Source organism: Dama dama, chromosome 1 (assembly GCF_033118175.1).
Source record: "Dama dama isolate Ldn47 chromosome 1, ASM3311817v1, whole genome shotgun sequence".
Classification (NCBI taxonomy): Eukaryota; Metazoa; Chordata; class Mammalia; order Artiodactyla; family Cervidae; genus Dama; species Dama dama.
In genome coordinates this window covers 48,843,331-48,915,419 of record NC_083681.1, presented here as the reverse complement: position 1 = coordinate 48,915,419, position 72,089 = coordinate 48,843,331, and the positions used below count along the sequence as shown (strand labels likewise).

Genomic DNA, 72,089 nt, shown 5'->3' with positions numbered 1-72,089 from the left:
TAGTCAGGGAGGGTCGCTCAGATGTATGATGGAACAGACCACCATGTATCATTATGTCTGGCATATGAAAGGAAATTTTAAAGTTGGTGAAAGAAATAAAAGAAATGAGGGAAGTGAAGGAGGAAGGGAGGAAGAAAAGCAGAGTCTGTAGATGAAAATGCAGCCCAGCAGACACTGACAGCAGCCTTAGAGAGTCTAAGTTGAGAACCCAGCTAAGAGTGCCTGCAATCCTCAAAATAATGGATCTGGATGAACTTGATATTCAGGATCATCTCAGAAGCAAGCACCTCCGAGTTGGTTTGTAGACAAGACCACATTGTACATAGTTCCAAGGGTCAAGTCTCAGATATTTGCGAGTTGTCCAGATATCTTAGAGAGGCTGAAACTAACCAACTGCCCAGCCAATTACTTTCTCATAATAGATAGAATGCAGCTTTCTGTTGTCCTCACTGGCCTAGCTGACATTATATTATCTAGCTGCAAGGATTAACAAATCCGTGGATTAAAAACATGGCTTGCTAGGATATCAAGGATAATAAGAAAATAACAAAGCTATATTTTATTAACAAATTACAGTGCATCTGCATACTTTGCTAAATGTTTCACATTTGTCATATTGTGAGTATAGCCCCAAAGTGGGTATGGTTTATTATGCCCCATTTACAGAAGATAAAATTAAGCCTCAGAGGACTATCCAGTCTCAGACATAGAGCTATGATTAGAGTACTTGCCTCTTACATTCCTGGAGAAGGAAATGGCAACTCACTCCAGTATTCTCACCAGGAAAGTCCCATAGACAGAGGGGCCTGGTGGGCTACCGTCCATGGGGTCCCAAAGAGTTGGACATGACTGAGCATACTCACACACTCTTCCATTCCAAAACATAGTTTCTTCATAGAACACCATGAGGAAACAGGTTGAAGCTAATAATGAAACCTCTATTAAAGTGCAATAAGTTGAGATCAGTTCCCAAATCAGAGAGGAGCAATCTCTCCTTATCTCCTACTTAGATATCTACAAAGGAAATTCATTACACAATATTTTTTCAAGAAATGAAGACAAAATATTTTTCTCTAGGTAAATGGATAAATTGTATATCGATACAATGGAATGTCATTCAGGAATAAAAATAAGTGAGTTAATCAAGCCACAAAAGGTATGGGAGAAACTTAAGTGTATATTGCTAAGTAGAAGTCTAAATGAAAAGCCTACAGTGCAGTATGATTCCAATCAACTACAGGACATTGTGGGGGAAAAGAAGCTATAGAGAATGAAAAAGATCAGCGGTTGTCAGAGGGGTTAAAGGGAAGGAAGGATAAATAGGTAGAATCCCTACAGGGGATCCGTGGGGGCAGTGAAACTATTTTGTATGGTGCTATAATGGTAGATGCATGTCATTATACATTTGTCAAGACTCATAGAATATATAACACAAAGAGTCAATCCTAATCTATAAACTATGGATTGTAGTTAGTAAAGTGTCTATATTGGCTCTTCAGTTGTAACAAATGTATCACATTAATGTAAGAGGTTAAGATTAAGACAGAGCTTGGTGGATGGAGTATGGGGGACATACATAAACTCTACAGCTTCTCATATTTTCTAAAAATCTAAAACTGCTCTATAAGGTAATATATGTGAATTTTTAAAAGCTTCATTTGAAAAGTGAGAGTTCTTCAAATATTCTATTATACTTTTACCTCAGTGAAATATTAACACATCCTGATAAGAGAACAAGTGGTAAGGTACTGACATATATTTTGTCTTTGTCATTAAAGTAATGAAAATGAAAGTTGCTCAGTCGTATCCAACTCTTTGAGACCCCATGGACTATATATAATCCATGAAATTTTCCAGGCCAGAATACTGGAGTGGGTAGCCATTCTCTTCTCCAGGGGTCTTCCCAACCCAGGGATCAAACCCAGGTCTCCCACATTGCAGGAGGATTCTTTACCAACTGAGCCACCAGAGAAACCCTCGTGCCTAACTCTTTGCAACTCCATGGACAATATCATGAAATTCTCCAGGCCAGAATACTGGAGTGGGTAGCCACTCCTTTCTCCAGGGGATCTTCCCAACCCAGGGATCGAATCCAGGTCTCCTGCATTGCAGGCAGTTTCTTTACCAGCTGAGCCACCAGGGAAGCCCCAGGGAAGCTTATGTTGCAGAGAAGTCAAGCAATAGGAAACCTATTTTTTTTTTTTTTTTTTTTATTATTTCAAGCTTGCATATTAAGCTGGCAAAATGGCAGAGCTGCTGCTCAGAAGTGGCTCTGGGATGGAAAATTATCAAATGCAGTTTAAAACTGGAAAACCTGATTTCCCAAGAATGAAAGGAAAACTTAGTCAGCTAATCCAAATAATGACTGTGGGTTTCAGTTAGAAAAGGAGTTACTCAGCATGTAAAATACCCAAAAGACTTCTCAGCCCAGAGGTTATTCCCTGGTCTGTTTTCATGGATATCTATGCACAATATAAGTGAACCTATAAATATATTTATTTTTCTGTATCCTTATAAGCTAGACATTTCCTTTTGTCTATGACCTGGCAATACCACTGGGAATATACAAAGAGGAAATTTAAGACTGTATTTTTTTATGTTCTAATCATTTAGAAAAAACATGCATCTAAAAGGTAAGTTAGAACAGTTTCGTGGTTATAACTGTAAATTCTGTCATTAGGATCCCTGGATTTTAAAGCAGGCTTTACATACTCATTAGTGATGTGACCTTGAGAAAGTCCTCCGATGCCTGAGTTCCATTCTGTGTAAAACTGGGATACCAATAATTAGTTTATCGGGTATTTGTGACCATTAAATTAGATAATCCATGTAACGTGGTTAGAACAGATTTTAGGGAAATACTTAGCACATAATAAGGCTTGATACCAATTTGAAATTATTATTTTTACCAGTACTGTTGTACTGTCCATTCCTATGCTGGTATCTGATATGTCTTCCATGTAAACATGCTGATATTTTCTGTGTGTGTTATACAACAAAGCCAGGAACTATTAGGACATAGCCACAAAAATGAAGGAAAGCTTCGGTCGAGTGAAGTTAATAAAATTATGAATTTTATTATGAATTTTAATGAAATAACTGTTCAAAATATCTTTCTTGGAGTTTTCATTAAAAGCTCCTTTACCTAATCTGTGTGTTTGCTTCTTGATGAGAAGTTTTGTTTTTCCTTCCTCACTTGAATTTCATGAAAGGAGGGAGAGAAAGAGAGAGAGAGGAGGATAAATTTATGTTGAAATTTGGTAACGTGCCCTACTTCCTTCATAAGGATTGGGATAATGTGAAAAGGATTTCAGTTAACTCAAGAGAGGATTGTCAGGTGTCTTGAAATGCAGGGTAGTTTTCCATCTGCTAAATGGTGACTCTCACTCACGTGAGAGTGAAGCATGGGCAGATTCCAGATTTTTTTTTTTTTTTTTTTGGTTCTTTTTGGATGAAATAATGTTTATTATCCATCACTTTAAACATGCTAAGAGTTGCAGTCAGAAAGTGTTGACTTATATATATGATTCATATTTATATATATGATTATATATGTGTATATATATGTGTGTGTGTGTGTATATATATATATATATATATATATATATATATATATATCTACCAAATGTACCACTTTGGGCTACAAACATGACCAACTGAATTTATGTTCTATGAGTCTGAATAATGGATAATTTCAAATGAGGGATTTTTGAAAATCTTCTTTATACTTTTTGATACATTAAGAGCAAGAACTGCTACTACTAAAGAAAAGTAGCTGAATTTATGTCTTAATCTTTTATTTTTGAATAAAAAATTGCAGTCACTCTATCTACTCTTTGGAAATTTCTTTCAAAAATAGGTACTGAATAACAGTGGGCTATGACTTTTTTCAGTGATCTACTTGCTCTAGCAAGATCTAGCAAGATCATTCAGTATTCTGAGTTTCATTTGTGTTCTCTGACTCCATTTCTTGATCCTTGAGAGCTAGTTTTATGATGGTACGGATAACGCTACAATTTTTTCACAACAGGTTAAATGTCATGTTAATATGAACATTATCTTCAAGAGTTCAGATGGGAGACAGATGAGCAAATTTTTTTTTATTTATTGTGGGAAAACTTAAACCAAGGGAAATATCTCATCCCCTCAGGATGGAAAACAAGAATTCAACCTTTCATGCTGCCTTCAATTCTTTATCAGTCTACCATCCAACCCATCTCCTCCCATTAAATTTGTCCACTGAAGAATAGAATATTAATTCTCTCCAAACTTCTATTCAGTGTCACAAGACAAAGGAGAGAGAAAAATTGCCTTTTCAGTATTTAAGAATTTATTACCAAATTAGAGGGAAACACTATACCCACAGAACTGTTAAAGGTTCAAAAACATGCATAAATTGTATAGTTATAACAACTGGCATTACAAAATTTTAACTCAACTCTTTTTTGATTCACAAATTTTTTTCACAGAGAAAAAGGTGTTCCATAAAAAGGAACTGGTTTGCCCATGATCATTCATTTTTCTGAGTACTTTGCTTTCGTCCATTATCATGCCAAAATTAATGGTTTGGATTTGACTAAGCCGAAGGAATAAATGCTCATTTTTTGCTGTTATTTACTCTGGCTCTTTTCCTTCTGTTTCTCACATGAAAGACTTCTGCCACTTCTCTACAACAACATCAAACTGTACATCCACTCCCCTCACTGCCTTCTTGCTGACTGGTGTCCCAGGATTAGAAGACTTCCAAATTTGGATTTCCATCCCTTTCAGCTTCATGTACCTTTTGGCTGTGATAGGTAATGGCCTGGTTATGGCGATGGTGATCTGCGACAGAAGCCTCCATGAACCCATGTATCTCTTCCTAGCCATGCTAGCACTCAATGATGTTCTCCTTTGTACTGTCACGGTGCCCAAAATGCTTCTTATCTTTTGGCAGGGCCCTTCCATATCAACATTTCCTGCCTGTCTCACGCAGATGTTTTTCGTTCATGCTCTGTTCCTCTCTGAATCTGCTGTCCTACTGGCCATGGCTTTTGACCGCTATGTGGCTATCTGTGCACCACTCCATTATGCTACCCTACTTACAGGCTCTCTCATCAGCAAAGTGGTCCTGGCTCTGGTGGCTCGAAGTGTGACTGTGGTCACCCCTGGCGTCCTACTCATTCTCCGCCTGCACTTCTGCCAGAGCGTCATTCACCATACTTACTGTGAGAACATGGGCATCGCCAAATTGGCTTGCAATAGCAATGTCCCTAATAGCATTTATGGGCTCACTGCTGCTCTCCTCACCACAGGACTGGACTTTGTTCTTATCTCCCTGTCCTACTGGTTAATCTTGAGAACAGTCTTCCAACTGCCTTCTAGGGAAGCCCGGACAAAGGCCTTTGGAACTTGTGGAGCGCATACATGTGTCATCCTGATATTCTGCACTCTGGCCTTCTTTTCCTTCTTTACCCATCGCTTTGGACACCATGTACCCAGGCATGTCCTTATCCTCCTGGCAAATCTCTACTTACTGGTACCACCTACCATGAACCCCATTGTTTATGGGGTAAAGACAAAAGAGATAAGGATTCGAGTGCTAGGACTCTGTGCCCAACCTAGATGATCCAAGAGTAATAAAGCAACAAGGAACAGGGGAGTCCAGGATTGAGATACAGGTTTAAATGTCAAGTCTAAATCAATTTGGACAGATTTATTCCTGCAACACCTACGCAATGAATAAAGCTTTAAAAATTTGTATTTCCAAATGTTATCTTCCTGATATTGGGTAAAAAGGAAGCTAACAAGGAACTGCTCAAGTACCACCAAGAATTATTTCAGCATACTAAGGTAATGTGCCACTATAGTTGCATATGGCATTTAAATATCCTTTTGGTAATAAACCATGCCTCTTCACTTCAATTTGCTATAGACAGGATGATATATAAACTGTACATACTCAGAAATTAGTTCTGATTCCACTCTTCACCATAACATCTGCAGGGCCCAAAATATGAAAGAAAGAAAGTGAAAGTGGCTCAGTTGTGTCTGATTCTTTGTGACTCCATGGACTATACAGTCCATGGAACTCTCCAGGCCAGAATACTTGAATGGGTAGCCTTTCTCTTCTCCAGGGTATCTTCCCTACCTAAGGATTGAACCCAGGTCTCCCGCATTGCAGGCAGATTCTTTACCAGCTGAGCCACAAGGGAAGACCTCAAAATATACAAATAATTAATAAATATTTGTTGAATGGATACATATCTTAATTAATCAAAATAAATGCTAGTGATTTTATGTAACAACCCCTGATATATCTCTATGTATTATATATGACCTACAACTAAAACATTCATTTCCTTTCCTCTCAAAAAACTTTCCTTTAGTGTCCACAAAGTATGACTTTCTTATCTCTTCAATACCTTAGTGTATTAAAGATTCTTTTGGTGACAACGAATAGAAATTACCTTTGGTTAGATAAAGGAATCAAAAAGCAGGATATTTCATGGTAACATTCTGTGGGATGTTATGACAGCCAAGGATAACTGCATTTCTATTTCTCAGGTAGGACTAAAGTCAGGCTGCTATTAGACCTCACCAACAGGAATGGGTAGCTTCTTAATTGAATTTGGGCTTCCCTGGTACCTTAGCTGGTAAAGAATCCTCCTGCAATGCAGGAGAACCCATTTGATTCCTGGGTTGGGAAGATTCCCTGGAGGAGGACATGGCAACTCACTCCAGTATTCTTGCCTGTACAATCCCCATGGACAGAGAAGCAAAGAGGGCTCCAGTCCATGGGGTCGCAAGGAGTCAGACACGACTGAGCGACTAAGCACACACACCTGGTCTTAGTTACAATAACTGTGGGACAAAATATATGATTTCTGTATATAGGATCAATTGCTAAACCTGGATCAAACTGTTGTATTTCTTATTCTGATTTAATGGGGATGAAATTGTGTCAGGGTAATTCTGAAGAAAAGGGAAGTATGATAGTGGTTTGGATTCTGTTCACTGGATTCATTTGGCATGTTTATATTAGCACATGCAATCATCCTAGTTTAGCTCTTCCTACAGTATATTCTATTGCATTCCATAGTACTAGGACAAATTTTATCATCTATGAACTCTCATAACAAAATTAAGTAAGTGAAGTCACTCAGTTGTGTCTGACTCTTTGCGACCACATGAACTGTAGCCTATCAGGCTCCTCCGTCCATGGGATTTTCCAGGCAAGAATACTGGAGTGGGTTGCCATTTCCTTCTCCAGGAGATCTTCCCCACCCAGGGATTGAACCCGGGTTTCCCGCATTGTAGACAGACACTTTACCATCTGAGCCACCAGGGAAGTCTAACATAATTACTGCAATGTAATTCCTTATTTCCACTAGGAAATATTCACCTCTTGATTTATAAAGGAGCTAAAATACTTCTCTGGCATCAAACAGTAAAAACGTGCATCATGAACATAATAGAAACATATACATGGCCAAGTGGTTGCAGTAATTTGACTGTCTTGAAAACATTTATATTGTTATAATTCTTTTTATAAATACATATGGCTGTTTATAGAGGCTGTTTATAAATTATCTGTATAATCATGTAATTACCCATTTTGTAGGTTTTTTTAAAAAGGAAATTATGTTTTAATAGTTATTCAATTGAATGATTAAATGACTAAGTGTGCTAATGAAATATTTTGCAGCAATATTTTATATAGATGAAAATGCTAAACACTTAGGTGGTGAAATGGATACTGACCTCCTCTGCTCTGATTTTTTGCTTGCTATCATGTTTTTCCACAAAGTGTTTTCTGCAGCATGTTGTTGCTCGGTCACTCAGTTGTTTCAGACTCTTTGCAGCTCCATGGACTGCAGTACGCCAGGCTTCCCTGTCCTTCACCACCTTCTGGAGTTTGCTCAATCTCATGTCCACTGAGTCAGTGATGCCATCCAACCATCTCATCCTCTGTCGCCCCTTCTCCTCCTGCCTTCAATCTTTTCCAGCATCAGGATCTTTTCCAGAGAGTCAGCTCTTTGCATCAGGTGGCCAAATTATTGGAGCTTCAGCTTCAGCATTAGTCCTTCCAATGAATATTTAGGGATGATTTCCTTTAGGATGGACTGGTTGGATCTCCCTGCAGTACAAGGGACTCGCAAGAGTCTTCCCAACATCACAGTTTGAAAGCATCAGTTCTTTGGTGCTCAGCCTTCTTTATGGCATGAATACACAGAAGGACTATACAAAAAAGATCTTAATGACCCAGATAACCATGATGGTGTGATCACTCAGCATAAATATGATCAATACATAGCACAAAGGTTAATGTTTGATATAATGAAAATGATTGCATTGCATTTTTGCTTAATAATAGGGGATTGGAACACAAAGATGAATTATTATTTGGCCTTCTGTATATTTACACATTCTTTAGGTAGGCATAGAAGGCTTTTAGAAGGCAAATAAATACTCATGACTTCATCAAACAACATAAAAAGCAAAGCGATAAGTTTGCTGATAAAGGTTCATGAGATGTGATAGTTGGATAGCATCACCCATTCAATGGACATGAGTTTAAGTCAACCCCAGGAGATGGTGAGGGACAGGGAGGCCTGGTGTACTGCAGTCGATGAGGTCACAAAGAGTCAGACAAGACTTAGTGATTGAACATTACTATATATTACAATATGAGTAAGAGTGTCTCTTAATTTATAAGTCCAAGTACAAATGAGATAGATGCTTAAATTGTATTATTGTGAATTTGGGGAAGGACAAGAGGCCTTCCTCTTTCAATAGCACTATCTACTTGCTGGGACTCTAGCTTTTGTTAAATTTTTAAAAACAAGATAGTGCTTCTGTTCTCAATTCATAATACAAACTTGATATCCATTCATTTGTATATTCAATCGCTAGTGTCTTCAATCACTATATTTTATAGGTAGAGTCACCTTAATTTTGATAATATGTTTTTTGAGTGTGTTTAGTAAAGTATACTTTATGAATATGTGTGTTGACTGCTCATTCATTTCCGACTCTTTGCAACCACATGGACTATAGCCTGCCAGGCTCCTCTGTCCATGGTATTTAGCTGGCAAGAATACTGGAGCGGGTTGCCATTCCCTTTTCTAGGGGATCTTCCCAACTCAGGGATCAAACCTGGATCTCCTGCAGGCAGATTCTTCACTGTCTGAGCTACAAGGGAAGCCCCATTTATGAATATAAAGTACCCTTAATAATATATCTTAAGAAATATATATAGGATAACAATTTGTAAACTCAAAAGTTGGCCTGTATATTTCATATTCATTTGTATATTTTTTCATTTGCATGAAATGCAAAATCTAAGATTCAATAGTTTAAATATATTTGTTAGCTAAAAAAATTGATAAAACCTTTCATTTTTTGGAGCAGAAGCATTATGATAGATGTATTCAGCAAGCAGACACTGAAAATATATTTTTAATTTGAAGGTTTTGTAGAATGGCTATAGTTAAGTGCTACTTATATGGTATACAGCAAATTATAATGTTCACATTGTCTTCCAAAATTTATTTATATTAATTTTATTTTATTTATTTACTGTAGGATATTATCTAAATTTGATGTTCACATATCTTGCTTTATTTTTACTTGATATCCCTTTGGTCAAAGTGAAAGTGCTGAAGGAGAAGAGTATTTAGAAGTAGAGTCAAGAAATAGGATAAGAGGGATGGGGGCAGTATAACTGAATTAAAATTAGGGAACAGGAATAAGTCATGTGAAGTCTTAGATATCCTTCACATGCTTGACATTTGAAATGGTAATTTTAAGTTAATAATACCTTTTTTTGTCATGTGAAATGTGGGCTTATGACAAGTGAAATCTCTTTCTCCAAGATTTTTTAAAAAATCCAATAAAACTAGTCGTTCCTTATCCAAAGATGGATTCATTTCTTTCACTTATGCAGTCAATAATTATTAAGTACATAATTTAAATAAACATAGTGTTGTTTCTCACAGGTAGCAAGCTGCATGAGACACAGTTCCTAGTGTAGCTAGAATAAGATTTGTGAAAACTTATTATGTATTATTAAGACCAGTATACATAAAGTTATAAAGCATCTTTAAAGGCTTTTTTCTTCTTCATTTATTTGTCTTTGAACAAGTATAGGCATGTGAATTAATAAATTTAGACTAGAATTGCACATTTGTTATACAACTCTATGCATAGCCATGCACTAGATCATTTGAATAATATGAAAAGACAGTTTATATGCCAAAAGAATTGTAGAAAAAGTAAAATTTATATTTTATGTTTCTTACTGTCACAAACATAAGTAGCTACACTTCAGTCAGTTAGATTTTTTATGCTTGAATACTATATCCTAAATATTGTTTGATACACTTAATCCAATGGATTATAATTACTGGCTTCATAAAACATCTCAGGGATTTTAAAAACTACTGAGTGTCAGCTTTTTGTAAGATTAAAATTATTTCTGAAAATTAAGGAAAATAAACAAACTGAAGTTTGCCCATTTCTATACCTCGTGAAATTTAATTTCCTGAGAAAACACAGAAGTGAAGTTGCTCAGTTGTGTCCGACTCTTTGTGACCTCATGGACTGTAGCCTACCAGGTTCCTCCATGCATGGGATTTTCCAGGTAAGAATACTGGAGTGGGTTGCTGTTTCCTTCTCCAGGAGATCTTCCCAACCCAGGGATTGAATCTAGGTCTCCCACATTGTAGGCAGATGCTTTACTGTCTGAGCCACCAGGCAAGTTCGAGAAAATACAGAGCATGTGCATAAAATTTTAAAAGATGCTGCTGATGCACCATGAAGATAGATAAAATGCTGTGAGCTCTAATATACTTTTATATCGATATTATCATTACCATCTTTAATAAAGGTAACTTCAGCAGATTTACAAACACACTTATAACAAGAAGGGTAATGTGAGATTCCCAGACAAATGTAGTATGTCACAAAACACAGAAATATGAGTTGAGAATAATCAAGGAAAACTTCATGGACAGGAAACCATGAATCAGGGTTAGGATTAGAAATGGGAGACAATAGATTTAAATGGTATCTAACAGATTGCATTCCAACATATTCATGTCTAGAGGAGATTTAGGAAACACGTGTTAAGTCAGTCTGTATAATCCCAGTGGACACCAACTCTCTACTTTAGGACATCTGCATGATGTGATGTCAATTTTATTTCTGTCCTTTTCAGTAATATTTTGTTGACAATTCTGGTGCCAACATAGCATGTAGAAAAATCACTATATATTTTAAACGTAATATTGATGCCATCATTTTCTTGAGGACAAACCTACATCACAGAAGAACTGAGCTTTAGGGTGAAAAGCAGGTGGAGAACTCCTTGGCGGATCTGCTTGGTCTTCACACTATAGATGATTGGGTTGAGCACAGGTGGAACTAGCAGGTAGATATGCGCCATGAAGATGTGGATGAGAGAGGATGAGTGTTTGGCAAAACGATGGACAATAGAGAGCCCAATCATAGGCACATAAAGAATAAGTACAGCACAGATGTGAGATGCACATGTGTTGAGGGCCTTTAATCTCCCCTCCTGAGATGAAATTTTTAATACTGAGTGAAGGATGAAAACATAAGACACAAAAATACCCAGAGAGTCCATTCCCCACAGCAGAGTGATCAGAACTAACCCATAAATAACATTAAACTTGGTGTCAGCACAAGCAAGGCGAATCACGTCCTGGTGCAGACAGTAAGAATGAGAAAGGGTGTGAGAATGGCAAAATGGAAAGAAGGCCAGCCGGGCCAGAAGTGGAATCACAGGAAGGGCACTTCTGAGCAGGGCTGCAATTCCAATTTTAGTGATAAGTGTTGGAGTGAAAATGGTAGCATATCTTAGTGGGTGGCAGATGGCCACATATCGGTCAAGGGCCATGGCCAAGAGCACAGATGATTCAGTGAAGGAGAAAGTGTGAATGAAAAACATTTGGACCACACAGGTGTTGAACTGGATCTCCCTGGAAATGGACCACAACACCCTGAAGAGTGATGTCATTGTGGGCAAGGACATGCCCATGTCAGTGAGAGAAAGCATGGCCAAGAAGTAGTACATGGGCTGATGGAGCCTGGGGTCTGTCCGGACAATATGTAGGATAGTACAGTTACCCATGATTCCAACAAGGTAGAGGAGACAGAATGGGATGGAAATCCAGTGGTGAAATTCCTCATATCCAGGGATACCTGTGAGATAGAAGGTGGAGGAGAGGATATTGCTGGAGTTTGCAGTTGCCATAGGGCTTACTGTTAAACCACAATCCAGATTCACAATCACACTCCAGAGGGGGACCAAATGAGAAGATTAGCACCTGTGTCACAAAAACAAAACAAAACTTCAGTCTGTCCTATAATCACTCCTATATTTACCCTCACAGTTTTGCTTTGTTTTTCTTTATTTCATTGCTCAACGTCGTCAGTTAAGAAAAACATCCACTTTATAACCATAAGGACTTTCCCTTCTCCTCAGATGCAGAACTATTAGCATGCTGTCTGAACATGCACAAACTTCTTCTAAAGACAGAGCAGCACACACAAAACCACTGTAGATTACATTATTAATACTTTTCTTTAGAATAGTCTTGACCAGAGTTACTGGTCTTATATTAGTCCACTTTGGGAAAGAAAAAAAAAAAAAAAAAAGACCCCTGCAATGACTTATATGAATGTCTTTGTCTAAGCTTGATAGCTTTTACAGCAATACTAGAATAGTATGCAAGGCATCTTTACAGTATTCAGGCAAGATTTGGTCAGGATGTTTTTTATTCTTACTAAACATATCTCTGACTACATAACTGATACCACAGTGATGGCATCCATGCATGCGTGCTAAGTTGTTTCAGGCATGTCCTACTTTTTGTGACCCTATGGACTGGGACCTGCCAGTCTCATCTGTCCAGGTGATTTTCCAGGCAAGAATACTGGAGTGGGTTGTCATATCCTCCTCCAGAAGACCTTCTTGACCCAGAGATCGATCCCACGGCTCTTAGGTCTCCTGATTTGTCAGGTAGGTTCTGTGACACTAGTGCCACCAGGTAATTGATAGCAAGGGAATGGTAGCCACATAGAATCAAGTCTGATATCAGTATGTTCTTGGATTAGCATCTCCTTGAGGCAAATATAGCTTAAGATGCTTTAGTAGAATGTGTAGATTTTAAAATTTATCATTATAAAATACATAATTTTATATATGATGTTAACCAAACTATAACTGATTTTGAATCTGATTTGAAAGATTCAGAACATTCCTCCTGTTATGTTTCAGAACTGAATAATCATTTAGAGACTGATTCTTTCTACCAAAAATGTAAAGCAAAAGATATAGGGGTTGTTGAGAGAGTAGAAATTTATCCTTCAAAGCAAAAACAAGAGAAAAAAGAAAACAACAACAAAAGTAAAATGCACAAGAAATGCCTACTGGCATCTGACCTTCACATTAAAACTCTTCTGCTCAAATGAGAAAATATACTTTCTCCCTCTAGATTCCAGGATTCCTTCTGTGGTCAAGAAAGACATCTCTGTATTAAGAAAGGTGAGCCATTTCTTAAACTCCACTTGCTCATCAACTGCCCAGCCTCCATGCTCACCAAAATATTTGTTTAAGAATTTAAAGTCTATGGGACAAATTACCTTCCACTGTAAACTAATAAATCAGCATCTTCTGTCTTGGAAAGTCTTTGACATGAAATCCCCTCTGTCTCCCCTAGTTCCATGTAATATCCTTGATTACAGAAGATATTTCCCCAAATTGTTTAATAATTTTCTAAGAAATGCAATATTCATAATCAAGACATCAAATAAGTAAATTCCAGAAACAAATTCAGTCTTTCTGACTGTTCATATTACACTTAGTTCTACCAACATACAGTATGAACTGATATTTCTTATGGCCCTGCTATTCAACTTCTCAAATTCCTGTCTATCTCGTCACCTTCCTGTCCAAAATTGCACTGATTATTACTTTCAATGCTCAGATTGCCCAATATTATCCTTTCTTTTTGGTGATTCTTTTCTAATTTCTATTCTATAATCAAAATTTAAAAATCTGGTTCTTTTTATCTTACTGCTTAGTCAATTCAAACCATTTTTCCAATTTTATAAATGTTCTCTCCCATTACCAAGAAGAAGTAAGCATGAAGTTTCATTGAAAATTGGAATATACCTGAACTAGAGGTCATTTTTCATCATATCACTGACCTTCTTCTGAAGTTGAAAGGAGACTGATATCTAACATCTCTTTTATGTAGAATCTATTTCTCTGGCTCTGCAATCACATTAACTTGAGTTATATTCTGGTTTCAAAGCTTACTCAATTTAATTTAGATGAAATGACTTCTTTTTCTCTCTCTCTTCTGTAGAGGAGTTGTCTCCTCTATAAACTGAAGATAATAATAATTTGATGGGATGTGCTAAGGTGAAGGAGATAATGTGTGTAATTTTGTCGGCATAGAGCCTTTTCTATGATGATGATAGTGATGAAAACAAGAACAATGATGATGACAATAGCAATAACACCAACGACTGAAGTATAATGAGAGGAGGAAGACAAGGGGAGACTATGGAGTATCCTCCTCTAGAGGAAACACCATGAATGGCTATGTTCAAAATGACCTAGATGGTCTGAGAAGTAGAAAGTGAACTGTATCAGTTTCATTTCTTTTTTATCAACTAAATATTCAGTATAGACAGAGATATGAATTGCTCCTTAATATTTTTTCTACCCAGAAATTCCTCTGATCACTATGATGACAGTACATATATATTTTCCATTTTATTCAGCACCGATTTTGGGGGATAAAAGAAGAGTCCAAAATAGAATGAGAAATCTCACCAAAAGTTAAAATGAGATCTTTGGGACTTCAGTGAAGTAGGAATCTGAGCAATCACATTAGCATTCTTATGCTACTGCAACATATATATTCATTATTCTCCATGTTCATTAGTATCTGGCCCATCTATTTTTTTTCACAACCCCCATGTTGTAGCAGCTGTTTCACATTGTCTTTTGATATCTTCTACATCCCCAGAGGAGAAGGGTGGAGTCTGGAATTAGTTAATAAACTCAACAATCTGAAGGTCTTAAGGTTTAGAACATAATTATTAGTTAATATCATGTTAAAAATCACTGATACATGGGACTGGATGGGACCTGGAATGTTATCTTCTGTAATCCCACTCTTATTTTGGATTCCTCTTCTGTTATGTCTGGTGATATTCCTTTATGCTGTGTAAACAGTCATGTCCACTGACAGACAGGACGCTACTTGCCATGAAAGTCTAGAGTATATTAGGCAAGTTCTATCTGAAAAACCTATGTCTGGCTTGAATCCTCTGTCTATGGGTACAGACAATAAAGATTTGGAGAAAGTATGCCCTCTAATAATCTGAGAACCTCTTCCTTCTTGAACCATCCCCCTGGCCCTTCTTCTCACACTTTGAGTGTCTGCCCTGCTCTCTTTGCTCTCTCAAGCCCCCTCTGTATTTTCCTGTTACCTCCCAGTTTTACTTATCCCAGTTGTTACCTACTTGGTAGAATAGTTGCTCTTGTCATGAGTGACTGCTCTAATTCTCAAGGAAAGAAGGATGAATTAATAAGTCTTCCTCCAGTCCTTAGAGATGTAAGTCCCCATGAGAAATGCAGGACCATGCCTGCAACCCTGTCTGCACGACTATTTTACTTTAGGGCCCTTCCCCCAATTCTCTGTTTTCCATTTCCTATAATGCAGTTTGGGAATACAAAGGCAGGAGGCTAGAGAAAGTTCCAAATATTTATCACCCCTATGCCTGGAACAAATGTGGTATTGTGACATATAATGAAATACTATCTTGTATCTAGACTATGGCAAGGTAATAAAGATGCTGGGCTTCCTAGGTGGCTCAGTGGTAAGGAATCTCCCTGCTAATGCAGGAGGCACAGGAAACATAGGTTTGTTGGTGGGTCAGGGAGATCCCCTAGTTAGGAAATGGCAACCCACTTGTCATTCTTGCCTAGAAAATTCCATGGACAGAGGAGACTGGTGGGCTACAGCGCATACAGTCACAAAGAGTTGAGAGGATCAATTTCTAGGTAGGTTGACAAGAAGTCCAGGGTCCCCGAGGAGGAGAGAGGGGTCTGGGGCTTTCAAAGAGGAGATACGGGTCTGGAGTTCTGGAGGAAACAAGGACAAAATTTTTTTCTACATTGTTTTGTTTTAGTCAATATAACTATGTATCTTGCTCGGGGACATGTTTCTCCTTCTTAAGACCCTTCTGACTAAGCCTGTCATCTTAAAATGTATATCGTGGGAGTGGGTCTGGTAAGATCTTTCTATTGTTAGTTCTAATTCTTTTATATAAAGTGAAAATTATGGGATTCGGTCTGGTAAGACCTTTACAACCTTGAGATTCTTTTGATTTACCATAATAACCAATTGAAAAAGTGTATAACTCCCTTGATAAGACTATCAAGGGGGGCACTCTACATCCCCTTTCTGATGTCTATGTCAGAAGTTTTCTCTGTCTCCTTTTATACTTTCAAAAAAAACTCTGCTACACAAAAGCTCTTGAATGATCAAACCTGGTCCCTGGTCCCAAAGCTAAATCTTCTTTGGAGATTAAGAATCCTTCACCATGAGCTATCAGAGTCAAATAAACCTGAGTGGCTGACAGACATGCTTGCACTCAATAAAGAATGTTACCTATGGAGTAGCCAATCAGAGGGACTTAGTAAGGACTTAAACTGTTGAGGAACATAGAATCTATAGCCTAAGGGCTGGGAATGACTTGAGTTCAGTTCTGTTATTCTGCTTAGTTACTTATTTGTGTCCAACTCTTTGTGACTCCATGAACTGTAGCCCACCAGGCTCCTCTGTCCGTGGGGATTCTCCAGGCAAGAATACTGGAGTGGGTTGCCATTCCCTCTTCCAGGGAATCTTCCCAACCGAGGGATCAAATCCAGATCTCCTGCATTGCAGGTGGATTCTTTACTGTCTGAGCCACCAGGGAAGCATGACACCTGGCTAGCCTATCTGACACCTGCAAAGCAGGACACTTCATTGAAATATTCTGCAAATGTCTTGACAGCCAAAGGTAATCTGAATGTCTACAACTTAGGTAGGAAAAAGAGCCAGGCTGCCATAGGACCTTAACAGCAGGAGAGGATGAACTTTTTTAGATTTGGTGACCCTATCTGGTCTCAGCTACAATGATTGTTGGACAAGGATTTTAACTGCCCTATATTGGGTCAGATTGCTAATTTAAATCAATATATTTTATTCCTTATTCTGATTTAATGGTGGTGAAATTATGTCAGGACAAATTCCGAAGAAAAGGAAATTTGTGGTAATGGTCAGGATTATGTTCACTGGATTCATCTGGCACCTTTATGTAAGCACATGCATTTTCCTAACTTAACTCTTCTCATGCCAAACATTCTTGCAAATTGCATTCTATGGTTCATGGGACAAGATTTATCATTTATAAACTTATTTGTCATAATTCCTATAATGCAATTTCTTATCTCCACTATAAAACATTTACCTCTTCATTTATAAAAGAGCTAAAATATTTCTCTGGAATTAGACAATAAAAAAGTGCATAATGAATATAATAGAAACATATATATGGCCAAGTGGTTGAATTAAATGAATTGGGTGTGTTAAAAATATCTGTAGTATTATTCTCTTTATAAATGTATATGGCTTTTTCTAGACTTTCTCTGTAATGAGGTGGTTATCCACACTGTACTTTTTTAAAGGAAATAATGCTTTTATGATTTAAGTTATTCAATCAAAAGACTGAATGACTAAGTGTGCTAATGATGTATTTTGGAATAATGCATGCATAAAAGAAAACACTAATCACTTAAATGGTGAAGAGTATTATTCTCTCTTCTGATTTTGTGCTTTTTTAATTTTTTTGTGTTTTGCCACAAAGGACTTTCTGCAAATAAAGATGATCAATGCATAATCCAAAGAATAACACTTGACATCATGAAAATAATTGCATTACATTTTTCCTAATGATAGGAGACTGGAAAAAATGAATTATCATTTGGTCTTCTGGATATCTTGCAGATTTTTCAGATAGGCAACAATGCTTTTAGGGGACAAGCAAATACTCATGGCTTTATGAAACAAAACAATATGTGTAAGACTGTCTCAACTTATAAGTCTATATAAAATTGGGATAGATGTTTATATCATATCATAATTCTAGGCAACAGTAGGAGGGTCTTCACTTTAAGAGAGCTAGCTACTTGCCGGAGGGCTGGGCGGGACAAAATAAAACTTCCCTCTCAGTTCATAATATAACTGTGGCATCTATTCGTTCATTCAGTCATTCATTCCTTTGTATAGTCAAAACTTATCTCTGATTCAATAATTCTACTCCTGGGAAAACACCTGGAGAAAAACATGGTTAGAAAGGCTACATGAACCCCAGTGTTCACTGCAGCACTATTAACAATTGCCATGACATGGAAGCAACATAAATGTCCATAGACAGATGAATGAATAAAGAAGATGTTGTACATACATAAAATGGAATATTATCCAGCTATTAAAAAATAACAAAATAATGCCATTTGCAACAACTTAGATGGACCTGGAGATTATCATACTAAATGAGGTAAATCAGACAAAGGCAAATATATGATATTGCTTACTTGCATAAAATTAAAAAAATACAAATGAGCTTATTTACAAAAAGAAACAGACACACAGACTTAGAGAACAAACTCATTGTTACAAGTTGGGGGAGAGTGGGAGTTTGGGATTGACATTTACACACTGCTATTTTTAAAATAGATAATCCAGTATAACACAGGGACTTCTGGTCAATATTCTATAGAAACCTAATAGAAAAATAATTTAAAAAAGAATAGATACATGTGTCTGTATAACTGAGTTACTTTGCTGTACATCTGAAACTATCAAAACATTATTAATCAAATGTACTTCAATAAAAATACAAATTAAAAAAATGAAAAGAATAACATACTTAGGAATACATTTACTTAAAGAAACAAAAGACCTATATATAGGAAAAACTATAAAGCACTGATGAAAGAAATCAAAGATGACACAAGTAGATAAAGAAATATACTGTGTTCATGGATCAGAAGAATCAATACAGTGAAAATGAGTATACTACCCAAAGCAATCTATAGATTCAATGTAATCCCTATCAAGCTACCAACGGTATTTTTCACAGAACTAGAAAAATTTCACAATTTGTACGGAAACATAAAACACTTCGAATAGCCAAAGCAATCTTGAGAAAGAAGAATGGACCTGGAGGAATCAACCTTCCTGACTTCAGACTATACTGCAAAGCTACAGTCATCAAGACAGTATGGTACTGGCACAAAGAGAGAAATATAGGTCAGTGGAACAGAATGGAAAGCCCAGAGATAAATCCACACACCTATGGGCACCTTATCTTTGACAAAGAAGGCAAAAATATACAATAGAAAAACAACAATCTCTTTAACAAGTGATGTTGGGAAAACTGGTCAACCACCTGTAAAAGAACCATACACAAAAATAAACTCAAAATGGATTAAATATCTAAATGTAAGGCCAGAAACTATAAAACTCCTAAAGGAAAACATAGGCAGAACACTCTCTGACATAAGTCACAGAAAGATCCTCTATGATCCACCTCCCAGAATATTGGAAATAGAAGCAAAAATAAACAAATGGGACCTGATTAATATTAAAAGCTTCTGCACAACAAAGGAAACTATAAGCAAAGTGAAAAGGCAGCCTTCAGAATGGGAGAAAATAATAGCAAATGAAGCAACTGACAAAGAATTAATCTCCAAAATATATAAGCAACTCATGCAGCTCAAAAGAAGAAAAATAAACGATCCAATAAAAAAATGGGTCAAAGAACTAAACAGACATTTCTCCAAAGGAGACATACAGATGGCTAAGAAACACATGAAAAGATGTTCAACATCACTCGTTATCAGAGGAATACAAATCAAAACCACAATGAGGGACCATCAAACCCTGGTCATAATGACTGCCATCAAAATATCTACAAGCAATAAATGCTGGAGAGGGTGTGGAGAAAATGGAACCCTCTTACATTGTTGGTGGGAATGCAAACTAATACAGCCACTATGGAGAACAGTGTGGAGATTCCTTAAAAAACTGGAAATAGAACTGCCATATGATCCAGCAATCCCACTGCTGGGCATACACACCAAGGAAACCAGAATTGAAAGAGACACATGTACCCCAATGTTCAACACAGCACTGTTTACAATAGCTAAGACATGGAAGCAACCTAGATGTCCATCAGTAGATGAATGGATAAGGAAGCTGTGGTACATATATGCAACGGAATATTATTCAGCTATAAAAATGAACACATCTGAGTCAGTTCTAATGAGGTAGATGAAACTGGAGCCTATTATACAGAGTGAAGTAAGTCAGAAAGAGAAACTCCAATACAGTATATTAACACATATATAGAGAATTTAGAAAGACAGTAATGGTGACCCTATATGCAAGACAGCAAAAGAGACATAGATGTAAAGAACAGGCTTTTGGACTGTGTGGGAGAATGTAAGGGTGGGATGATATGAGCGAATAGCACTGAATAATTATTAAGTGACTCTTTTACACAAAACATAATGTTGATTTACACAGGTAGCAAAATCCCTGAGACACAGTTCCTACAGTAGACAGAATAAGATTTGTGAAAACATACTACTTATCATTAAGACCAATATAAAAACTGGGAGTTACAAGGCATTCTTAAAGTTTTATTTTCTGCTTCATTTATTTCTTCTCTTTCAGTAAGTACAGACATGTGAACTAAGAAATTTCAATTAAACTTGCAAGTTTGTAAATACAACTCTATGCACAACTATGCACCTTTTAGAGAAAGGTGAAGACAGTTTATATATTGAAAAGAGTTCTAGACAAAAATTGAGATCTGTATTACCTGTTTTCTACTACTATAAACTTTTAAGTATCTACACCCCAGTAAGTTAGATTTTTTTAATGTTTAAATACTATATCCTAAATTATTATTGGATACATGTAATCCAGTAAATTATATAATCACTGCCTTCACATGACATTATCTCAGGGGCATAAAAAATCACTGAGCTTTGGCTTTCTGAAAGAGTAAGCTTATTTCTAAAAATTAAATAAAACTATGATAGTTGCTCCTTTCTATTCCTGTTGAAACTAAATATCCTCAGAAAAAACAGAACATGTGAGTAAAATTTTAAAAGATGATGCTGATGGACCATGAATTTCGAAAATTTCCTTTTTGAAACTTAATATGCTCTTACATCAAGGTAAGGTTTTTTCCACTTTAAGAAAGCTAGCATAAGTAGATTTACAAACACACTTACATGATGCAAAAGGTAATATAAGATTCCCTGAATAATACAGTGTATCAAGAAGCAAAGAAATATCGGTTTAGAATAATAAAGGAAAACTTCATAGACAATCAGCATTGAATCAGATTAGGATTACAAATGAGAAACCACAGATGGAAGTGATTTCCAGCTCACTCTGCTCCAACATGTTCATACTTTGAGGGAACTTGGAAGTTCACGTTAAGTCAGTCTATTATAAATCCAGTAAACACCAACCCTCTCCTTTAGGATTTTTCACAATGTACTGTCAGAACTATTTCTGCTTTTATTATTTTTTTAAGTAATTTTTTTTTTTTTTTGGTAACACTGGTGCCAACATAGAGAGGAAACAAATCATTATATATATGTACAAAATTATGATTCATGTCATCACTGTGTTGAGGACATGTCTACATCACAGAAGAACTGATTCTTAGACGGAAAAGCAAGTGGAGAATTCCTCGGCGGATCTGCTTTGTCTTCACACTATAGATGATTGGGTTGAGCACAGGTGGAATTAGCAGGTAGATATGAGCCATGAAGATGTGGATGAGAGGGGATGAGTGTTTGGCAAAACGATGGACAATAGAGAGCCCAATCATAGGCACATAAAGAATAAGTATAGCACAAATGTGGGATGCACATGTGTTGAGGGCCTTTAATCTCCCCTCCTGAGATGAAATTTTTAATGCTGAGTGAAGGATGAAAACATAAGACACAAAAATACCCAGAGAGTCCATTCCCCACAGCAGAGTGATCAGAACTAACCCATAAATAACATTAAACTTGGTGTCAGCACAAGCAAGGCGAATCACGTCCTGGTGCAGACAGTAAGAATGAGAAAGGGTGTGAGAATGGCAAAATGGAAAGAAGGCCAGCCGGGCCAGAAGTGGAATCACAGGAAGAGCACTTCTGAGCAGGGCTGCAATTCCAATTTTAGTGATAAGTGTTGGAGTGAAAATGGTAGCATATCTTAGTGGGTGGCAGATGGCCACATATCGGTCAAGGGCCATGGCCAAGAGCACAGATGATTCAGTGAAGGAGAAAGTGTGAATGAAAAACATTTGGACCACACAGGTGTTGAACTGGATCTCCCTGGAAATGGACCACAACACCCTGAAGAGTGATGTCATTGTGGGCAAGGACATGCCCATGTCAGTGAGAGAAAGCATGGCCAAGAAGTAGTACATGGGCTGATGGAGCCTGGGATCTGTCCGGACAATATGTAGGATAGTACAGTTACCCATGATTCTAACAAGGTAGAGGAGACAGAATGGGATGGAAATCCAGTGGTGAAATTCCTCATATCCAGGGATACCTGTGAGATAGAAGGTGGAGGAGAGGATATTGCTGGAGTTTGCAGTTGCCATAGGGCTTACTGTTAAACCGCAATCCAGATTCACAATCACACTCCAGAGGGGGACCAAATGAGAAGATTAGCACCTGTGTCACAAAAACAAAACAAAACTTCAGTCTGTCCTATAATCACTCCTAGTTTCACCCTCACAGTTTTGCTTTGTCTTTCTTAATTTCTAACTGAGCATTGTCCATTAAGAAAAACATCCACTTTTATAACCACAAGGATCTTCCCTTCTTCTTCTTAAATGCAAATGTATTATCATGTTCTATGAATATGGGTAATCCCCTTCTAAAGACACTACCCAGAACAGTACACACAAAACCCATTTTAGACTACATCTTTCATTCCATACTTTTCTTCAGGAAGATCCTCAACCAGAGTCACTGGTCATACATTAGCACTTTTTCTTTAAAAAGAAAAAATGACTTTGGGGTGGAGAGGGAGGTGGGGGGGGGGTCAGGATGGGGAATACATGTATATCCATGGCTGATTCATGTCAATGTATGACAAAAACCACTACATTATTGTAAAATAATTAGCCTTCGACTAATAAAAATAAATGAAAAAGAAATGACTTTTGCAGTGACTTATATGAAATATCTTTCTGTCTTAGCTTGATAGGTTTTTCAGTAATACTAAAACACCATGCAAGGTAAATTACAGAATTCAGGTAAGTATTGATCAGCATAGTTTGTGCTCTTACTAACCTATCTCTGGCTATGTAAGTGATGCCACAGGGTTGGTACCCACTGAAAATCAACTCTAACATCAATGTAATCTCAGGCTAGTATTCCCAAGAGCTAAATATAAGTTAAGATAGACAGAAGAATGTATGATTTTTAAAGATTATAAACATGTAATTTTTCTATGTAATATAAGCAAAGTACAATTGACTGACTCTGCTTTTAAAGATTCCAAATCTTCTTCCTGCTATGTTTAGGAACTCATTTATTATGTGGAGACAGGCTCTATCTGCAAAAAAAAAAGCAAAATAATAGATATATAGGGGTTGGGGAAAGATCAAATAGAAACTTATGATTCAAAGCAAAATCAAGAGAAAACAAAATAACAAAAAGATCAAAAGACCAAAAAAAGCCTACTGTGTCTAATCTTGACACTAAATATTTTCTACTTGGGTGAAAGAGTTAATATATTTTTGCCTATTAGATCCCAGTACTTCTTCTGTAGTCAATAACAATGCTTCTGAAGTAAGAAGATGAGCCACTTGCCCTTCTTTTGACAAGCATCCATGCTTAGCAAAATTCTAATCCATGGGACAGATTGCCTCTAACTGTAAATTAATAAATTGTCATCATGCTATCTTGGAAAGTCTACTTTGGCTTTTGGGAGATCAAATCCTCTCAGTCTCCTCTTGCTGTTTTTATTTTAGTTGTTAAGTCATGTCCGACTCTTTTGTGACCTCATGGACTGTAGCATCCCAGGCTCTGTCCATGGGATTTTCCAGGCAAGAATACTGGAATTGGTTGCCATGTTCCCCTTCAGAGGATTTTCCTGATCTAGGGATCGAACCCATGTCTCCTGCATTGGTAGGAGGATGCTCTACCACTGAGTCACCTGGAAAGAGTGCAGTCCCCTCTAGTTACAGGTAAATAAACCTTGACTGCAAAAGATTCTTGCCTTGGATGTTTAATAACTTTCTAGGAACTGAAAGATTCATAATCAAGACACCAAATATGTATATTACACAAACAGATTCAGGCTTTTTAACTCTTATTACAATTAAATTCTACACACACATAGTATGAACTGATACCTCTTATTGACCTGCAATTTAACTCACCAAATTCCTATCTACTTCATCTTCCTGTCTACCCCTGCATTAATTATTACCTTTAATGCCCAGATTTTCCAATATTATCCCTTCCTTTGTTCTTTTCCAATTTCTACACCATAATCCAAATTTAGAAATCTGGTTTTCATTTCACTGCCCACTTGATTCAGACACTTTTTCTGATTTCAGAAGGTTTCTTTGAATCATCAAAAAGGAGTAAACATGAAGTTTCATTGAAAACTGGGAAGATACCTGATCTAGAGTATGTCTATTGTCATCTTACTGACTCTTCACCAAGATTTTAAGGAGACAGTTATTCAACATCTTCTTTATTTAGAATCTGTTTCTCTCCTTCTGCAATCACTTTAACCTAAGCTGTGTTCTGGTTTCAATGTTTTTCTCAGTTTAATTTTGACCAAATCACTTTTTCTTCTCTCTGTACCAAAGTTGCCTCCTCTCTGAAATGAAGAAAGTAACAATTTGAAAGGATGTGCTAAGATAAAGGACATACTGTGTGTAAAATATTTAGCAAAGAGCCTTTTGGATGATGATGATAATGACAATGATAATGACAACAGTGCCACCAACAAGAATTGTTTAAAGTATAATAGGAGGAGGAATATATAGGGAGACTATGAAGTATCCTCCTTTAGAGGAAAACATCATGAACAGGCATCTCACAAGTGACCTAGGTAGCCCGAGAAGTAGAAAGTAAATTGTATCGGTTTCATTTCCTTTTCATCCAGTAAATTTCAGTATAGCCAGAGATATAAATTGCTTCTTAATAATTTTTTTGTATCCAGAATCTCCTCTGACCATTATGACACCACATATTCACTTCTCATTTTATTCAGTGCCAGATTTGGAAAAAACAACAAAAAGAGCAGAGTCCAGGATAGAATGGGAAGTCTCATTAAGAGTAAGCATGAGATCTTTAGGACTTCAGTGAACTAGGAATTTGAGAAGTCATATTAGCATTCTGAAGTTACCACAACATAAATATTCATTATAGTCCATTTTCACTAGAATCTGGCCTGTTATTTCACAACCTCCTTTAAGTAGCACCTGTTCATTTTGATAATCCAATTCCTATTGTTCCTGATCTTAACAATTTTAAATGCATTCACATTGCCTTGTGGTATCTTCCACATCTCCACAGGAGGAGGATGGAGTTTGTGGAGTTAGTTTATAAACTCAGAAATCTGAAGGTCTTAATGTGAATTTAGGCCATAATTAGTTTCATATTAAAATCACTGGTAATTAGGATTAGAAGGGCCCTCAAAGGTTATCTGGTGTAATCCCACTCATATTCTGGAATTCCTCTTTATGTCTGGTAATAGTCCTTCACCCTGTGTAAGCAATCATGTCCTGACAGAAAGCAGACCATGTGTCATGCAAGTCTAGGGTATATTAGGCAAGTCCTATCTGAAAACTCTGCGTCTGACTTGAATGTTTTGCACAGGGTATGAATAATAAAGATATTCGGAGAAAGGATATCCTCTAATACACTAAGAATCTTTTCCTTCTTGATCCATTCCCTTGGTGTTTCTTCTCACACTTTGGGTGTCTGCCCTTTTCTTTCTTGTCTCTCAAGCCCCACTTTGTGTTTTTCTATTACCTCCCACTCTTTCTTTTTCCAGTCCTTACCTGCTTGGTAGAATAGTTCCTCTTCACATGAGAGATTGTTTTAATTCTCAAAGCCAGATGCATGAGTTAATAAGTCTTCCTCTAATCCTTAGAGATGTGAGTCTCCATGAGAAATGCAAGACTGTGCCTGTAACCCTGTCCCTGTCACTATTTCAGTTTATAGCCCTTCCCCAAATCCTCCCTTTACCATTCCAGATATTGCAGTTTGGAAATTCAAAGGCAAGAAGGCTACAGAGAGTCTCAAATATTTATCACTTCAATGTCTGGAACAAAGTAGGTAGTGCAACATGAGATGAAATACTAGCTTGTATCCAGAATATGGTAAAATAGTAAAGATTGTTAGCTATGGTGTAGCCAATGAGAACAACTTATACAGGACTTAGAGGTGGGAATGGCTCTAAGTTGGTACTGTTATCACACACTAGATAAAAATGAAACTTACTTGTGTGAATTGCTTCCTTCAAAACTATTGAAATAAGGAGTGTATGGGAAATCTCCATAGCTTTCACTCAAATTTGCTGTAACCTTAAAACCACAGTGAAAAAAAGAAACCCATTTTAAAGATCTTAAGCAATAATGCCAAGTGTGATTCTCTGTGGCATAGAGTTCTTACTGATAAAAGAGACTGTATACATTTGATTTGATTATGTATAGATGCTTTCATTCACTGAATGAAGGGCCATATGTCTGTCAGCAATTTTGACTTCTAAATATCTACTGGTGATTAATCTATGTAGCAAAGTTGGCATGTGGACTACTGAATGATAAGAAATTTCCTCTCAGGGTGAATAAAATTGTCTTAAAAATATTGATTTCTAACTGTTTAGTACAGGAATTTCTTTTAAAAATGTGTTTTACAGTTAACCTTTTTTTTAGTTTTGAACCTTGTAATACTAATTGGACGTGGGTTTGGGTGGACTCCGGGAGTTGGTGATGGACAGGGAGGCCTGGCGTGCTGTGGTTCAAGGGATCAGAAAGAGTCGGACACGACTGAGTGACTGAACTGAACTGAACTGATATTAATTTAAATCTTAACAAATCTATCATCGATTCACTTAAATAAGATATTGCTGATTACACATGTCATAGCTTACTAATCTTCCTGTACAGTTATATTTAAGATACTTGTTGACAATTAGCTTTTTCAGGAGTTGAAGAATACAAGTAATTAATACAACAGAAATAATAGTTCTCATAAATAATATTTACTCAGTTATTAAAATAAATTCACCATCCAATAACAGTCCATGAATATAAGAGGCTATTTCTATCCCACACTAGAAAAACCTTCACACTTCCATCTTCCCATATCTTGTTGTGAAATTACCAGATAAATGATTTGAACTTACTTTTTTCATTGGCATGAGATGCCTCAGAATTATCCTTACACTTAACTTTTTGTAATATTAAATTAAATCATTGGAGAAGGAAATGGCAACCCACTACAGTATTATTGTCTGGAAAATCCCATGGACAGAGGAGCCTGGAGGGCTACAGTTCAGGGAATCAAAAACAGTCAGACACAACTGAGCAACTGAGTACACTTTAAATCACTTTGATATCATCCAAGTTGGATATGTTCAATGATCTCAGATTTAGAGGATTGTTTTTAGTAAGTGCAACCATACTCCTTTACTATATAGTCTGTATATTTCTCATGTAAAAAAAATAGGAACATGTTTTTAAAAAAAAAGCAATTTCATCTCTCACTGCTAAATTCTTTGGCAACCAAGACCATAAGCTCAATTTTGAATGATTCACTTGAATGGTGAGAAAATGATTTACAAATATTCACATTTACAGCTACAAGATAAGCACTACCGAGACCACAAAGCCTGAACTATATGTGTGTAGTTGACAGTAGATACAAATATGAAAGGCAGAATGCTTGCAGAAGGGCATCCTTAGGCTGTTTTCCAGATCTGATCTGCTCTGCTCTGTCTTGACCACAGTGAGCTCGATCAACAGGTCCCTTTGCTCTCTGACTTCTGATTTGACTTGATCGCTAATGGACAATACAGGAAGCAAGAATCCAGAACATACAGTTGGAATGTTTACCCTCTTGACTCCCCAACAACCCTCACTGTGGCTTCCTCATGGTGGCTGCATCTTTCTACAGAAAGGGAAAGCTCATGTTGGGTGTCCTTCTCCACATGTCCTTCCCATGTTCTGGTAAAAAATTTTGTTCCCTTGCCACTTCAGGACTAATGTTGGCATCAATTCTCCTTCTGTAGTACTATAACATATACATCAATGATCTATTTATAAAATATGTATATAAATATTTCTTCTTGGTTTTACCAAATCTTGTCCACATATTTTCAATGACCCCTGATGCCTGTATCAAAGTCTTCATATTATCTAATTTGAGAACAATTTAATTTTTTCCTGACAGAACTTTAATTAAGACAAAGGAGAGGTGTCCATCTCATATATATATATATGTATACCTCTGTTACTTTCTATCTCTGTCTTTGTGTCTATCACCATCACTATCACTACTGGCCAATTTAATATATGTTGAAGTTCTAAAAGGTGTAATCCCCCCCCCCCCTTTTTTTACAGGAAGCCTAATGTTCATTTCTTGGTTAATCAAATAAAAGTCTTTTATCTCCCAGAATGGGGGATTCACCTCAGAAATGTCAGTTGCTCAAGCGTAAGAGAGAAAGTGTCAGGTAAATCTTTGCATATTAAGTTTTTCAACACAGTTGTTCAGTGGATCCCTTTGCTATAAAATCTACATTCATATCTGATTTAATTTTAACATAATTTTCACAGATTATTTTTTCTGTTTTCAATTCACTTGGAACTGCAGAGTTTGTTCTCTATTTTTATTCTGTTCCCTGAGCTGGTTTACTTTCTAAATGAATTTTTTAAACTATGATTCCTAATAGTTTTAATTTTTAAAATTATTTTATGTATTCTTTCCTCTTTTCAGAGTATCTAGCCATAATCCTGAAAAAATGTATTTATTATGTTTTTCAGCTTCCCTTTATTTAACCAAGGGGGTCTTTGAGGGTGATACAAAATAGTATTTGTACAAAACAAATGTGTTCTCTTTGAGCCCTCTTTCTAACTACCTTAGATCCATTTCTATTCTCCCATTAGAATATGTACTTTAATCTTCAGTGTGGAACACTTGTTTCCTCTTATTTCCTAGGGAACTGTGTGAAACAACAAGAGACTTGGACAATTACAGTTTATGGTGATGGGGGAAGGGGTCTCTCTTGCTCTATTTTTGTTTAACTTTCTGTACATGAGATATTACACCTAATAGGAGTGTACACTGACCAAGGTATTTTGATGTTTTCACCACATTTCATGAACATAGAGTCTCTCTATTGTAAAGTTTGGGTTGCTCTTCTAGTTTTCTCCACTGAAGAAAAAGAACTTTATTTACTGCCCAGATTTTTTTCTGACAATCATTTCAACAGAAGTAAAGGAAATAAAGAAATGCAATAGTTTCATTTATTCCATCTCTAAATTTAAACACCCACTTGAATACAATTTGACTCAAAATATGGAGTGTGAAGTCTACTTTGACACAATGGAAAGAAAATGTAATGAGTTATCAACATCAATTCTGCTATGTATTACCTCTTTTACCATTGAGTCGTTAGTGAATTTTTCTATTTTAGTCATAACATAGAAAACTGAACTTCTCTTCAAACTTGAATGGAAAATATTTCCATAAAATATTAGAATGAAATTATTCTCTCTTACTAATTCTCCTGACATGAGGGTTTTGAGATGTTTTAAAGCTAGGAAATAATTATAGAAACTGAAATGATTTTCTTGAAGGGACATATGGACTCTGTGAACTATCATGGAATTATTATATACCAAATATGTCCAAGAATTTCTAACAGGTTAATCTTCAGGATGAAGGCGATGGATGCGAAAGTTGAAACAACAGAGAATCTAAGTGTGAGCAAGCCCTATCCTTTTGGATAATAATATCCCTAGGAAGCCTTGGGGAATCTGCTTTGTCTTGATGTTATAAATAATTGGTTTGAGAGCTGGTGGAATTAACAGGTAAATATCTGCCATGGTAATATGTATAATGGGAGAGGAATGTTTTGCAAAATGATGCACTAAGGACTATCCTACTATTGGCACATATAGAATGAGCACAGCACAAATATGGGAGACACATGTATTGAGAGCTTTGAGGTTCCCTCCCTGGGATGCAATGCCTAGCACAAAGTGGAGGAACAATAGACTGGTTCCAAATAGGAAAAGGAGTACATCAAGGGTGTATATTGTCACTCTGCTTGTTTAACTTATAAGCAGAGTACATCAAGTGAAATGCCAGGCTGGATGAAGCACAAGCTGGAATCAAGATTGCAGGGATAAATATCAATAATCTCAGATATGCAGATGACACCACCCTTATGGCAGAAATTAAAGAACTAAAGAGCCTCTTGATGAAAGTGAAAGAGAAGAGTGAAAAAGTTGGCTTAAAACTCAACATTCATAAAACTAAGATCATGGCATCCAGTCCATGGCAAATAGGTGGGGAAAGAGTGGAAAGAGTGACACACTTTATTTTTGGGGGCTCCAAAATCACTGTAGATGGTAACTTCAGCCATGAAATTAAAAGACAGTTGCTCCTTGGAAGAAAAACTATGACCAAACTAGATAGCATATTAAAAAGTAGAGACATTACTTTGCCAACAAAGGTCGGTCTAGTCAAAGCTATGGTTTTTCCAGTAGTCATGTATGGATATGAGAGTTAGACTATAAAGAAAGCTGAGCACCAAAGAATTGATGCCTTTGAAATGTGGTGTTGGAGAAGACTCTTGAGAGTCCCTTGGACTACAAGGAGATTCAACCAGTCAATCCTAAAAGAAATCAGTCCTGAATATTCATTGGAAAGACTGAGGCTGAAGCTGAAACTCCAATACTTTGGCCATCTGATGTGAAGAACAGACTCATTGAAAAAGACCCTGATGCTTGGAAAGATTGAAGGCGGCAGGAGAAGTTGACGGCAGAGGATGAGATAGTTTGATGGCTTCACCAAGTCGATAGACATAAGTTTGAGCAAGTTCTGGGAGTTGGTGATGGACAGGGAAGCATGGTGTGCTGCAGTCTATGGGGTTGCAAAGAGTCAGACATGACTGAGTGACTGAACTGAACTGAACTGAACTGCAACAAGAATGCTACCTTATAAAGTTGTTGTGGTCTACAAAATATACACTCTCATTACTTTAGCATCCTGCCAAACATCCTCCCCAAATGGAACAGTTCTAGTCAAATCAATCAATAATCACTAGTCACCCAATCAAAAAACATTCCTGTTCTCATTATAATATAATTCTCAGCAGTATGTGAAACTGTTGACTGTGTTCTCATCTGAAAATATTTTACATATATATTATTTTTTGAAAACATGCTTGTTTTATTTCCTCCTACCCTACTAAGTGTTTTAAAAAAATAATATATATGTAAAATATTTTCAGATGAGAACACAGTCAACAGTTTCACATACTGCTGAGAATTATATTATAATGAGAACAGGAATGTTTTTTGATTGGGTGACTAGTGATTATTGATTGATTTGACTAGAACTGTTCTTCTGTTTTTATTTCTAATATATAACTACACTTTTCCCTAAGATATTCTATTCAGTAATTGCTCGTAAAAACTATCCACTGGCAACTTCACCATACATTTCTATCCTTAACTCTCTACTGATTCCCAGAGTGATATAAAATAGCCTATCAGATGTCTCTGTTTTATGTCTAAAGGCACAACAAAGATCACAAGGCCAAGAAGGAACTCTTGGCAATGGCCTTACTATGTCCATCTTAGTAAACATAACTCATGCTACACAATTGATCAAATGTAAAAACTATGCTTTGTCCTTGATTGTTAAAATCCATGTCCTCTCATTTCAAGGTCCAGAGTACTTTAACTTATTCACTTCCACTGCTTACCTCTGTCAGCATTCCTCTTCTATTATATTAGCCACTTCAGTTCAGTTCAGTTCAGTCACTCAGTCATGTCCAACTCTTTGCCACCCCATGGACTGCAGCACGCCAGGCCTCCCTGTTCATCACCAACTCCCAGAGATTACTCAAACTCATGTCCATTGAGTCGGTGATGCCATCCAACCATCTCATCTTCTGTTGTCCCCTTCTCCTCCTACCTTCAACCTTTCCCAGCATCAGGGTTTCCAATGAGTCAGCTCTTCGCATCAGGTTGCCAAAGTATTGGAGTTTCAGCTTCAACATCAGTCCTTCCAATGAACATTCAGGACTGATTTCCTTTGGATGGACTTTTTGGATCTCCTTGCAGTCCAAGGGACTTTCAAGAGTCTTCTCCAACACCACAGTTCAAAAGCATCAATTCTTTGTTGCTCAGTTTTCTTTATAATCCGATTTTCATATCCATAAATGACTACTGGAAAAAAACATAGTCTTGACTAGACTTTGTTGGCAAAGTAATGTCTCTGCTTTTTAATATGCTGTCTAGGTTGGTCATGACTTTTCTTTCAAGGAGTAAGCGTCTTTTTATTTCATGGCTGCAGTCACCATCTGCAGTGATTTTGGAGCCCCCAAATATAAAGGCTATCACTGTTTCCACTGTTTCTCCATCTATTTACCATGAAGTGATGGACTGGATGCCATGATCTTAGTTTTCTGAATGTTGAGCTTTAAGCCAACTTTTTCACTTTTTCTCTTTCACTTTCATCAAGAGACTCTTTAATTCTTCTTCACTTTCTGCCATAAGGGTGGTATCATCTGCATATCTGAGGTTATTGATATTTCTCCTGCAACCTTGATTCCAGTTTGTGCTTCCTCCAGCTCAGCATTTCTCATGATGTACTCTGCATATAAGTTAAATAAGCAGGGTGACAATATGCAGCCTTGATGTACTCATTTTCCTATTTGGAACCAGCCTGTTGTTCCATGTCCAGTTCAACTGTTGCTTCCTGACCTGCATACAGATTTCTCAAGAGGCAGGTCAGGTGGTCTGGTATTCCCATCTCTTTCAGAATTTTCCACAGTTTATTGTGATCTACACAGTTAAAGACTTTGACATAGTCAATAAAGCAGAAATAGATGTTTTTCTGGAACTCTCTTGCTTTTTCGAGGACCCAGCAGATGTTGGTAATTTGATCTCTGATTCTTCTGCTTTTTCTAAAACCAACTTGAACATCTGGAAGTTCACGGTTCACATACTGTTGAAGCCTGGTTTAGAGAATTTTGAGCATTATTTTACTAGCGTGTGAGATGAATGCAATTGTGTGGTAGCTTGAGCATTCTTTGTCATTGCCTTTCTTAAGGATTGGAATGAAAACTGACCTTTTCCAGTCCTGTGGCCACTGCTGAGTTTTCCAAATTTGCTGGCATATTGAGTGCAGCACTTTCACAGCATCATCTTTTAGGATTTGAAATAACTCAACTGGAATTCCATCACCTCCACTAGCTTTGTTCATAGTGATGCTTCCTAAGGCCCACTTGACTTCACATTCCAGATGTCTGGCTCTAGATGAGTGATTACACCATTGTGATTATCTGGGCCGTGAAGATCATTTTTGTACAGTTATTCTGTGTGCCACCTCTTCCTAATATATTCTGCTTCTGATAGGTCCATACCATTTCTGTTCTTTATTGAGCCCATCTTTGCATGAAATATTGCCTTGGTATCTCTAATTTTCTTGAAGAGATCTCGTGTTACCTATTCTATTGTTTTCTTCTTTTTCTTTGCATTATTTATTTTCCTCTCTTTATTTGCCTCTTAACTAGTCTTCCCACAAATCAATTTTCCTTAGAGCCTTGAATTCTTAAAGACACAGGCAAGTCAGTTCACTGCTGTGTTAAAAATGTATTAATTGCTTCTTACGTATCTCTGAAGAAAATGGAAGCCATTGTCATTACTTATCAGATTCTTCTTTCTTGTGTATGGAAAACAGGAGGAGGATTATACATGTGATTTTGCCCAGGCTCTCCTTTCTGTCCATCTATGTGCTCTCAAGCTCAAATCCCCTAGATTGCCTCTTACACTGTTTACTAGTTTACTAGTTTACACCATTTACTCATTTCCACTCTCGTTCCCAAATTACATTCTTTCCTTCTTCCTTTTCGTATAAAATAATCCAAGACCCTTTCTTACCACTCTATTCAAATACGCTCTTCTGCTTATCTAAACACCCAAACACATCTCATCTCACATAACTGCATTGCTTTATACAAATTTTTTCCCTACAAAATTCATTACTTTTCCACCTCACTCAAATTCCCTATCTCCAACTGCTGCTGCTGCTGCTGCTAAGTCACTTCAGTCGTGTCCGACTCTGTGAGATCCCATAGATGGCAGCCCACCAGGCTCCCCGCTCCCTGGGATTCTTCAGGCAAGAACACTGGAGTGGGTTGCCATTTCCTTCTCCAATGCATGAAAGTGAAAAGTGAAAGTGAAGTCACTCAGTCGTGTCCGACTCTTTGCGACCCCATGGTCTGCAGCCTACCAGGCTCCTCCGTCCATGGGATTTTCCAGGTAAGAGTACTGGAGTGGGGTGCCATTGCCTTTTCTGATTTCCAACTACCCATAGCCAGTCTCTTTCCCTGAGCCACAGTTACCCACTTCTTTCCATCGACAAAGTGATAGCTATTTTGCCTTCCAGCTTTGCCTTTCTGCCCCATAACAGACTTATTCCTGTCTGTAGCCCACATCTGTTTATTCATCATTTAAACAACTTTCACTGCTTTGCTTTTTTGCCCATATTTAAAGTGCTCAAGTTGGAGATAGTGTTTTCTAAGGGCTATAAAACGTTTCCAGCTTATACATCTGTGATGATAGAAGCTTTTCATTTTTCCTGGTTATATGGGGTCCCTGGAAGCTTAAGGGAATCAGAGCCAGTGATGGTACATGAAGGAGTAAGGACCTGTGGGCCTAAGGGATAGATGTTGTTTAGGGTGAGACAGCAGGAATTCCACAGGAACAGAGAAAGCTCAAGGGAGGCACAAGTGGACAAATGCAAGGAAACTCCGACTCTACCTCTGACGGCTGCTGAATTTAGATACACAATGGGAGGTAGAAGGGTTCCAACTGAAAACTCCTTGGTGGAATAAAAGAACTATGAATAGTAAGACTACACAATAAAATAAAGGGACTACCGAACTGAAGTAGATATTAGAACTGGTCAGCTTCTAATACCTGGCCTATATGGGATCTTCCCTAGATGAGCGGGTGAATCACAAATAGATATGTTCTTAGAGGGACTAAAATAGGCATCAGTAACCTCAAATTCTGATTTTATTTGAGAGATATGAGATTATTAGTGCCAATAACCATCTGCCAGAAGTGTATACAAATCCTGTAAACTTGTGTAACATTATATGACATTATCCTAGGCTTCAATTATTTCTAGTTTAAATTTACGGAAAATATTTGATTGTAGCAGAACCGAGCAGGAAAGGAAACACAGATATCTAATATAAGACTAATATTAAAAAATAATAACACAAGAATAAACATTGAGGATTCAAAAATATAATTTTTAGATAGGCTTTAAAATAACTGTTAATAAACATATTCAAGAAAATAGAAAGCAAGATAAATATTCAAGAAGAAATTGGAATTTGCTTAAATTTTCAAGTGAAAATTGTATAATTGAAGAAAGATAATTATAATTGAAGACAAAATGTTCTTTTTCACAAGCATTAGGTACTGCTACTTAACTCTAATTTCTTGAAAACTTTAGTGGTATAACTATATGTTTATTAGTAATTTTTTGTCAAATGGATATTAAAATAAACATATATTTGAATCCTTTTTTGGAAACAAAACAAATATACATAAATTAGTTACAATTATATATATAGTTAGCTATATATTATAATTATTAATCAATACATATATGGACTGTAGCCCACCAGGCTCCTCTGTCCATGGGATTCTCCAGGCAAGAAGACTGGAGTGGGTTGCCATGCCCTCTTCCAGGGGATCTTCCTGACTCAGGGATAGAACCCAGATCTCTTACATCTCCTGCGTTTGCAGGTGAGTTCTTTACCACTAGCACCACCTGAGAAGCCCATAACTAGTTACAATTATATATATTATTATTATACAATAATATATTGTATAATTCCTTACATATATATAAATGTATAAGTAATATACATAACAGAATGTGGTCCACTGGAGAAGGGGATGGAAAACAACTTCAGTATTCTTGCCTTGAGAACCCCATGAATAGTATGAAAAGGTAAAAAGATAGGACACTGAAAGATGAACTCCCCAGGTCAGTAGGTGCCCAGTATGCTACTGGAGATCAGTGGAGAAATAACTCCAGAAAGAATGAAGGGATGGAGCCAAAGCAAAAACAACACCCAGTTGTGGATGGGACTGGTGATGGAAGCAGGGTTCGATGCTGTAAACAGCAATATTGCATAGTGAAGGGTTGTTGCTTAACCATGCAAAGACGCCGGGATTCTTGTCCTCTGGAGGAGAAGAATTCAATCCAGGGCCAGAGACGAGGCTTGATCACTCAGAGTTTTTGTGTAATAAAGTTTTATTAAAGTATAAAGGAGTTAGAGAAAGCTTCTGACATAGGCATCAGAAGGGGGCAGAAAGAGTAGTCCCTTGCTAGTGTTAGCCATGGAGTTATATACTCTCTAATTAGCTATTACAGTGAATCAAAAGAATGTCTGGAGGTTGTAAAGACCTCACTAGACTTACTCCCATAATTTACACCTTAAGATAACAGGATTAGCCAGAAGGTTTTTTCCAGAGACTGTCCTCAAGCAGGATACATTATTGTATATAATCCTAAGGAATGTAGAGGGACAAAAAAAGTTTGTCTTTTCTTCCTGTTGAGAATTCCAGACCCCTCTCTCCTTGGGGACCCCTGGACTTCTTATCAACCTGCCTAGGAAATGACTCTCTCACTTCCAATGAACATCCAGGACTGATCTCCTTTAGGGTGGACTGGTTGGATCTCCTTGCAGTCCAAAGAAATCTCAAGAGTCTTCTCCAACACCACAGTTCAAAAGCATCAATTCTTCGGTGCTCAGCTTTCTTCACCGTCCAACTCTAATATCCATACATAATTACTAGAAAAACCAGAGCCTTGACTAGATGGACCTTTGATGGCAAAGTAATGTCTCTGCTTTTAAATATGCTACCTAGGTTGGACCACTAGGAAGGAATCAAATAGCTGAATGTATAAAACAAAATATCCTGATACCCATCCCAGATATTAATCAATTTCTAGTAATGGAGATCAAGTTATTACACAAACTACAGTGACATTTCCTTTTTAAATGACTGAAAGGAAAGAGCTAGGCAAGATATCCCTAAAGAGATACATTTTAATGAACTACAATTTGATGAGTTTTAAATAACATTTTCTGGCATGCTGTGATTCATGGGGTCACAAAGAGTCAGACATGACTGAGTGACTGAACTGAACTGAAATGAAATAACATGTAAAATCATGTGATTAGTACATCAGCTATGATATGGAACATTTTGATATTCCAAAAAGTTGTTTCCTGCCTATTTGTACTCAGTCTCTTTATACTCCCTTTTCATCTCTGAAATCTCTGATCAACTATCACTGATTTTGGCTTTTCTAAAATTTCTTACAATGAGATCATACAGTATGTGGTGTTTTGCATTTGCCTTCTTTCACAGAGCACAAATGACCCATTCAAGCTATTGCCTCTATCAGGAATTATTTCCTTTTCAAATTAAAGCTTATGGATCTTTGCAATTTGTTCATCCATTCAACACTGGGTGTATGTTTGGTTTCTTTCCTTTTTTTTTTTTTTTTTTTTTTTGCTATCATGAATAAAACTTATTTGACTATGTACAAGTCTTTGTATGGATATGTGTTTTTATTTCTCTTGGGCAAATTCTAAGAAGTGAAATTGCTGGGTAGTGTTAAATGTTTGATAAGCATGCGTGTGACTTTATGTGGAACTGCCAAGCTGATATCCAAAGAGGCTCTGTACCATTTGTATCCCATCAGAATTCCAGTTGTTCCATATGCTCACCAACACAGTATTTTCAGGTATTTTTAATTTTAGCCATTCTAATGGTATCTTATTGCACTTCTCATTTACATTTTCCAAATAAATAAAGATGTTGAACATTCTTTCATATGCTTAGTTGTCATTCATAATATCAAGAGGAATAATTTTGAAGTTACAAATATAAACTCAATTTTGAGCTCTTCATATCTTAATTTTGAAACTCTGTGTATAGGTAATCAGTTTGCTTTTAGTCAGACTTCCTGACACACAAACTCTCTTTTATAGGGTGAGAAGCGTCTTGGACTTCAGTCTTACCTACACCTTTCCATGTGGTCGTTTAATCACACTGCCTCTAATTCGCCCACCTTCTCCTTCGTTGGTATTCCTGGTCTGGAGGCTGCCCGAATATGGATCTCCATTCCCTTCTGCCTCCTGTACTTCCTAGCCCTTGTGGGAAATGCTCTTCTGCTTATCTTAGTTAAAGCAGAACAGAATCTTCATGAACCTCAGTTCTATTTCTTGGCCGTGCTGGTCCTTACTGACCTAGGCCTTTCATTTACAATGCCTAGTGTCTTGGCTATCTTCTGGTTCAATGTCCACTACATTGGCCTGGACGCCTGCTTAACCCAAATGTTCTTCATCCACGCCCTCTCCTCAGTAGAATCAGGTGTCCTGGTAGCCATGGCTTTTGACCACTTGGTAGCTGCCTGCGCTCCACTGAACTACACCAGGCTCCTGACCCACTCTACTGTCACCTGCCTTGGTGGAGCTGCTGTCACACGCGGTGCCATCCTGGTGGGCCCTCTGCCTTTCCTCCTCAGGACCTTTCCTTTCTGTGGGGCCAATATCCTCTCTCACTCTTACTGCTACCTCCCTGATATGCTGAAACTGGCCTGTGGAGACGCCATTTTTAGCGGTGTCTATGGATTGGTCTTTGTACTCTTCACATTTGCAGTAGATGTTGTCTTCATCTTAGCTTCATACATGAAGATCCTGGCCACTGTCATAAAGCTGGAGAATCAAGACAGAAACTGGAAATCACTGCATACCTGTGCCTGTCACCTATGCACAGTATTTGTGTTTTATCTGCCCCTCATCAGCTTGGCGGTGCTGCATTGCTACACTCAGAACACTTCCCCAATTCTGTTTACCAGCATGAGTAATGCCTGCCTCCTCATGACACCACTGCTCAACCCTCTTGTCTACAGCCTCAAATCCAGGCAGATCCAGGCTGCTCTGCGCGAGCGATTTTGGGTGCAACGCGTTATTGCTGGAGAATGAGATGTTTCCATATATCAGAAGAGACATCCGATTTAAAAAGTGCTGTTCAGGATCTGCTATGTGCCAAGTAGTATGTTAGTCACCATGAATTCAAAAATAAAAAGACTCATGCCTTTCCCTCAAGCTAATCTAACTATGGAGGGAAAGAGAAGCAGAGGGTTTAAATAAATGGTCACAACTGATCATGAGTGATGACTGTTTGGTAGTGGTAAGGAGAAAGGGCAATAGAAACTCAAGTTCAGTGTTTTCGCTGTATGAATTGGATGAAATCATGTATTCACAACTGCTAAATTGAAGTGTATGATGCTTGATTTTAAAAGATCAAAGAAGGGCTGATTTTACTGAGAAAACAAGGTTTCACCTGATTCTTAATTGCCCATGTTGTTTAAGTTGAAGCATTATACAATTTTAAATTGGCAATAGATCTATGACTATATGCTTAATATTTTTGACTATTTCTTAAGGTTGGAGTACTAGTTGATATCTCAGTCTGATGGTTTTTAACAAAAAATAAAGGAGCAGTATGAAAAGAAATAATATATAAGAATGTGAGAAATGGTTATTCTTACTCATTCTGCTACTTCATTCAGAATTCATACTTTATTTGGATTTTGTTTGGTGTCCCACTCCATACTGAGAATATATAGGGTTACATTTTGGCTTCTGAAACAAGGATGCAACTCCTTTCTCTAACTTTCTAAGAGGAAAAATGAATTATTCTCTTGGGGTCAACTCTTGAGGTTCAGCTCAGTTCAGTTCAGTCGCTCAGTCATGTCCAACTCTTTCCGACCCCATGAATCGCAGCACACCAGGCCTCCCTGTCCATCACCAACTCCTGGAGTTTACTCAACTCATGTCCATAGAGTCGGTGATGTCATCCAGCCATCTCATCCTCTGTTGTCCCCTTCTCCTGCCCCCAATCCCTCCCAGCCTCAGGGTTTTTCCAATGAGTCAACTCTTCACATGAGGTGGCCAAAGTATTGGAGTTTCAGCTTCAGTATCAGTCTTTCCGATGAACACCCAGGACTGATCTCCTTCATAAACAAATGAAGACTTGTCTTGCTGAATTAGCTTAGGAAACAAATAAAAGACTTAATTGTCAGTGGCAATGAACAAACATACAATAGCTTTAGCAAGAATTTCAAACTAATTTATGGAAGTTCTAAGTAAATTTCAAAATGATCTCCAAAGTTATCAAAATATTTTTCACATTTGTCTAGCATATTTAAGGCAAAACTATAATATTCATATAGCTTCCATTCTATTAATGAAAATCATGGAACAACAGCAGACCATGCACCTAAATATAATTAGTGACTTGGAGACTCAGTTTAAATTATGTAAACTTGGAGGAAAGTGAGCCAGTGAAGACTGGGTTTATTAGAAACTTTGGCCTGCAAGACTGAAAAAGATCACGAAAAGACAGACCATGAAAGCTTAATATCTATCTCAATTTCAAAAGCATTCATCTATCTGAAATCTGTTATATATTAACAGAATAGATGTAGTAAAATATATATAAATGTATAATCTTTGATCTTACTGAGAGGTCATTTGAGAAATATCATGAGTACCCTCAAAACATAAAATGAAATTCTGATTCTTAGTATGTTTCTACAAGTTTTAAAATTTAATTTAATATTTTTCTTTACTGAGTCTTTCCCCTCAAAAGCGTTTTAACTCTGACAGTTTTAAGTAGGATGATAGGGAAATGGGGATCATTTTTCAGCATTGTTCCTTTTTTTGAAGACTGCAGGTAAATTTCCTTTGAGGAACTCCTTACCTCTCTGTACTGCTTGAGTGACACCAAAAATAACAATATTCTAATAAATACCTCTCCTGACCTTTCAACCACAGAGATTAAAAACTGAAGAAAAAAATTCTTCCCCTTTACATAGTATGGAATAAAGAGTTTAAGATTACCATTTCTACTGGACAGTGGAAGGACACAAAACCATTTACAGAACATCTTCCTCACTTATGTGATTATGTACATTAGGGGGAAAAATGAGTGTAAAACAAGATAAAAGCAGATATGAGGGATTGCTTCAGAAAGAAAAAGGGACATAATGACATTGAGTGCTAAAGCTTGGGTCCCTAAGATCCTTTAATTTAATCTGTGCCCCATTCTGGTATCTCAGTTTACTTATAAATTGCTTTATGTGTAAGTTAAATGATTAAGCAATTAATGGTATGTTCTGTCTTAATGGCATGTTGTTGCCTTAAAGTATGACAATTTTATTCCTGAGTTGCCTCACTCACTATGTACTAATAATCTAAATGAGAGCATTTTGTCTCATTCATTTGTCTCCTAATGTATGGCATATAGTGGATGCCAAGAATAGCTATGTAAAAATACAAAATAAAGGGGAACATGAGAGAGTATAAGAAACAAAGGACAGAAGGTGATAAGTAAAAACAGTTATACATGACTATTGAATCAATATATTCATGAATTAATGTCCACATAGCTAATGAAAAGTGTATGGAATAAAATAATAATATATGGATCTACTCTGTGATAGTTAATTTTCAAGCATCATTAGCATAAACAAATAACTTAATGCCTATCTTTAATTTGAGGTGACAATACTGAGCAGATAAATATATGATATACATAGGTATAAAACAGGCAACTTGGTCTGAATTCTTGTAAACATTTACAAATACATACGTTTTCATATTTTACCATATGAAACATATATTAAAATGAACCTGTAAATGTGTCTTTGAACTTCAGAGCAACTGTATTATTTTCTGGTCATCTTTGATATCACCATCTGAGCAATAAAGACTTTATTCTTTTATATTTATCTTTAAATCCTGGCTTGACCCTTGTCCTTATCATATTTTTAGCTTGTAATATAATGGTTAATAGTTATTGAACATTTATTATATACCAGACATTGTGGCAAGCATATTAAATAAGTTATGTGTAGCATAGCACATTTCTTCTGACAATGTTCTTAGAAGATAGATACCAGTATCAACTCCTTTTCCACTGAGGCACATTAATGGTCATTCACCATCTTCCCTGGATACATAGCAGTAAATTACAGAGTCTTGATTTTCCTTTAACTGATACATACTTATCCTCAAATTAATGTGAAATCCAATTTAATACAACCTGAGAAAATTAAGTATGATTACATAGATGGTAAATTTTAGGTATAGAAGCTTGTTATATTTTTGCTTTAATCTCTTGTTGTATTTTTGTATCAGATGAAGTTTATATTAATGTGGTTTCAGGAAAAATCATAAAATAGATTTCAATAAAAAATATAAAAATAAAGCCTCTTGTCTCCCATTTGGACTATTTCCCTTTATAATATCTCAAACCCACCAAAGATAATAACTCTCTGTATAATAATATGAATATCTTGCTTTTAACCAAATTTGAGCCATATAACTATATATGAGGGATTCTCATACAGAAAATATTTGTCAAACTGTTTGGATTGAAATGAGGCTCCAGGATAAGTGATGTGAACTTTAGGGATACATTTAGAGAAACATAAGGTGAAGGTGAAGGAACCTTTAGAAATATATTCCTTGATCTAATATTTAAAACTAAAAGGGAATCTCCTACTTCCAAAAAGATTGTAGTAAAATTACAAAAAGTGTTAGTCACTCAGTTGTGTCTGACTGTGCGTGGTCCCATGGACTGGAGCCTTCCAGGCTCCTCTGTCCATGGAATTCTCCAGGCAAGGATACTGGAGTGGGTTGCCATGCCCTTCTCCAAGGGATTTTCCTGACCCAGGGATTGATCCTGCTTTGCAGGCAGATTCTTCACCATTTTGAGTCACCTACGAAGCAAAATCACACAGAAACATACCAAAGGGAGGACTTCAACACACAAGAGATAAATGTCTATTCCTGTTTCTTTTTACAATATCCCTGACCTTTTGATCATTTACTCAAAATACTTCTTTTCTGTTCTATCTTGTCTTAAATTTGAACAGTCTATCTAGTGCACTTCTAATCTGTTTTGTTTTCACTCTATAAACCAATGGGTTAAGGACAGGTGTGAGAAAAAGGAAAATATTGGACAAGGTGATGTGAGGGAGAGGGGAGTGGTACCTGCCTATTCTGTGGATCAAGGCTAAGGCAATAAGTGGGACGTAGAAAATGAAGACAGTGTGAATGTGGGAGACACAAGTGCTGAGCACCTTAAGGCGTCCTTCCCTGGAAGCTATTCCCAGAACCGTCTTCAAGACTAGAGCATAAGACAGAACAATAAAGATGGAGTCAACCCCAAAGGAGCAGAGTACCAAGACCAGCCCATAGATAATGTTCACACGAATAGACCCGCATGCCAGCTTCATCACATCAGGGTGGAAGCAGAATGAGTAGGATAGAACAATATTCCTACAGAAGGGAAGCTGTTGGAGCAGAATGGGCAAGGGCATCATCAATGCTGCCCCTCGAGCCACAGCAGCCAGGCCCATCTGAGTAATGCGGGAGGGAGTCAGGACTATGGTGTAGCGTAGTGGGTTGCATATGGCCATAAAACGGTCAAAAGCCATAGCCAGCAGCATGGCTGACTCCATGGAAGAGAAGGTGTGGATGAAGAATATCTGAGCCAGGCAACCATGGAACCCAGTCTCTCGGTGGTTGAAAATAAAGACTTTAAGAACAGTGGGCAGTGTAAATGCTGACATGCCTATGTCAGTGGCGGCTAACAAGGACAAGAATACATATTGAGGCTCATGAAGGCTGGGAGCCTTGTGTACTATGTGAATGATGATGCTGTTTCCCAGGATGGCAGTCACATACATGATGCTCAATGGCATGGAGATCCAGATATGAGATGCCTCCAGCCCTGGGATTCCTGACAGGAGGAAGAAGGGTGGTTGATGGTGGGTGCTGTTGAGCGTAGACATGATGGTGAAACCTGGAAAAAGAGAGTATGTGTGGAAATTCAAGCAGTAAAATTAATTCAGTTTCATTCCATAGTTGAAGAGAGAATTTAGAGGCAGAGGAAGGTAATTTCTGTTGCATGAAGAGAAAATTGAATAGGGTTAAATTTAGTTTAATTCAAAAAGCCTATGTAGTATTTTTAGGTCAGTCATAACTGTTTTTTGAGTATATTTGTTGATGCATTGGTAGCGTCTAAACACTGCCAGATGAACTATACCAAAGGATTTCAAACAGAAAGATCTCACAGAACAAATGAAGATTCACAAATCACATAATTAATTTGGTCACTTTAAAACATGCAATGGGGGACTTTCTTGGTGGTTCAGTGATTAAGACTTTGCCTTCTCACTCAGAAGGTGAAGGTTCAGTCCCTGGTCAAGGTGCTGGGATCCCCCATGCCTTGTGGCAAGACACAAAACAAAACAAAAACAAAACAGAAGCAATACTGTAACAAATTCAATAAATACTTTAAAAATAGTATGCATCAAAAAATTCTTTTATAAAATAAAATAAAACAAAACAATGTATTGGAAACAAGGGTACAGAAGGGGTTCATTAGCACATTTAAAACACTGTACAAATGGGAAGGAAAGCCTGCAGTACCTGAATGCTGGATCATGCAGTATCCATATATCCTATCTCTCTGCTGATGGCGTTAGAAAGACAAGGTGAGGTCTGAGCAAGGGAACCCCACAAGCGAAAACTCCTTGGAGCCAATACTCATGCTCACTCTATCAGGCACATGATAGCATCATGTATGCATGGCCACAGCTTTAATTTTTCACTAATAAGGCTGTTTGACATGCATAAATTGTACCCATATTTCTTGGGCTGAGAACATGGGAGAACAGAGCAAAACCACAATCAATGTTATTAATGGGTGGTTGATTTAGGTACTTATAACTGTCGTTCTAGGCGTGGCTTTATCATACCTTCTGATTTTTTTCCCTTTTCTATCTAGAAATAACGTGTATGTTCCTATCATAAATTTCATATATTCTGTATTTAACATGTCCTAACATGACCTACCACTTAGCCACTACCTATATTTACTATAACTTATTAGTGTTGCCTATGTTTTATAAGCTACTTGCTTGTTCTTCATAATAATATTTCACAAATACCATGCATCCTACCTAAATCTCAAAAGGACTATATTATTCAATATGTATGCTTAATGCAGATCATAGCTTTCATCTACTTCATTGTCTTCTTTTCTATACTTGAATATTTTCCAATCATACAACAAATATTCATGACTGCTTCTGGGATATGAAAGTTCTTGCTTGAAAAGAGAGAGAGAAACAAATTGTGTAAACAAAAGGAACAATAAACAAAGATTGACATAGACAAAACCAATAAAAGAGAAATAAACTGGTAACTGTTTGTGACCAAAACTCTTTCAAATAAGTACAATGAGAGACAGAACAATAGAAACCTGAGTAACACAGATATTTGTTGAGCACTTAATTTTGCCATAAAATTTGATAGAATCTCTAGGTGATAGAAATGATATGCAATTTATGATCCCTTCTCTAAAGTTCCTTGCAGAGTATGACACACTTGGTGGAAGAAGCATCTATTCAAAACTAGGAACAAATAAAGACAATATAAAGTGATCTCTCACTATGTTATTTGCAGAAAGTTATTCAGTATTTTTTCCTCCAACATTATTTTATTTGATGACTTGACTTCAACAGAGAAGAAGCCAGGTTTATTGTGTCAAAGCCAAAACAAAATGAAAACAGAGGAAAGCAAAAACTAAAATCTTCTTAATAAACTGTGTGTGCTTAGCCACTCAAGTCATGTCCGACTCTTTGTGACCTCATGAAGCTCACCAGGCTCCTCTGACAATGGGATTCTCAAGGCAAGAATTATGGAGTGGGTTGTCATTTCCTCCTCTATAACAGACTTAGAGGGGTAAACAAATTCCCAACGTCACATGACTTTAAGTCAGTCAGTATTAGAACCTAAATTTTCTGTCTTACTACTCTGTTCCTTCAATAATACCCTTGTTAAGTTATAAAAAATAAATACACAGATAGTAGGCATACAATGGCAGTGTACTAAATGAGGAGTTATAGAGTCATAGCAGAATTTAAGGAAAGAACCAAATATGAACTCGTATTTGGGTGATGAAAAATTTTAATTAGAACAAGTCATTTGTTCTAGGCTGACTAATTCCAGGCTGACTCACTTATAAGAACAAAGGTATAAACAAAAACAAAAATGAATAAGCAAAAGATAGCAAAGGTATGGACATCAGAATAAGACATATTAGGGCAGGGCACAAGTAATATGCTTCTGAATGAAATGAAGAGTTGAAAAAGAAAGGAAAATAAAATAAGATATAATAGGTAGTATGGAGTCTTGTTAGAAACCATAATGTCAGGGGTAAAGAGGATGTGGTATAATTAGGATTTCACTGAGTATCAGAATGCAAAATCATCAGTGCTACAGACAGCTTGGAATTGCTACAAACCTTTTGGCTACTTTTATATACATTGAGAGGTCAAGTGGTTAGAACCTACACAATTGTATTTGATCCACCAGAGAGAGACATAGACAAGGACAGTTTTAAGTGGAGGCAAAACAAAACAAGCAACAAAAGCAAACAGGATTCAAGTGACAAGATAAAAGGGAAGAAGTTCCCTGTCTCTCATTTTACACCAAGATTTTGAGCCTGGTTTCTGGGCTTAGAAAATGACATGAAAGTACATTTTAGACAGTTCATAACAAGAACTAAACTTTTTCAGAGAGAGGGTTCCGATAAAAAAAATTCCATTTTAAAAACATTTTATCAGTCATTTATTTTCTAGCATTATCTTTAATTCCTTGTTGAGAGTTAGAAGGACTGGACTGGGCAGAGGTAGAACTTGGTTATGGAAAAGGGGTCATCACTCACACAGAGGTCATAGCTATTGTCAAGGAGAGGAAATTTCCCTGCTTGATTTCTGAGTTCTTTTGGCTGCTCTAATAATTAAATGGTGACAAGTCAGATTAACAAGAAAAAAATTAATTTAGTGTGTATAGAGGTCTAGTAGATATGGAACATAAGAAGTGACCATGGCAGACAGCTTTTATACTTTTTATTTATTTTTTGTTTTTTTTTCCCATATATTTTTATTAGTTGGAGGCTAATTACTTTACAATATTGTAGTGGTTTTTTGCCATACATTGACATGAATCAGCGATGGATTTACATGTGTTCCCCATACCGATCCCCCCTCCCACCTCCCTCCCTACCCCATCCCTCTGGGTCTTCCCAGTGCACCAGGCCCGAGCACTTGTCTCATGCATCCAACCTGGGCTGGTGATCTGTTTCACCCTTGATAATATACATGTTTTGATGCTGTTTTCTCAAAACATCCCACCCTCGCCTTCTCCCACAGAGTCCAAAAGTCTGTTCTGTACATCTATGTCTCTTTTTCTGTTTTGCATATAGGGTTATCGTTACCATCTTTCTAAATTCCATATACATTCCATATACATGTGTCAGTATGCTGTATTGGTCTTTATCTTTCTGGCTTACTTCACTCTGTATAATGGGCTCCAGTTTCATCCATCTCATTAGAACTGATTCAAATGAATTCTTTTTAACGGCTGAGTAATATTCCATGGTGTATATGTACCACAGCTTCCTTATCCATTCGTCTGCTGATGGACATCTAGGTTGCTTCCATGTCCTGGCTGTTATAAACAGTGCTGTGATGAACATTGGGGTGCATGCGTCTCTTTCAGATCTGGTTTCCTCAGTGTGTATGCCCAGAAGTCGCTTTTATACTTTAAACAAAGAAACAGTACCTATGAGAGGAATTGACAGAGCAAAGAAATTTAGCCTTCACTGCTTAATTAGTGAAGAATCTAAACAGAGTTTGGGCTTGGGATGGTAAATTAGTAAGGAAGTGGAAAGTTTTATTAACATAGTCTTCTCACCCTGAATCCCTATCTCTGGGGATAGAATACCTCTCTTGGTGAGCGAAGGGCACCTTTCACATCAGAGACTTTCCTGCTTTTGGGGGCAGACAGAAAGGTTTTCTTACATTGGCTGTTTCTCAAGTAACTTTAATTCAAAATAATCAATATGCCATTCTGCCATATTTTGGGAAGGCCTGCCCTGAGAGCTAGCACTAAAATTAGCAATGCGTGAAGTCTATAATGGAAAGGCTAGTCAAGAGAATTAGGGCTAGAAATGCTTAGTAGATGTAGTTTTCAGGAATTTGGAGAAGGAAAAAGAGCAATAGTAATCAACTGTTTCTATTATGAAATAATAGTAGTAAGTTAAGATTAAAAGAGAACTGAATAACAGCTCTCCTAGGAATCAAAAACCAACAGGGTTTCAGTTGTTATTGAAGGAAAATATTCTATAATGAAGCTGAAGAACTGAGAAACTCCCAGTATTGTAGCTGATGGTTAGAAAGATTGTTGGTAAAAGTGGTTTTAGACTAGAGCACCAGGAATCAGGTATGAGAGGTGGTGTCTAGGAGTTAATGGGTAGCGCAAAACTGGTGGTGGAAAAATATAAATTATAAAGTATAAGTTACAGCAAAAACAGTACTAGATTTTTGTAAAATCAGTTCAGTTCAGTCTCTCTGTTTTGTCTGACTCTCTGCGACCCCATGGACTGCAGCACGCAAGGCTTCTCCGTCCATCACAAATTCCCATCCAGCCATCTCATCCTCTGTTGTCCCCTTCTCTTGCCTTCAATCTTTCCCAGCATCAGGGTCTTTGCCAATGAAAACTTTTCAGTTTTGCAAGATAGCAGGGATAAAAAAGACAATTTGGTACAGGGTTTAAGAGTTTAAGCTCTGGAATCAGAAATCCCCAAATCAGACTCCTGCTCCCACCACGCCTATAATATATTAGATCTGTGATCTTGGTTAGCAGCTTCACCATTTGGTTCCTCAGTAAAATGAACCAGAGGGAACCTATCACATTGCCACTAAAGTAAGACTTTAAGCTAAGTAGTTAAGCAAGGAGGGCACTGTTGGAAGCTGAGAGCTGTAAGAAAGAAGGAAGGTGGATAGGGCTTAGGAAGAAAGCGGGGGATTTGGAAAGCAAGGACATCTTCCTTTCAAAGCCCTAGTTTTGTAAAGTCTTCCCACTGTAGAATACAAAGGAACAACTGCACTGTTAAATCACAGCTCTGTCATTTGTCATGCTGTGCAATACACACATAGGAGGGCTTGCTTTTTCTCCTAAAGTTTCAGAAAATATACAGGGTATCGTATAATTTCCCTTGGGGAACCTGAAACAAAGAAGACACTTTGATATAGAATCTCAATTTTTCTAGGTCATCTTAGAGTTGTGGAGCATTGGTCTAATCTGAACTAGACCTGGGTCAGGAAGACAGGAAGGACTTTATTGTTGTTGGATGTGGCAGAAGGCCTCCATGGACCCAGTGCAAGAAGCAATAAGACTAACCTACCTAGTAACTCTCATCCTATATGTTATCCTCAAATATCCCTACACAATAAAGAATGTGAGAGTCTATCTCCCTTTCACAATAGAGGGTAGATAATACTATCATAAACCATTTATGTTACATTTAATATTTAGATAACTTAGTATCAATAAAATGATTTAACTCAGTTCCTTCCATGGTAGAGAATTAACGCTGGGAAAGGTAATATTTGAGAGAAGGAAACAGTGAATAATGGGAGCTGGTGGAAATGGAGATGTTAAAAAAAATAGGAATGATATCAGCTTCAAAGCAGTACTTCAGGATGTGGAAAGACGTGAAAAACAAAGTCTAACATGATAATCATGAGAGGAAGCAATTTAAGGGCACAAGCAATATTAATGGTTCATTGACCTTAAATTCAGCCACTATGAGAACGATTTTCCTTTCAGTTTTAACCAGCCTTTTCCTGTGAACTTCCTCTGAGTTGTAACAACTTACTGATTTCAGGTCTTCATACTTCAAGTTTAGTCAGAAAAGTCTTAGGTCACATTTGTGGCCATGGCACCTATGACAAGGAAGTTGAACTCTGAACAGTGGTTGGAGCATTTATTCACATGCTATAGTATTTTGGCACTGCTGTATATGTTCTACGTGGAAAAGCTTAGTTAAAAAGCCACCTGGCTCTTCCAAATCCCTTGAGGATTGTCCAGGTCTTACAATGACTTAGGAGACCATAGAATTCCTCAGAGGATAAGGTTGAGGAACTAAAAGTGAAAACAAAAATCAGGCCAGAAAAAAATATTCTTTCATTTTCTTTATACAGAGAAAACAGTTTCAGTGTGCAAACATTCCTTTGAAAAGATAATGGAAGTAGCTAGATCACAAAAAGATTTAGTGTTGTGTCTGAGTGTGTGCATGTGTGTGTGAGTGTGTGCCTATTTGGATGGAATAGTATTAGGATAAGAGATTAGAATGTATTATTTTTAGTTAGAAATATGTTTTTCAAGCACCATCTTTAAAAATGTCAATCTCAATTATACTCAACGTTAAAAACACTGTCATAACTTTGAGACAATGCAAGCTGAGCCAGACCAATTTTGACAAAAAATTTAAAGCATGCTAGTTAGTTTTCTTTTGGATAGACTAAAGAATTCAAAATTGTTGAAAGAAGATCCCCCCAAACAGACAAAAATATACCAACTCAGCTATGATGAGTTTTTCTTAACAGCCATACACACATAGAATGTTAGAATAAAACTGAACTGTAGATTCTCATAGATTTCTAATTTATAGATATGAGTATCTGTGGAATGGATAAAGATGTGGTACATATATAAAATGGAATATTACTCAGCCATTAAAATGAATGAAATAGAGTTTGTCACACTGAGTGAAGTAAATCAAAGTGAAATATCATATCTAAATGCAGAATCTAGAAAGAAATTATACAAATGAACTTATTTACAAAACAGAAACTGACTTAGGGATTTATGGTTATGTAGGTTGGGAAGGAGGGCAAAAGTATAGTTAGGGATTTTGGCATCAACATGTACACACTGCTATATTTAAAATGGATAAACAACAAGTACCTATTGTATAGTACAAGGAACTCTGCTCAATATTATGTAATAACCAAATGGGAAAGGAATTTTTAAAAGAATGGATACATATACATGTATAACTGAATCACTTTGCTGTACATCTAAAACTATCACAACATTTTTTATCAACTATACTTTGGTGTAAAATGAGCAATGCAAAGAAATAGAGGAAAACATTAGAATGAGAAAGGCTAGAGATCTCTTCAAGAATATTAGAGATACCAAAGGAACATTTCATTCTAAGACAGGCACAATAAGGGACAGAAATGGTATGGACCTAACAGAATCAGAAAATACAAAGAAGAGGGGGCAAGAATACACAGAAATTATACAAAAAAGATCTTAATTACCCCTATAATCACAATGGTGTGATCACTCACCTAGAGCCAAACATCCCGGGGTGTGAAGTCAAGTAGGCCTTAGGAAACATTGCTATGAATAAAGCTAGTGAAGTGATGGATTCCAGCTGAGTTATTTCAGATTCTAAAAGATTATGTTATTAAAGTGCTGCACTCAATATGCCATCAAATTTTGAAAACTCAGTGATGGCCACAGGACTGGAAAAGGTCAGTTTTCATTCCAATCCCAAATAGGCAATGCCAAAGATGTTCAAACTACTGCACAACTGTACTCATCTAACACACTAGCAAAGTAATGCTCAAAATTCTCCAAGCTAGGCTTCAACAGTGTATGAACCAAGAGCTTCCATATGTCCAAGCTGGATTTAGAAAAGGCAGAGGAACCAGAGATCAAACTGCCAACATCCATTGGATCATAGAAAAAGCAAAAGAATTCCAGAAAAATACCTGCTTCTTTGACTACGCTAAAGCCTTCTTCTGTGTTGAGCACAACAAACTGGAAAATTCTTCAAGAGATAGGAATACCAGACCACTTTACCTGCCTCCTAAGAAACCTGTATGCAGGTCAAAAAGCAACAGTTAGAACAAGATATGGAAAAACAGACTGGTTTCAAATTGGGAGAGGAGTATGTCAAAGTTGTATATTGTCACCCTGCTTATTTTAACTTATATGCAGAGTATACCATGTGAAATGCCGCACTGGATGAAGCACAAGCTGCAGTCAAGATTGCAGGGAGAAATATCAATAATCTCAGATATGCAGATGACACCACCCTTATGGCAGAAAGGGAAGAGGAATTAAAGAGCCTCTTGATGAAAGTGAAAGAGGAGAGTGAAAAAGCTGGCTTAAAACTCAACATTCACAAAATGAAGATCATGGCATCCAGTCCCATCACTTCATGGTAAATAGATGGGGAAACAATGGAAACAGTGACATACTTTATTTTCTTGGGCTCAAAGATCACTGCAAATGTTGACTGCAACCATGAAATTAAAAGACACTTGCTCCTCGGAAGAAAAGCTATGACCAACCTAGACAACATATTAAAAAGCAGAGACATTGCTTTGCTAACAAATGTCCACATAGTCAAAGCTATGGTCTTTCCAGTAGTCATGTGTGGATGTGAGAGTTGGACCGTAAAGAAGGCTAAGCGATGAAGAATTGATGCTTTTGAACTGTGGTGTTAGAGAAGACTCTTGAGAGTCCCTTGGACTGCAAGGAGATCAAACCAGTGAATCCTCAATGAAATCAATCTTTCAAATTCATTGGAAGGACTTATGCTGAAGCTGATGCGCCAATACCTTGGCCATCTGACAGGAAGACCTGAGTCTTTAGAACAGCCCCTGATCTGAGCACAGACTGAAGGTAGGAGGAGAACGGGATGAAAGAAGATGAGATAGTTGGATGGCATCACCAACTCAATGGACATAAGTTTAAGCAAGCTCTAGGAGATGGTGAAGGACAGGTAAGCCTTGCGTGCTGCAGTCCATCGGGTTGGTCAGACACGACTGAGCAACAACCTAAAAACCCACAAAATTGTGAACTTGCTAAATGTAAGAAAGAATATGAATTGTCCATGTTCATGAAACATTGGTAGTATATTTAAAAATATAAGTCCAAGTTTTTGACTGAGTTGACAGAGTCACTGAGTTCAGTAATTAAAAGCCAAGATTTGTAGCCAAACTGCCTGGGGTCAAAGCTCCACTAAACTTGGGCACTTTGGTGTCCTTTAACAAATTATTTTAACAAAATGTGCCTTTTTTTGGTTATCTATAAAATGGGTATTTAAAGAAGTAATGCAGTACTATATGTAAAGAGCATAGTATATTTGGAAAATGGCAACCCACTCCGGTATTCTTGCCTGGAAAGTTCCACAGACAGAGGAGTCTGGCGAGCAACAGTCCATAGGGTCACAAAGAATCAGATACAAGTGAGCATGCATGCATGTTATCTGAGCCCAGTGACCATGGAATATAGCTGTTAATCTAAAATAATAAAGTAACCAGTTATTTTACCAGCAAAGCAGGTTTATTCAAAAGCAGCAAAGTATTGCAATTTGGTTACATGGAACAAGGGCTTCTCAGGTGGCTCAGTGGTAAGGAATCCTCCTGCCAAAGTAGTAGACACAGGAGAACATGTGTTTGATCCCTGGGTTGGGACGACCCCCTGGAGTAGGAAATGGCACCCTGCTCCGGTATTATTGCCTGGAAAATTCAATGGACAGAGGAGCCTGGAGGGCTTCAGTCCATGGAGTTGCAAATAGTTGGACATACACACGACTGAGCACATGCACACACACTTGAAATTATGGCAAACAACATGCAATCCCCATAAAGCATAAGAGAGGAAACTTTTACAGAGAAGGGGAAGCTGGGGGCAGGGCGAGGGAGTATTAAAAACAAAAACAAAGTAACATTGGAGGAAACCAGGAATTTGTAGTATAGCTGCTTTTTATCAGCTAAATGGTGACAGTCTTTCATTGACTGTGCTATTGCCAGGTAAGGAGAAAATATTTCTTCTTCCTGCTAGTAATAAATTACTGTCACTTCCTGCCAGATACACAAAGCATGTCCTTGGTTCAGAGTCTGTATTGACATCAAGCATGAAGGCTGCCCCTTTTGGTTTTCCAACTGCATTTCTGTAAGGGTTCCCATAATTAATTTGCACTCAGCAAAGTTTGAGTTCCCTAATCTTTATAGACTAGGAAGTGGCTTACTGCAAGGAACCACCCTTCCCCATACGACACAGATGAGCTTCAGTGATTCCCTCTTCCTTAACTATGACAAGGCCAGACACAGACCATTTAAATTCCCCCCTTTTTTTTTAACTCATAAATGAGATTTTGTCTGAGCTGTTTTGCCTCCACTGATCAATCTTTCCTACCTTTAAAATTACAGAGTCGTTTCATGTTTTAGAATGTCCTAACATAGGTTAAGGACTATAAAGGTGTTACTTATGACAATTTTTACTCTGTGATAGTATTAGAATCTTTATAAACTAGGCTCACAGACTTTTAAAATAACTTTATTTATTTTTAATTGAATGATAATTGCTTCACAATATGGTGTTGGCCTCTGCCATGCATCAACATGTCAGCCCCAGGTACACATATGTGCCCTCCCTCTTAAATCTCCCTTGCACCTCCCACATCTTCCCACAACTCTAGGTTGCTCACAGACTTTTAACTTAAGATTTTAAATGTATGGATAGTTTAAATTATTATAAATAACATAACTAAAATTTTAGATGGGCTAATATGAACAAACATAGAGGGATTATTAAAAGTTTGGAACATTTAAAACTGTATGAATCACTGAAAATCTCCCCACTCCTAACAAATTATTATCACACTTGGTATCATCCTCCATCTTTTTGTAGACAGTTTAGTTTGTTATAGTTTCAATCATATACCGTTTTAAGCATTCTTCAAAAACTTATGTGTTTATTAATTAAAGAATAAATATATAATTCATAGTCCATAATATCATTTTAAAGCATACAATTCATGGTTTTCAATATTTTCAAAAAGCTAAGTGAACATTTGAAGTAACCCTTAATACAGACCCCCTAGTGCAACAGCAAATGAAGATAGGAGTTGATAAGTTTTTATGTCTGCTTTTGAAGGGACAAAAGATCCTGCTTTCCCCATAAATGAGATATAAACAAAAGAGTATATCACTAGAGACTTGAGTTATAGCTCCTTGAATTCCAGATGGAGGTCCAAATCTTGTGTGTTAAAGCAATTTGGAGAATGAGAAGAGATAAAATTCTTTTCATAAATTCAATTAAAAAATCCAGAGGAAAGGTTTGTATCATCATAAACCCAAAAAACCAACCAAACAAGAAAAAATATGTATTACATGGTCTCTCAGTTTCTCAAATGGAAATATGCAAGCACAATTAAAATGAAAACTTTTATCCAAGATGACTAATAAAACGCATATACAAAAATATTAAAAAAAGACAGAAAACAAGAACCAGGCTCTTCTAAGCTCAGTATTTGGTCAAGGTTGTGTGCAAGGTGTTGAAGTATTTATCCTCTCATAATAATAAATGGAATTTAGTAATAATCTGAGCATATCCTTATAAAACCTCACATTTTAATATCTTAGTTATCTTTGACTTCTTTTTTGGCCTGTAAATGACTGGAATGAGTGGAAAGAGTAGTATTCTTGACACGAAACAAAAAGACATCCAGTTGTTTCTTAGAATAGTATATGTATCACTTAACTAGGGGCTTTCCTGGTGACTCTTGGTAAAGAATCTGCCTGCAATGCAGGAGACTCGAGTTCAATCCCTGGGTCGGGAAGATCCCCTGGAGATGGGCATGGCAACCCACTCCGGTGTTCTTGCCTGGAGAACCCCGTGGGCAGAGAAGCCTGGGGAGCTACAATACAGAGGGTCGCAGAATCAGACACAACTGAGCGACTTAGCATGCACTTAATTAGGCATATTTGCTTGTCTAGCAAGCAATTATTTCATCAAGAATTTCTCCAGAGCCCTTACCTCACAGTATCTGTCAATTCTAATCTATTTTATCATGAATTTTGCTCCATTTTAATCTCTGGATTATGTCTACATCTAAATCATTATTACTTTTAGATAGAGCTAAATCTTATCTAGGGATTGATTTTCTTCTATGGGGATCTTATATCACAATTACTGTGCCACTTGAAGTTTTTAAAGTGCAGGTGGAATCATCCCTTTTTCTTGCACTCCAACAATATGGCATATTTTGTCTGCCTCATATTTTGACATTGACTTTATCTGTATTTTATAACATATTTTATATAAAATTTGTTTGAATATATCCATTTTTGTTGATGAAGAAGCATAAACTTTATTATGACCCTGTTGCTGTCTGCTAGTTGTGCCCTTGATTCTATAGTTTAGGCTTATTTTTTTCTTCTTTTTGAAAAAAAACAAAACAAAACAAATTTCCCTTGCTTTATTGAACTAAAATTGACATATAACATTCTGAAAATATAAGGCATACAATGTAGTTATTTGATACACATATATTGCAAAATTATTACAGAGTAGAGTTAGTTAATACCTCCATTGTGTCACATAATTCAGTCAGTTCAGTTCAGTCCTGTCCGACTCTGCAATCCCATGGACTGCAGCGTGCCAGGCCTCCCTGGCCATCACCAACTCCTGGAGTTTACTCAAACTCATGTCCACTGAGTCGGTGATGCCATCCAACCATCTCATTCTCTGCTGTCCCCTTCTTCTCCCGCCTTCAATTTTTTCTAGCATCAGGGTCTTTTCAATTGAGTCAGTTCTTCGCATCAGGTGGCCAAAGTATTGGAGTTTCAATTTCATAATCAGTCCTTACAAAGAATATTCAGGACTGATTTCCTTTAGGATGGACTGGTTGGATCTCCTTGCAGTCCAAGGGACACTCAAGAGTCTTCTCCAACACCACATTTCAAAAACATCAGTTCTTCGACACTCTGCTTTCTTTATAGTCCAACTCTCACATCCATACATGACTACTGGAAAACACCATAGCTTTGACTAGATGGGCCTTTGTTGGCAAAGTAATAGCTCTGCTTTTCAATATGCCATCTAGGTTGGTCATAACTTTTCTTCCAAGGAGCAAGTGTCTTTTTATTTCATGGTTGCAGTCACCATCAGCAGTGATTTTGGAGCCCTGCAAAATAAAGTGTCTCACTGTTTCCACTGTTTCCCCATCTATTTGCCATGAAGTGATGGGACCAGATGCCATGAGCTTAGTTTTCTGAATACTGAGTTTTAAGCCAACTTTTTCACTCTCCTCTTTCACATTCATTAAAAGCCTCTTTAGTTCTTCTTTGCTTTCTCCCATAAGGACGGTGTCATCTGCATATCTGAGGTTATTGATATTTCTGCCAGCAATCTTGATTCCAGCTTGTGGTTCATCCAGTCCAGCATTTCTCATCATGTACTTTGCATGTAAGTTAAATAAGAGGGTGACAATATACAGCCTTGATGTATATTCCCAATCCTTTCCCATTTGGGAACCAGTCAGCTGTTCCCATGTCTCATTCTAACCGTTGCTTCTTGACCTACAAACAGATTTCTCAGGAGGCAGGTCAGGTGGTCTGGTATTCCCATCTCTTTAATAATTTTCTACAGTTTGTTGTGATTCACATAGTCACATAATTATTATTTCCTTTTTGTGGTGGGAACCCTTAAAATGTATTCTAAGCAATTTTCAAGTATATAATGCAGTATTGTTAACTATAGTCACCATGTTATACATTAGATACCCAGAATTGACTCGTTTCATAACTAGAGGTTTGTGCACTCTGACCAAAGTTTCCCTATTTCCTCACCACCCCCATCACTGCCAAGCACCATTCTACTCTCTATTTGTATCAGTTTAGCCTTTTATATAAGTCATATTTGATTATGTGAGCAAATTTTTCCCGCTCTTGAATACGTTATGCACTGTGATCCTTATCTGTTTGGTTTTTAGACTATAAACCAAGGGGTTGAGAACAGGAGTTAGGAAGAGGAAGAGGTTGGCCATGGTGACATGAAGAAGAGGAGATGTGAATGTCCCAAACCTATGAATTACAGCCAACACAATGAGTGGCACATAAAAGATGCAGACAGTGAAATGTGGGAAACACAGGTATTAAGTGTCTTGAGCTGACCATCTTTGGAGGCAATACCCAGCACTGTTTTCAAAATTAGGATGTATGAAATGACAATGAACATAGAGTCAACTCCAAAGGAGCACAGGACAAGGGACAACCCATAAATGATGTTGACTGTGATAGGGCCACAAGCCAGCTTCATAACATCAGGGTGGTAGCAATGACTATGTGATATAATGACATCCTTGCAGAAGGGCAATAGCTTGAATAAAATTGGCAAAGGTACCATCAACACCACACCCCTAAATCATGGCTGTAAGCCCCATCCCCATAATCCGAGAATGGGTTTAGATTACTGTGTAGTGCAGTGGGTTGTGAATAGCTACAAATCTGTCAAAGACCATCACCAGCAGGATGGCTGACTCCATGGAGGAGAAGGTGTGGATAAAGAACATTTGCATTCGGCAGGAGTGGAACTCAATCTCTCTGTGATTCAGGAGGAAGACACTGAGTACTGTAGGCAGAGTTGATAAAGAAGGAAGATGTACTGAGGCTCATGAAGGCTGGAGGTGGTTTTGATGATGAAGAGTATAGTGCTGTTACCTAAGAGGGCAATTAGGTAAATGACACACAGTGGGGTAGAAATCCATATTTGCACAGCTTCCAGTCCAGAATGCCTGTTAAAAGGAGAGTGGGTGGCTGGAACCAGCTAGTGTTTATAAGCTCCATAAAGATATTTTTGAGGACACAGCCCAAATCAGTTTCTAAATGTTTCTACTGGGAGAAAAACAGAGATTTTTAAGATAGAATGTAATGCATCTAACTCTTATGGAGCAGTGTTAATTCTAGCCATCTTTACATCAAGGAATTGATCCTTAGAATGTTTCCAACTCCATCTAAATACTCAGAGTGAGGACAATGAATAGCTGCTACTAAAATGTAAGATCTACTAAAATTATTTCAGTCTAGAAAGCTTCAGTCATTGATTAAGTGACAATGAAAATTAATAATACTATTTTCTATTTTTATCCCAATGCTTAGAAAAATTTCATTGTTGGATTCTGTTTCTTAATTTATCCACTTATGTTGAATCTATATACTTTGGCTAAGATGACTCTGAAAGAAGTTTTTGCACTTTCCCCACATCTATGTCACACCTATAAATATTCAGGCATCTGGGGACTCCCCTGGAGGTCCAGTGGTTATGATTCTATGCGTCCACTGCAAGGGGTGTATATTGTCTCTGGTGGAAGAATTAAGATCTCACATGCCATGCAGTATGGCCACCAAAAAAAAAATATTCAACCATCTAGAAACCTGGAAATTTTTTCCTGTTAATTAGACCTGCAGAAATAAAGAATAAGATATTCAATAAGCCACATAAATCTCAAGCTATTTTAATAAATACTCCAAGTTCATTTTCACAATTAATTTCTAGGTTGTTTGACATGTTCTTTTAAAATGATATGTTGATTTTTCAAAATATGAGAGAGTGATAAAATCATGAGGATGAGTATTGCAATTACTTTTAAATTGGTGCTAGAATCGTTGCAAACATTAATAAATAATTTCTTGAATAAAATTTGAAGTATCTGTATTCCAAAGCACGTGTATAATACATCATGCTGTTTGTGCTTAGTTGCTCAGCCATGTCTGACTCTGCAACCCCATGGACCACAGCCTGCCAGCCTCCTCTGCCCTTGGGGATTCTCCAGACAAGAATATTGGAGTAGGTTGCCATGCCCTCCTCATATAATATATTAGGAAATAATAAATATCCACATTTCAATAAACATCTTAAACATGGCACAATTGGAGGAAATGGTGTTAATATTTATTTGTTTATCCTCCAAAGATGAATAGAAAGAGATTATATATGATTGTTTGGATACAGTTATATTTAAGAGTTTTGTTTAAATTTGGAAGCAGAAACAAAATAGTGAGGTAACTACATTTAGATATAGAAAAGAATGTAAGGGAGCTAATATGACTGATGTTATCTGAAAAAATATGAAATCAATACACAGTCTTTTTAGTAAAATCTTATTACTTAAAAGTGTAGCCAAAATAAAACACCAGAAGCAAAATTTAAAAAAAAAAATAATGAAGGATTCCTTCTGGAAGAAAGTAAGAGACAGGGTGGATTGGAATAAAACAATATTCTGTCTTTGTCCTCAGGAAAAATTAGTACTATAGTGCTGTTTTAAAATCAGGTAGATGCAAACAACAAAATTATCTTTTTATAGATGTAAATATATCTTTGAAGAGCGGATCCCAGATGAATCACAATGTATACATTTCCATCCATTGATGTATCAAGACCTATAATTTTCAGTCAGTCATCCAGTCTACAGTCAGTCACCCATTCATGTATTCTTGGCAATGACGTCGTCTGTATTCTTCTACATTCTTTCTTAGTATGCCTAGTAAAGAGTGTTCTATAAAATGTATGTTTTCAGACAGGGACTGAGTATATCATAAAGATAACCCTAGTAGAGAAGCTGACTTCTTAGGTACATAAAATTTTAAGTTATTATATAACTTTACATGAAGTATCAGAGTCACTCATGTTTTAAAAAGAGAAGAAGAAAGCCATGGTTCATAACAGAGTAGGACATCAATCATACCACAGACACCACCCACACACAGTCATTCAACACACTGCATCTCACAGCCCTAAGATGTGAGACTCTCTCATAAACATAAAATTCTGAGCTACCCCAACACATTCTACATCTCATTTAAACATATGCAAAGATATATTCTATTAGCAAATGGAGAAGGAAATGGCACCCCACTCCTGTATTCTTGGCTGGGACATCCCATTGGACAGAGGAGCCTGGTCGGCTGCAATTAATGGGATCACAAAAAGTCAGATATGACTTAGCAACTCAGCATGCATGCATACTACTAACAATAGTAGACATGGACATTAAAATAGTTGTTATAACTGTATTCTGCATGTCAAATTAAATAGAGACAGTGGAGTAATACTGAATCTGAACTACTGTATACAGTGGAAGTATACAGTATACTTAAGTACTGTATACTGTATACAGTTGTATATATTTGGCAATGCTGCCCTTTCTCCAGTATAGATTCCCTCTTCACTCAAGATAGGCTCTGACATCCTGTATAGGGCTCCCCCTACCACATGACGGACTCCTCACCCAACTTGGGTTCTAGCACTTCATGTCAGGCTGCCATGTTCAAGTGTGAGAACATCCTCCTTAGCTCACACAGGTCCACATTTCATTTTGGGACACCTCTCACAGATATATACCCTTTCCACTTTGCTCAGGCTCTGGCGTTCATCACTTGGACTACATTTAGAATCCAACTTCCTGCTGGGCTGAAGTTGGATTCACTTCCCTTGGATTCACTTGGATTTACCCTCCATTCCACTCCCATCTGAATGAACATCATTATCATGGTCTCTTGTTCTGACATCCCATTCTGGTCTACCCCTCACAAAGCACCCTCCTCACAACTGCCAGGACCAAGCGCCCTGTTGAGGTGCATTAACCATATCCACTCCCCACCCCATACACAGTGGAGATGTCTACATCTGTGCTTCAACCAACAGGTATAGGACATAATCATTCAGGATGAGAATAAAAGGAAGGGAAGGAAAGGGGAACAAAAGAGAAAGGGGAAGGTGAAGAGTCAACTTCGTTTATATTAAACACAAAATGTTTAATTTTATTTCCCATGTTTTGCTTTTCACATGATGTGGGGCAAGCAGGGCATGTGGGATCTTTGTTCCCAGACCAGGGGTTGAACCCACACCCTCTGTAGTGAAAGCGCAGAGTCATAGCCACTTGACTGCCAGGGAAGTCCAATTCTTATTCACTTTATATATTAAGTTGATTTTGATTTGAAAAATAACTTTATATATGTTGACAGTCAATCCATCATGTGATGGGCACACTGCCAATATATTACATCTGAGAATTACATCTTTCAAATTAACATATTCTCTACATTGCCTTCAGCCAAACATGAATTTTTATGTATCTTTAGTAATAAAATCTGTGATTTTTAAAAATTAGGACTTCTGGGTTTATATCATGAAAAGAAAGGAGTTTCTAATAGTTATAAAACTATATTCCAACACAGTGTACTGATTTTATGAGTAACTTTTATATTCAGAACTTTTATTAATATTGATAGTAAAAATTCATGCTTTCTACATGTATTTTTGTCTAGTAAATCCCATGGACAGAGGAGCCTGGTGGGTACAGTCCATTAAGGTCATAAAGAGTTGGACACAGACTGAAGCTACTTAGCACGCATGAACGTGCATACTAGACACTGTTATACTTGTTTGCATTTTTCTCAGTTAATCTTCATGAAAGTTTTACTGCTGTTATTTATATTCTACAGAGAAAGAATCTGAGGACCAAGGAGGTTAAGTAACATTAGTGAATGATAGTAGAGGAATATTAACCCAGGTCATCTGACTTCAGAACTAGCTTTTGTACCTATTTTTCTAGGTTTGCTGTGTCCTTGTAATGGCATATAATTCTCATTTTTCCATGTGGCTTGATGAAAAATCCTAATTTATATAGTGCATTTAAGTATTTTCAAATGGTTTACCAGTTTAACAAATGATTTAAAATATGCATTACGTGCATGCTAAGCCACTTCAGTTGTGTCAGACTCTTTGCGATTCTATGGACTAGAGCCCACCAGGCTTCTGTGTCCATGGATTCTCTAGGCAAGAGTACTGGAGTGGGTTGCGTGCCCTCCTCCAGGGGCTCTTCCTCACCCAGGGATTGAACCCTGTCTTTTATATCTCCTGCACTGGCAGAAGGGTTCTTTAGCATTAGTGATCTGGGAAGCCTGATTTAAGAATATAGCAGCAGTTTTATAATAATCTAAATCTTTATATTTAACAGTATCAAAAATGTTCAACTACATCTCAAATAATAACAGAAAATTTTATTTTTTTTTGAATAGTACTATTCTCAATCTGATCACTATTATAAGAATACATGTATATATATATTAGCAATTGGAAGTTTCCATGAAATAATCTCCTGCTTAAGGGTAGATCATGTCTTTTGAGTTAAAGAAAGCCTGTGTTAAACATTCTTGCTATGAGTATCTTGAATCAACTCAAAATTGAATCCTTATATTGAAACATTCTCCTTCTAAAAATTTCACTACACTGAAAGGAAAAATCAACATAAAGCAGTGTCATGACTGCTTATACTTTTTTGGATCCTGAAATGTACCCACTGCTGAATTTTCTGTAGCTTGTATCTTTTGTCTAAGTATAACAACAACAAAAACAAACAAACAAAAAATTAGTGTGATCAATCCACTCCTTACCTTGGTTTTGTAGCTTTCCTGACTTGCTAATGATCTCAATGAAGGTCCAATATTGACTATACTGCTAATAGACCTTGACATTAAGAACATTCTTCCTTTCATCTTGGCATTCACCTAACAAGTTTAGAGCAGTACTCACAGCTCTTTTCAACCACCTTCAGTGAGACACATAAGGGTCCCTGCTTCACATGGACAGCATATGGAAGTTGGAAATTCAGCATATGTCTTTCCAGATACTCTAGTTAGACATGCCACACGCCACTTACAGTCTAAGGCACTGCTCCGGGTTAGCACAGTGCTGCCTGCAAATCAATTTTATTTCAAATTTCTTATTTGAAACTGAACCATTTTGATTCAGTGCCTCCCTTAACATATTTTAGGTGTTTACCAGCATGTTCACCAACTCCGTGAATGAAGACTAGATAAGAGGACAACACTGGGCGTCATCTTCCACATTTCATTTCTTACTAAATGTCACACCATCACTGTTTATGGGAAAGGCTTTTATTTTTTCTTTGTATCTGATAAGCATTTCTGTATCTAGTAACCACTCTGTGCCTATGCTTCATTCTAAGGAACATATACCATACTCTTCCCTGGGAAATTAATCCACAGGACTTTACTATAGAAGTAAACAAACAAACAACAGGAAATAATATATACACCAATATTTTAAAATTCCTTAGTCTTTCACCTACCTTTTTAGATGCTCACCATATCTAGACTCTCACTGTAAATCATGCTTGGAAGTTTGAAATTTGATGGAAAACTTCTGTGAGGACCTCCATTGTGCTAAGAAAATTGTTCTACTTGGTTCTGTACTTTACCCAAATACATATATCCTAAAGGCACAATATGAAAGGATATTTGGACTCAATTATCAAGACGGTAAGATTTTGTAGATTCAGAGCTACCTCTGTCCCTAGTTAAACCTAATCTGCCTTTCAACAGCCTTATCTAATTTCTGACAGTGTTCAATGCCAGCAGGGCTCTGGCCAAGCAGATTATCCTCGTATCTGACCTTACTATACAGAAGAATTTTACTGTTCAGGGAATTTCTGGTTCTCTCTGGAGGCTAATATAAACCTCATAGCAATAGTTTCATCAGGGCCTCTCCTAGGATAGAGAAGGTTATAGGAAAGTACATTTAATTGGTGTAGGGCCCTGTCAGGATAAACAGTTTTATTGTTTGATTAAAAATGTAATGCAATATCCAATATGAGGCATAGTTGCTTCTCAAAGAACATTTAGAATAATGGATAGAGAAGAAGTATTTGTATATTGCTTATTGTCCAAATCAATGCATGTGAAGGTTTTTTATAGTGTTTAAGCTCTAGTTTTTTGTTCTTCTGGTATGAGAACTATCTGCTTGTGTTCTTTGCTGTAACATCATCTCCCTTGCTGATTTCATATCTCCCACCATGAGAGAAAGGAAATGTGCATGCATGTGTTCTAAGTCACTTTAGTTGTGTCTAAATCTTTGCGACCCTGTGGACTGTAGCCCATCAGTCTCCTCTGTCCACAGGTTTCTTCAGGCAAGAATACTGGAGTGGGTTTCCATGCTCTCTTCCAGGGAATCTTCCCATCTCAGGGATCAAACACGTGTCTCTTAAGTGTCCTGCATTGGCAGGCAGATTCTTCACCACTAGTACCATCTGGGAAGCCCTCAAAATAAAAATTACCAACACAGTTAAAACTGTAAATGCCACAGTTCTTTAAGAATCACTTTGTATTGATAAGCTATAGATCTTGTTGCCTTTCTGTTCCCTAAAACCATGAGTTCATGTTTGCTAAATTGTTAATAATGAACCTGCATTATCTATTGTGTTGCTGGGGTATATTGGATTACTGAGGGCAAACCACAGGTGGACATCAGAAAGAACCAAGGGTAGAGTTATACACAAGCCAGAAACAACCTCTGTCTGATTATATCAGGGTGATACTGTATAGAGAACTACGCTGGTAGATTTATTATCACATGTTTTATCCCACTCCTTTCAAATTGGAGTCTTTCTTTTTAATATTGCAGTTCTGGTTGAGGTGGATGCATGATGGGGTATTGGATCTCTGCCATAGAGTGTAAGTATAATCCATACACTCCAATACCATTTGCATAGTATCTTCCATATAGAAATTATAAACTATACCTAAACAGTTTCTGACTTTAAATTAATGATTTTTGTTCTATTGGAAAAGCACTTCTTTTGCTTGATCACTCTAAATTTTTAATGACAATGTTGTCTAAGAAGAGCATAGGATTGGACAAAGGGAAACCTACATTCAACTTTTAGCTCAATTTCTTACTATATGTGCAGATGAAATTTCAGGACTTCAATGCCCTCATCTAGTCACTGGAAACATAATAATATCAGGAGTCAGTGTGTTTTTAAAAGTACTGATACATCAGAAATACGTTTTAAACTTGCTAAGTACTATGGCAATAGTAGCTGATATTAAAGGCTAATTTTCTCCCACATATATATCTCCCTTCCTAAACTAAACAGTTAGCAGGGTTTGAGGAGTGTATATTGCTTTGAAAGGGAAAGGGTTAGTAGCTCAGTCATGTCTGCCTCTTTGTGATCCCATGGGCTGTAGCCCACTAGGCTCATTTGTTCACGGGATTTCTCAGACAAGAATACTGGAGTGGGTAGTCATTCCCTTCTCCAGGGAATCTTCCCCAACCAGGGAGTGAACCCAGGTCTTCTGCACTCCAGACAAATTCTATACGATCTGAGCCACCAGGGAAGCCCATATATTGCTTTACATGTTTTTGCTGTTCTGTCACCCATTCATGTCCGACTCTTTGTGACCCCACGGACTGCAACTCTCCAGGCCTCCCGGCCCCTCACCATCTCCTGAAGTTTGTCCAAGTACCTATTAATATATTTGACTCATATTTAATAAGAAAAAAGTCTTAGAAATATTTGATGGCTCTACCCTTCCATGGATTTTTTAATGTTTTTTGAGAGACAGTAAATTCCTAAGAATTGTGTTCTCTCAACACTAAAAAATAGACCTTACAACTCTTACAACTGTTCATTTATTTAATAAATGGAAAACCTTGACAACATCCTATATTTCTATGATTTTTTGTGTCTGTCAAGGCAGTCTATGTATGGGTTGCTGCTGCAAATACAGCTGTTGTTAATTCCCCAGGGGTGTCAAAGAAGTATGATCTTCCCATAAGCCTAGTTATTCATTCAGTGGGTCTTTCTTGGCCTTAATAAAAGGATCAAGAACTCAGAAGACCACAGATGCTTTTCTATATTCCCAAATTCTCTTGGGTTTTAGTTCTCCTGGGATAGACAAAACTACAGAACCGGCCTCTGAGTCAACATTGGAACCTAGATCAAGGATAGACAGCCTGTCTTATGGGCTGTCTGTGAGTCTGTGGCTGTAGAATAAAGGAGGTAATGAGGACCTGGTGTCCGATATTGGACAGTAGGTAAGTGTTTGATGAATTCTGAAGGGGTCATGAGAGTCTCAGATATTATACTAGTCTCACTCCTATACAAAGAACCTGTGATTATTTTCCTGCCATATATGCTTACATTATAGCACCTGCCCAGGGCCATAATTTAAGCAGATCCAAGATTGGGAGTGGAGGCATGTCCAATGCTTGTGAAAGGGTATTTGTTAATAATGAGAGTCTCTGGCTACCTGGCCAAACCATGATCTTTCAAGTTAATGAAGGGTTCATTGATGGGTGATTTATAATTTTTGAAACAGTCAGTCTTTGTGAGGAAGAAATTTTTCAGGATTTAAAAGTTGGGATAAATCTAAAGTCGGGTTCATCAGAAGAAAAGGACCTGGTGTTTTTCTTGCTCTGACTGTAGTCAGTCACAGATTCTTGAGATTCTTTTTTTTTTTTTAAACATTCTATCTCACAGGTTTCTGTGTGGTTTCTTTATTTATTTTCAGCTTGCTGGTTAAAATTCCCTTTGGAATAGTTTAGTGCAGAAGGAGTTAGTCTCATTTTATCTAAAACAAAAAAGAAATTGAGACACAAGGCTAGATGTAATGGGTGTGGAAGCCAGTTTCACAGAACTGAAAGAGCAGGCATCTCAGGAGGCTCTGAAAGTGGTTTTTGCATACGCAGGCTTTTTTTTTTTTTTCTTATGGGAAAGTGTATTCTTATCTATTTGGAATAAGATAGAATTAGGATGGTAAAAAAAATGAAAATAGTAAATTATGACTTAAATCACAAGCTGAGAATATGAGAATATTAAGATGTTGGGCATAAGAAAAAAAATTCAAAGGAGAGCATTTAGTGCAACTTCCATCTTGATAAGTAACAAACCCACGAGGGCTGTTGGATGACATGTGCCTGACAAAGTTCTGAGGTTTCTCAGATCAGCTGACTCACTATTTATGGCATCTCCTTCTACCACAGTTCCTCAATATGATCTCACTGCTGCAGTAAGAAGATGCTTTGAGTGAGGTAACCAGTGCGTATTGGGGAGAAGAGAAATGATGGAAATTATAATGGAAAATGTTGAGGTTCAAGAATCTTTAGAATAGAATTGAATGACTAAAGGCTACTTTTTGAAGCCTAGATGGTGGACTATGAGGATCATGCTATCTCAACTTATGTTACAAACTGTGGTTGAATTGATATCTAAGCTGGTTTTCAAAATCAGCTCATTTCTGCGTCTTTATGGATTTATTTTAATATATTAGTACACTTTCACTTAAAAGATGAAAGTACTTCTGAAAGGAAAGTGGATAGAGTGGGCGTAAGAGGAAAAAAAAAGTGAATGAGGAATATAATTGCAGACCTGTAGTTAGTGAGAAAAGAGATTAGAAAGATCCAGGACAGAATTTTGAGCTTGATTAGCTTCAGGTGAACAGGAAAAATATTCCTCCCTCCTCCACCCCTTCCCTGACAAAACCTGCTTTTTCTCTTTTGGTCCCTTGGAATCCCGTTTATCTTTGGGAACCACTTGTGCATTAATTCATCATTTCCTTCAACTGCCGGCCAACTATGCTCTCTTGTGATTAGGTCGCCTCTTTCTGTTTAAATTTTCTTGATTCTGAAAAATTGAACTTTCCTGAAGAAGAATCAGTTGACTCTTTAGTCATGTATAGTCTCTTCTGCCAGGTTATCCTCAACTCTGTTATAAAATATTTCTCTCCTCTCACCTCAATAGCCTTCACTTCTGTTGGACAATGGCTTATTCATTTGCTTTCTGTTCTACATACCTTTTTTTTCAATAGTATCTCTCTCTGTTTCTCTCGCCCTCTCTATTTTTCTTCTGTATGAGCTTTGACACTAACTCTAATACACATTTTGTTGTTGTTGTTGTTTTGTCGTTCAGTCCTGTCCAACTCTTTTGAGAGCCCATGAATTGTAGCCAGTCAGGCATCTTTCACTATGGGATTTCCCAGTCTAGAATACTGGAGTGGGTTGCCATTTCCTTCTCCAGGGGATGTTTCTGACCCAGGGATTGAGCCCATGTCTCCATCATTGGCAGGTGGATTCTTTACTGCTGAGCCATCAAAAGTAAGTAAGTAAGTGTTAGTTGCTCAGTCCTGCCTGATTCTTTGCAACCCCATGGACTGCAGCCCAACAGGCTCCTCTGTCCATGAGATTTTCCAGGCAAGGTTACTGGAGTGGGTTGCCATTTCCTTCTCCAGGGGATCTTCCCAACTTGGGGATCGAACCCAGGTCTCCTGCACTGCAGGCAGATTCTTTACCGACTAAGCTACAAGGGAAGCCCATCAGAGAAGTCCTCTAATAAGCATTGCCTTTCAATTTATTATAAATATCTGGATCAAATGTGAGTCTTTTGACAATTTTCCTTATACCCCATATTCTTCTGACTCCCTTTGCCTCAAGGAAAGAAGCAGAGCACCCATATGGTAGCTTGAATGATTTGTTTTTTTCCATGGTGGGAACTTAGTTTCAAAAGCTGTTCACTTCCTTGCTTCAAATTCTTTACTGTCAGACTCCATTTCTTTAAGCATCATGTTTATTTCTTTGGTTCAAAAGAAAACATCCTAGCACCTTTTGATCCTTCTAGTTACTCTTTTCCTTTCCTCAGCCCCAATCTTCTTAAGTTGCCTACAACTGCTGTTTTCAGCTGTTACACATCCAATGTCTTGCAGTCTGTGATCAGACTTTATCCTCACTAATTTCTTGAAATTGTACTAGATGCTAGTGAAAGCCCAATGGTTTTCACTAGACGCTAGTGAAGGTCTAATATTTTTATTTGATGTTCTACCCTCAACACAACAGTTTGAAAGTGGCACTGAACAATAAGAGCAATAACAATAATAATAACAACAGCAATCGTGATACCATTGCAAAAAATCAGAGTAAGAAAGGCATTGGAGAAAAGACTCAAAACCATGGAAATGTAGGAGGAAGACAGGGGTATAATGGGATCAAGGAAATCAAAGGCAAAGGAAGGTTAAAGAAGGGATTGTTCACAAGTGGGAAGTGAAGTTTAGATTTCTGTATCTAGAAGGGAACCATCTATGAGTTAATTTGATTCCAATCTAGGATGTATAGAGAGTTCAGAGTGCTGAAATGCCTCTTCCAAGATCTCAGTCTGTTGATGGCATAACTGAGGCTACAGCTCAGCTAGAGCCTCATACCTAGTCCAGTCCTCTTTCTAGGGTACTAAGCAGGTTTGGGTCAGTCACTCACATTGATTTCCTCAGTCATTCCATAGACATGTTAAATATTAATAGTTTCACGACAATTGCATTAACTTTCTCTGAATTTGGCATCTCCTAGCTTATTCCCTTTATTGGTTAGAGGTATCGTTATTCTTTTTAGAGCAATATGTCTCAAAATATTTTATTGCCTTTCATTTATCCCTCATATAGCCTATCATCTGGCAGTCTACTTTTTTAAAATTTTTTCTAGACATATTTCTTCTCTATACCCTGTTTTCACTGTTAAAGCTACATTCCTGACTGCTTTGATCTGTTGGAAAAGTTTCCTAGAGCAACTCTGGGTAGCTATCTTCCTTCATTTCAATAAGTTTCACCAACTTTTAAACTATATTTACTCAACAAAAATGTATTATACTGGATACTGAAGATATACTCATAGCTAACAGGGAAATTGAAATGTATTAGTGAACAATATTACAAAATTTGTAATTAAGAATTGTTTAGCTATGCTACTGAGAGATAGGAGGTTTAAAAAAGAATTGCCCACCAGCAAAATCTTCTCTGAAAAAATAAATCTTAATTTTTTTATCATATTATATTCTTCTTAAAATTTTGCTAATACATTAGCGACTCAGTAAATACAGTTGACTAATAAATTAGTTCTTTGTGTGACAAACTAAACTCAAAGCCACAAAGCCGTTATCTTGACTTTTAAAATTCTTTATATTCAAGACACAATATACTTGCTCAGTCATATTTCTTATATCTCTAAGCTCTCAATAAGCTAGATGATCTTATTTTTACAGTAACTTAAAAACCTTACTTTAGCTTTTTGTTTGTTGTTATTTCCTGAAGTTTTTTGCTTCTGAGAAACAGACTAATGACTACACTTCCACGAATCTTTTCATTATCTCTCTATTGAAGGTTATGCTTCTTTGTGTCATACACATGTGATTGAATATCTCAAATATTTTATCCTGATCTTTGAAGGGAGGTGTTTTATTGTCCACATTTCATGACTTTCACAAGGGTAGGAATCCTTGAAATAGAAAATATTTATGATCCATATTTGATTCCTTCCTCAGTGAGGTATTAAATACAGAGCATGCTTAAAGAAATATTCATTAACTTGTTTAATGCTTGTGTGTTTAATTCTTGAGTGCTTGAAACTCATTTTCTATTTTTTTATCTACAAGCTGTTTTTTTTCCCCCCTCTGGAAAGAGTATTCAAATTTGAGCTAAAAAAAAGAAGAGAAGGAAAGGACAAATATTTGAATATAAGCTGGGAGAAATAAACAGGAAAAGAGAAAAAGCGGGGTAGACAAGTGAGACTGGAGGGAGGAAGGTAATGTACATGAGTGATGAGAGGACATATGTTCTGTGTTATGATGATTTATCAGTCCTTGCTTTGCACAGGATTACTTCACCTGAAATGATGTATCTTGGGACCATGCAAAGAGAGAACATGGTTTCAATATGCACACTATTAAGTTAGAAAAACACTGCTCAAAGTAAGGGCTGTCTACATTTATATTAGTCTTTCTAAGTTCTTCTCATTTGATAATGAAAATCTTCATATTAAATCATAAGAATAATGATTGTTACTGAGCTCCCTAAAAGGCCAGACAAGTATTCCGAACACTTGTTTCTTTAGCTCTAAAAAAAAAGTGTCTATTAATCACCAGGAGTGACTAGTCAGACAAGAAGGAAAACTGATGATACTCAAGAGCTTATAAAGAAGTTTTCTTATATGATGCTAAATCAATAAATACGATGTATTGGTCACAGAGCCTAAATGAAATTATAAGCC

At 37.1% G+C, this 72,089-nt stretch overlaps 5 protein-coding genes and 1 pseudogene across 5 annotated transcripts; 2 read left to right on the top strand and 4 right to left on the bottom strand.

Annotated features, from left to right (window-relative positions):
- Nucleotides 1-4,645: 4,645 nt before the first annotated feature.
- On the top strand, nucleotides 4,646-7,998 carry LOC133056902 (olfactory receptor 52Z1P-like; the record flags this gene model as incomplete). The annotated part of the gene is made up of 2 exons (XM_061142811.1): nucleotides 4,646-5,580; nucleotides 7,989-7,998. Coding segments are annotated over exons 1-2 (945 nt in total), but the record flags the coding sequence as incomplete, so codon positions are not given.
- A 3,301-nt stretch (nucleotides 7,999-11,299) lies between these two features.
- LOC133054194 (olfactory receptor 51L1-like) lies at nucleotides 11,300-12,259 on the bottom strand. The gene has a single exon (XM_061138960.1). It carries the CDS (start codon nucleotides 12,257-12,259, stop codon nucleotides 11,300-11,302), a length of 960 nt encoding a protein of 319 aa, XP_060994943.1.
- Nucleotides 12,260-21,792: 9,533 nt separating this feature from the next.
- On the bottom strand, nucleotides 21,793-22,752 carry LOC133054189 (olfactory receptor 51L1-like). The gene has a single exon (XM_061138946.1). It carries the CDS (start codon nucleotides 22,750-22,752, stop codon nucleotides 21,793-21,795), a length of 960 nt encoding a protein of 319 aa, XP_060994929.1.
- A 15,740-nt stretch (nucleotides 22,753-38,492) lies between these two features.
- On the top strand, nucleotides 38,493-39,446 carry LOC133056839 (olfactory receptor 51H1-like). Its single transcript, XM_061142685.1, has one exon. It carries the CDS (start codon nucleotides 38,493-38,495, stop codon nucleotides 39,444-39,446), a length of 954 nt encoding a protein of 317 aa, XP_060998668.1.
- A 3,938-nt stretch (nucleotides 39,447-43,384) lies between these two features.
- On the bottom strand, nucleotides 43,385-44,329 carry LOC133056780 (olfactory receptor 51I2-like). Its single transcript, XM_061142559.1, has one exon. The coding sequence runs from the start codon at nucleotides 44,327-44,329 to the stop codon at nucleotides 43,385-43,387; it is 945 nt and encodes a 314-aa protein (XP_060998542.1).
- A 13,796-nt stretch (nucleotides 44,330-58,125) lies between these two features.
- On the bottom strand, nucleotides 58,126-59,047 carry LOC133056727 (olfactory receptor 51A4-like; annotated as a pseudogene).
- Between the last annotated feature and the right edge of the window lie 13,042 nt (nucleotides 59,048-72,089).

Bases quoted from the DNA above. Each gene is read 5' to 3' on its own strand.
- LOC133056839 (XM_061142685.1), top strand. From the start codon at position 38,493: ATGTGGTCGTTTAATCACACTGCCTCTAATTCGCCCACCTTCTCCTTC.
- LOC133054194 (XM_061138960.1), bottom strand. From the start codon at position 12,259: ATGGCAACTGCAAACTCCAGCAATATCCTCTCCTCCACCTTCTATCTC.
- LOC133054189 (XM_061138946.1), bottom strand. From the start codon at position 22,752: ATGGCAACTGCAAACTCCAGCAATATCCTCTCCTCCACCTTCTATCTC.
- LOC133056780 (XM_061142559.1), bottom strand. From the start codon at position 44,329: ATGTCTACGCTCAACAGCACCCACCATCAACCACCCTTCTTCCTCCTG.